Source organism: Aythya marila (genome assembly GCF_965140915.1).
Source record: "Aythya marila genome assembly, chromosome: 2".
NCBI lineage: Eukaryota > Metazoa > Chordata > Aves > Anseriformes > Anatidae > Aythya > Aythya marila.
This window is the reverse complement of record NC_139043.1, coordinates 83,523,800-83,595,888: the sequence shown is the minus strand read 5'-3', so window position 1 is coordinate 83,595,888 and position 72,089 is coordinate 83,523,800.

Sequence of the window (72,089 nt, the reverse complement as noted above, 5' to 3'; positions counted from 1 at the left end):
TTTTGAATGCAGCAATAATTCAGAATGACCAAACATCAAGAATGTTCCCTTGACTAACATGACAGCAAATCACAAGGCGGCAAAGGAAGAGGTATTTAAATATAGATGTGACTTTAGGAGACTGAAACCATTGGATTAATTTAAGACCTGCAGTTTTCAGAATGGTCTAACCAGTGACCACAGACACAAATTGCTATATCATACACTCCCACCTTTTCCTGAAGAATGTGCATGCTTGCATAAGTTAGCCTGGTTAGCAAGGACAAGAAGAAAAGCATTTGAATCAAATAGGTGCACAAATGGTTCCCAGGAACAAAGTCTTGCTGCAAATACTGCTAAGATATGACTTTTCAGAACAAAATAATAGTAACTTTAAGAGCAATCTTGAGCCAGGTACTAGAGAAAATAAAATAGTGTATTAAGGAAAATCACAGAATCACAGTAAAAAAAAAAAAAAAGTGCAGATTATATATGTATACATTCTACATGTATACTTATGCTTTTTATATAAATTTAGAACCAGTAATACTAGGAGTTTCTGAAAAGGCTGATGGAACTGTTGTTGACCACTGTTCTCCAATAACATCCATACAACTACAACTCGCTGTATTGAGAGTTTCATGTGTGTAGCTTAAACATCAGCAGCATAACAAAAAGAATGAGATGCACAATTGAAGCATCTGGAAAATCAAATGACATTTGGCAGCTAAGCCTGAAACACACTGTGAGAAGTCCAGCCAGGGAACTCCTGTAATACTTAACCAATATATTCAGCCTTAAAGAATGCTTTAAGTACCTGGTCATATGTCCAATGGAAGAACAACTTTTATTTTTTATATAATAAAAGAAAAGAATAATGATTTTATTTTTCATCTGAGGTAACCCCAAAACGTAAACACAAACAATTTTGTAGATTCAACATCTTCAAGCCTTTCAAATTCCTAATGCTTCCTCACAAGAGCAAGACCCCACATCTGTTTTTCTGTTTTTCATTGAATCTTAAAATCCAAGGAAATCTCTGGTTTGAACGCCCTCACAACACAAAGGCAAAGTCCTCCCTGCAAAATAATAGCATTAGATAAAAATTACGTATTTACATTCAAGGAACAATTTTGAAAAATTCTGATAGGAGAAATGATCAGGAAATACTCCTGCTTATTCATAGTAGTAGATACTAAAACTACGGTTAACAGAATGCTATTTTAAAGGAGAATTTTCCAGAAAGAAAAATAATCTGTCCTTTTAATCTATTTTTTTTTTTTTCGTCCACTCTCTACGAGATACCTGAATGAATAAAACAAGATTTTAGAGACTTTTGAGAAATTTTTTACAAATCTCTTTATGGGCTTCATTTGAGTATGAACTGAAATCTCACAGAAAACTCCGACGTGATCAAAGCTGAGTGGTGTATCTCTGTCCTCCTCAAGTAAAAACCTTTCTTACTCAAGTGGACTACACTGATACCAAGAGCAATTAGCATGAATAATACTAGTTATTCACCCTTCTGGCAGAGAAACCAGAAAAGTACTCACTGCCTTTCCTAATTCTACTTTCCTGCCTTGTGTAGTTTTCTCTTAGGCCATTCCTACCAAGAAAACCTCTTATCCTTCCTCATATATAATGTACGTGTGTCTATCAAGATGAAGGAAAAGAAAACTAAAGCCCAGCTACACCCCACTCCCCATACCACACAACTGGATGGCTTAATGAAAAACTAACTTCAGTTAAGTCCTGTCAGGTAAAGACATCACACATTAAAAAAAAAAAAAACTCTCTGAAAGAAACAAAAAGGTTCCTTTTAAGCCTGTGAGATCAAAGTATGATACACCCTCCCTCTGAACAATTTGAAGATTTTTTTTCTTCAAACTTCAATTTGAGAAAACCAGCTCAAAAAATGGTTTAAAGGGAACACTACTACATAAATTATGTTAGTCACAATGTCTTTAATGGAATTTTTCTTCTGCATGCTTCAACTGGCAATTCAAATAAGCTCTAATATTTAGAATTTCTAATGACCAAAGATGGTGACTGGCAATACGAAGGAGAAATACATTAGTAGGAGACATCAGCAAAGACATAATATATATACCATCTATGTACTCTGTCTTGTATAGGCTCTGCTACGAGTAGAAAAACTTTTTTTTTTTTTTAAAACATATTTTAAGGAGAAGTAGTGGAGTGATGACAGCAAGCCATAAGGCTGTGCAAAGATGAAAGTCGTGCTGCATCTCACTTAGCAGCTCCCAGAATCTGCATGAGACATCTTATCCATCTTATGAACTGTGTCTGCCTCATACCAGAAGACAATAGTCCTCCAGCAAAGCAAGGCACTGTCTTCACATTCTAGGGGGAGCAATCAAAAATGACATAAATCCTAACAACTTTTCTGTGTGCAATGGAAAAATAATTTGTAAGCATGGTTAAGTATGGCATCTTAAATTCTTTACATTCTCTAAACACTAGAAAACAATCTAATTTAGTAGGAGATGATGAATTTCAAAAGCATATGTCATGTATTTCCAAAAACAAACAAACGACAACAAAAAATGAAACACAATATAGATTATGAAATAAACTGATCTTCCCTATCTTTAAATGAATAAATAAAATCTTTGTGATACTAATGGTTATTTTGTTGTTCTTCACTCTTTCACTTTCCTCAGAAAAATAACTGTAAAAATTACACAGTGAGATGTGTGGAGTCTGATTAATGTGAACAAAACATAATAGTACGAAGTTACCAAAAATATGTGCTTGTGTCTAGAACGTTTATGGTAAATTTAATAAGACTGTATTGTTTATTCTCAGCACAAAAATGCTTTCACTGCTTATGGGATGTATAATGACTATAAGAAAAAGGAGCAAAAAAGAGGATTCTCAAAGAATGACTTAAACAGGAGAATGCGATGAACCAAAACAATATCAATGACTTTAATGGATCTACTTGAGAGTTATTTGTTTGCTTCCACATTTTTTTTCCTTCAAATGTGCAAAACTTAAGTTCATAAAAGAACTACTTGTAATAAAATGTATTTATCATGGCTCATTTTGTCAGCCTGCTGCAACTGTAACCCTTCAAGGAGAGGGATCTATGTCTAACAAGTCTCAGGAGTTTCAGTCATAGTATTTAGCAAATAACTCTAAATGCTAAGTCTACAACTGCAATTTCTTGGGTTTTACAATGCTAACATAAGGAAAAACCCAAGTCATTTAATTTCATTACCTCATTTAATTATATTCATAACTGTAAATCATTCCTGATACTTTAGGTGGACTGCAGAATTGCAGCTGGACAGATAAAATGAAACAGACCTAGAATTGAACTCAACAGGAAATAGAAGTAGGGGAAATAAGCTATATACCTGTCAAATGTTAGTCCAAACAAACTGGCTGAGGAATAGTTATGCGTATCTGACATCCATTGGCTAGAAAACTCAGCTAGGAGCAGCTTTTGAGAAAAAATGGTACTGCGATAAGGGAAAAATAAAGTCTCTGGGGAACGTAGCACAACAAACGTGCACACTAAGCACATAATGCCTTCTAGATCCTGAAAACTTGATACATTCCTGAATAACAGGATAAAATGGTATTTTATCCATCTGTCAGGAAACACCTAAGAAATAACTATGTTCTTAGTGTTGATCTATGCATAAAATTACAATTACTATCAGTTGTCTCCTCAGCTTCACTGACAGAAGCCCATGCAACAGATGTGATAGTTCAAGCTCTGTGGTTTTCAGCATGTTGCCCCATGTTAAAAAGTGCTTTTTCATTTACCTTTGGAAAATTTTCCTATCTATAAATAGAGGAAAGCTACATAACATGGTATTATCAAGATTACAAAGCAACTCATTCAAAGCTAGGACATATATCCCCCGCTCAAAAAAAAAAAAAAAGAAAAAAAAAAGAAAAAAAAAAGAAAAAAAAGTTCAAGAAAAATCTGCCTATTTCAAGGCATGTGTTGGGCATATCCTGGAAACATTCTGTAATCACTAAGACCATTTTCTTCACAATTTGTTAAGAAAGCTGCAATTTACATTCCTTAGCTTTAGACTTAATGCATGAATAGACAGGATAGCTAGATAGTTCAGGCACTACAGTGCTCTACTATACAAATTAACTTGAATTTAAATAAGTGTAAGGCTTTTCAGAGTGAGTCATCACAGGTTGTGAGTTCCTCACATTTCTTTATCTTAAGAAAATGGGAGCTGTGCTTTGAATATATAAAACATTGTATAAATGGAGTACAACAAAAGGTCATGTTCTAGGCATCTCAGACGGGTAATGCAAAATAAATACACACCTTTGACAGCAATTTTTCTGTGCTCCAGTTTCCCACCACTGAAAAACTAAACATGTATTTTTGCATTGTCGTACAATGCATGCTATTGAAAAGCGTCCTGGAAAAGCCAATGAGGAAATTGAAAAATCTATTTCAACACAGAAGTCAAGTGGTTTTAATTAATAAGACCTGAGGCTGAATGAAGGTAAAGCAAATTACTGAATAGACAAGTGAATACTAAACACTTAACATTAAATAAAGCAAATGCTCTGGAAAACTCTGGTGTGATCACATAACAAGAGATTATCTGAATGTGAACACAAATAGGTTCCTTACACATCTTAATCCTAATGACTCAAGCTTTGAGCAACTGATTTAATAATCCTGAGTTTTATTCTCTTTCTTCAACCATTTCAAAAGTAATAACAACATGGTTCTATTGTACAAATTTCATTTAAAAAAAAAAAAAAAATCAGGGGAATGTCATTCATCTTCTCTGAAAATCACAAATTCCCATTTCCTTGCTTTAAAATGGTTTTCTACCGGCATCTTCATTTACCTCCTACTTCAGAGTTCTTTCCGTAGGCATTTATCTCTGGAGTGAAAGCCTGTCAAATTCTTTTGAAATGTAAGGATGCTACATCCTCTAAATTCTCCTTATCTTTCTTACCACTAATATCTTCAAAGAACTCAAACAGATTAGTTCAGCATGACCTCTTCTGCCTGAATTCAAGCTGGATATCCTTTATCAAAATGTTTTACTAGGTGTTATTCTACTTCATTTTTAAAATAGATTTCCAAAGTTTTTCTCAAAATAGGGGCCTTAGGATACTGTTTTGTTTTTTTTTCCTCTCCATTTAAATAATTTTGTAAGAAATCTTAAGCATGATATCAAGTATCTTTATAATATCAAGTGAGAGTTGAGCAGAATTTTATTTGCAAATCTTTGTAGATTATGTATATATTTTGTTAAGGCTGTATCTGTTCTCATTGTACTGCCTCTCAGGTCCCTGCACAGAGTTTCTGTACTTGTTACTTACATGCTACCTGAAACTATACAGTGCTATCAAAATATGCAAGTTTGCACGTGTTCTCCATAGATGCTCAAATCCTCAGACACATTTTCGCTATATGCACTTTTTAAGCACTCATAACTATCTGGGTTAATGTCAAAGTGGAAGAGAAAATAAGAGGAACCCATACTCAGACCACCTCTCAGTGCCTGAGATTTTTACATTTCTCCTGAGCTGCATTTCACTAAAACTATACAGGACTGCTAACAACTTTTAACTGTCTATTGCTATGTCAAGAAATCTACCTTGATATACATGTGGAGGATCACACTATCATTAAACCGAAGGAAGGTAGAGTAAGTGGGAGCTGGCAGAAGCCAGACTGCCAGCTTTACGGTTAGAAGAGAGAGCCCACACGGAAAGTCAAACCACAGCAACGGATTTGGTCACTATGATGAACTACTACAATTTTACCTTTTCTCCTCAACTGTGTGACTCTTTCTTGTGTGATTTTATCCCTTCACCAAAACCAATATTCTGTCAAAACACTTGCAATAAAACCATACTTATCCTATATAAATAGCAAACCACCTCATATCCTCAGCCTTAATAATATGCATTTAGGCCTCTGTATGTGGTGACTAAATTTTCTTTTTCTCAGCCTCCACTTCCAATTAGAAAAATCTATCTTTCATGGTTGCTATGTCAGTTTATTCATTGTCCATTTCATTCTTTATACTTATTTCTATAATATTAATACTAAATAATAGTGGTCAGCCACTTCCCTTATTTCTCTGCATTTTAATGTTTACGTTGTGTACTTATTTCTACTAAGCCCCAATGATTTCTGTTCCTTTTTCAGATATTTTAGGTTTCCAGTACGGATTATTCAGCTCTTTTAAATATCCCTTTTCAAATGTCCATTTCTCAGATGCTTCTGAGTTTTCCTCCACTCTTTCCATTTTCTTTCAGAACTAGTACAGAGCCAGGAAGGGTAATGCATTGGCATCACTGGAGCTGAGTCCTAGGCCAAACACCAAAGCTTGCTTATTCTCCCCTCACATATTATTCCCCCACATCTCTCTGTACCACCCTCACATGGCTTTTGTTGCACTGTTCTCTGTGAGCACTCCTGCCTCGAAATGTTCTATTTCCTTTTATTTAAAACAACAACAACAAAAGCACTCTTTCTGTCTGTGCCATTCTGCTCCAGAGGATAGAGGATGCTCTCCCACATCGCGTCCGGCACTGCAGCATGCTGTAACTCAGTGTTCTGCCTCGAGGTTCACTCAGGACATCCTACAGAGAAACTCAAGAGGCTGGCAGTGCCCTTGCATGGCTCCTGGGGCAGCATATTCTTGGCACTAGCTAGACCCTGCTGCGTGTACTGAGAGGCTCCTGCTAAGCTGTTATGCTTAGGAGACCATTCGTGTGAACAGGGTGAACAGAAGCTGCTTGTCTTTGTCCTTAATCTGTGTCTTACTGCCACATTATTTTTTTTTTTTGTGCCAAGTGTTCAGTGTTGGAAACCACTGCTCTTTTTTCTGCTTTTGCTTCCTGCCAGATTTTTCTGATTATTCTTATAATTATCTTCTTGAATGATTTTTTTTTTTTTTTTTACTACACAGGTATAATGGACTAGTTTAAATGTGTATGTCATCATACAGTGCAAATACAAAATGGGTTAAAGCCTTATTTTATAACACCTACAGTTACATTTGTTGATGATTATACTCATATTTTATAATGAAAAATGAACAAGAACCTCATAATAGTATCTAATCCTTAAGAATAGAAGTATTATTTATTTTTTTTTTCCAGCCAAATTTAAATACCTAAATCAAATAAATCTGTCTTGGGCAACTAGCCTGAATATAATGAAGTGGTATGCTTACAGCAAGAAGGCTCTTTGGTATGATTCTTTATCTTCCTTTTTAGAAAGCAATTATTACAGCAATGCATTCCTTGCATTGTCTTTTTCCAGAAGCAAACTCCAAAATACTAGATACACCTTCTTTACCAACATTTTATGATGAAGCGGGCTTACTATCATCAGTATAGTGTTTGCTTGAAATATTTTTTCCTGGCTGATTTGTTGGAACTAAACACCTGTTTTCACTGAGTTCATGATCTAGGGAAAAAAAACAAAATCAGATATCCATCAGGGAGAACCTGATAAAAGGAACAACCTGCAATCAAATTTCAGTGAAAAACATCAGTCTTAAGCTCAGCGGAAGTGTTAAAAGTGTTAAACAAACAAACAAAGAACTCCCTATCTGAAATGCAGGTTATATCCCCTTCCTTGTTATATTTCATCTATTACTAATTGAAAGTACCTGAATTCATAAAGAAAAAATAAACAAAAACCAATAAAACATATTAATAAATATGAAAAAAATTGTCCAGATTCTGTCAAATTTCATTTTTTTGGGGATCATATAAGGGGTAAGATTGCAAATAGACAGCAAATCTTTTCAAAAAGGGAAAAAATACATCTTTGATATGTCTTATTTTTAAAACTTCACTTTTTTTTTTTTTTTTTTTTTTTTTTTTTTTTTTAATGGGCAAAACCACTCTGGTAGTCAGACAATTTTATGTAAAAATCAGAGTTAAAATGTCATTCCTGAGAAGATTTATTGGTCCTATTACAATTTATCACATTTGAAATGTAAACTTCTTAATGTACTCACTGGCTCAAAACCAAAAAGTGTTTGTTTATTTATTTGTCTTGTTTTACAGGCATGCTTGGATTTGGTGGAATCCCTGCAGCGGTTTGTGAATTATGCATGCAAAAAACAAAAATATCCCTGTAGTGGATATCTACACACCCACAAAACAAAACAAAAACCTTTCACATCAGTCTTATCACTTCTCTGCCATTTGCTGTGGAATAAAAAGATAAAATTTTCACTTCTCTTAGCCAAGATTGTCAATTCAGCTTATAAAATCTAAAACCAAACTCATGTTTATTTGAAGTTCTGAAGAATTATTTAAATTGCCCTTTTTTATGTACCCTCTTAGGCATTCTACATCTTTCAAACACCTTTATGTATAAATATCGATTGTGGTATACAAAGAATGCTTTTTCTTCTTGTTCACAGCTCTTTGATTTGAATCAAAATAAAATTAAGTCACTAGCTTTAAAACTCATTTTCTGTGTTTATTTTATATCCTTCAAGAGTTGGCTTCCTTTAGTGGGCAACCACAAAGACATTTAATTTTCACTTAAAAATGACTAAATACAGAAATGAACAAAGAAGGTTTTGTATAGTAAGGTTGCAGACTAAATTAAAGGCAATCAAGATACGGCCTAAAAAAAAAAAAAAAACAAAAAAAAACAAACCAAAAAAAAACAGATTAGTAGTGCACTTAATTTTTAGGAAGAACAGCTTTTTAGGAAAGATGAAGAATGTCGGATGAAATAAGGATATTGAAACAGAAATGACTGCATCCAAATTGAAAAGAAAAAAGAAAAAAAGTCATAGAGTTTATCAAACTCAAGTCAAGAGCTGGCATAATGTCCACGACTAACGCAGCTAACATAAACAACGCTACTCAATGAGAAGTATCAACAAATGCATCAAGTGACTGTAAAATGTGAAACACAAACTAGAGGTTTGGAGGTACTGCAGATACTATGAACTCATCTGTTCTTGACAAACAGCAAGGGACATTTTTGCACAGTCCTTTTGGTGGCTTCCCTTTTGTCTTCTATCTACAGCTCTGTACCTTTTCACCCCCAGGCCAGGGGAGTATATCCCAAAGTCTCCGTGGATGTATTTTGCCCTGTTGTTCCCCTGTAATTGCTCTCATGCTATTATCCCTATGATCTTGCACCTGCAAACTGCACCAGCGTTGTTACAGCAGTTCTCAGAGGAAACCACCACCACCAGTCACTCTTCCTTTCTCCTCTTTTCCTAGCCCTTCACTGTAGCTCTTTGTTTACATATGGTGAGGCAAGAAAAGCAAGCAGCGAGGTTAACAGCAAAGCAGTGTGCTGAAGAATTGTGTGCGCTGCTGCCCTCGATCTAAGCGTGCTATGAGAGGCAGGCAGCTGGGAGTTGGAGTCGGCCCTGAGTAAAACTGGAGGGAAAATGCTATAAGGGGAGTTGCCTGCTGCCCTAGAGAGGACACACAGGGAAGGACGCCTGCCTGGGTTCCCATGAATGCTTCTCTTCCCAGCTGATCAATGGGAGAGTTTGCCCTTTCTCTCTCTTTGCCTCTCTTCTCTTCTTTTTCTCATTTTTCCCCAGAAGTAGCTTTCACTGTTAAGAGTCAGGATATGTCATCAGATGCAGATACCTGCTAATAAATCTTCAAGCTTGTGAACTTGTCTCAACATCTTTTGTGTAACAGCATGGTCATCTACCCTAGCAGAAGACTGGCACTTTGAACTCAGGGAGACTGTCACTCTTATGTCCTTGTTAATAAAACTTAAAGATGACCAAAACCCTTCCTTGCTTGTGTTCTTCACTTCTAATTATCTTAACCACGCACAGAAATAATACTGTCAGGTAGACAAGCAGACTCAAACATGACTGCTGGAATATACATGAGACTTTCAACACGCTTTTCAATGCACACATTGTATTTTGTATTTATCATGGAATTTCAACACATTCCTTTATTTTTTTCCATCTAAACTTCTCACGACAACTTAGAAGCCTCATTTGAATCATTACAAAATCATTGTGGTAAGTGCTTTTTTCCTTTCTACTCTGACCATATTGCCACAGTGAGAAACCTTACAAGTTGTCCCAATCAGGAAAAAATGAGTAATAGAGTGCTTCTCTTATAATACAGCCATGTACACTGACAACAATGATAAATGACAGAGAACAGGATCCACACTTTAAAAACACAACTTTTTTTTTTTTTCTGCTAGCATCCAAATAAAAAAATATTTCGCTTATATTGGTTTTAGTAACATTCCTTTTGTCATCCAGTGTCACAGTGCTTTCAATAATGTCATTGTACTGGGTAAGAATTTAGTCAAGATCTAAATATATATTGAAAATGAAATTATATGAAATCTTCCTTATCAGAATTACCTGATGTCAGAGAAGAATGCATCAAAACTTGTTTTCTGAGGTTCTGAGCTTTCAGTTGCTGTGATAAATTACTATGGCTGCAGGAATCCCTTTCTACACAAGAGAAAGGTTCTCACACTGTAAGACAACTCCATAGGTCATGTCACAAGTTTTAGCCTCATTAGAGCTTTTCAGAAAATAATTTTAAGAGGATGACCAAGTTTTTTCTCACTGACAACCAGTCAGAAAACTCACCTGGTTACCATGATTACTATTCAGATCTGGTCCCCTCATCTTACCAAAAATGAGGGACTATAACATCAGATGAGTAAGAGGATGCTCAAAAATGTAAGCAACTATTTGAAAAACAAGTAAGTAGAATAGAAGTAGATATCTAAAAAGAAAATATGACTAACAAGGAGTAAATAAGGAATTTCTCTGCTAGTACAAGACCAAGCAATCACCAAAGGAAGAGAAGTCACTATTTCCACATAAGATAGTGGTTCTTACAAGACACAGTGAAGCTGTGTAGGCTGATGAAAATGTACATGGGTTTTCGGTAAAAATCCAGAAGCACCATTTCTGGTCCAGGAAGTAAAGGGCATCCTGAAAAGGCATCCTGAGGAAGTGGTGGTACATGTTTACCTTCTTATATTTTTTTTTTAGACACTTGCCTATGACTCTTTTTGAAGATTGGATACTAAGCAAGTTGGATCTTTGCCCCAGCTTGGTATAATAGTTCTTATATAAAGTACAAACTGCACACTGCTGTACACCATTCAACATAATTCTTTTGTATTATGAAGGATTACTATGTACTCAAAATCATTTTGAGTAGTGACATTTCAGTTTTGATTAGTATTATTTCTCATGTTTGTTGAATTGGAAAATGTATTCCGTAACAAGTAACTATATCTAGTTTGGTTTCCAATATAAAAGAAGCTGTAAGGTTTCTTTGAACTAAGTAACTTCATTTTAAAATACAGTACACATAGTAGTATAATCTTAATGGTATATGCATGATAACTCTTACAATAGCTTACCAAAGCTTATTTAATTTATTACTACCTACTTAACTCTTTAACTTAAATTTATTAATTTATTCAACTATGAACTTTTCCATTAATGATTCATGACTCATTACTTGAGTATGAACTTTCACAGACTCCATTTGTAGAGTTTGGATGATTTACCTCTAACTCTCTTATCACATATGTTTCTCCTGGGTAGATATATCTCTATTTGCTCATCTCCTTGATAAGCTAATCAAATCAAGTTTTCTGAATTTCTCACCACAGGAAAAGTTTTCTATACCTTTGGCCATTCTCATTCTCCAAATAATCCTAGATTTATCAGCATCTTTCTTGAGCTACTGACAAACGAAAATGAGGATATTTCAGTAAAAGTTGTATTAAAAACAAAGACTGCTAAAATGACTACTGGTCTCCAACCGAATATTCTCAGTTGGTTTCCAAGTGACTTGGAAAGGAACTCTTAGCAAGGAACTCTTGCATCATGACTCTCTGCCATTTCCACATAAGAATTGATGATTTTTAAATGTGGTCTGAAATCTTTGTATATGCAATATACAAATATATACATAAATATATGTATACGTATAAATATGACATTTGAGTTTTTCTTTGTCTCTCCTGAGATAACACTGATTAACCTGTCTGTAAATTTACCATTTATGACTGCTCCTTTACCAACACTTGTCCTTTTCAGTTGTAGTAATCGTTGTGCAAATATCTAAAGCAGTAAATTTATGTTGCCATCTGGGACACTACCAAAAAAAAAAAAAAAAAAACTTACAAAAAGAAGAGTCGAAGTTTTTTTGATGTTCAGTAGACACCAATAAATTTGGCAGTTTTTTTTTTTTTTTTCCCCTAATGGAGTTTTGAAATTAATCAAATACCCGATTATTTATTTATGTAATTCGCGCCATTTTGAATTCTTAATACAGAGGTAACACCAAATTAAGTATTTTAAGAAAGTCTGTCCTATCATTGCTGTCCCTTTTGTCAATGCATTTTGAATTTAACTAAAACAAGAAAAAGTATAATCATCTAAAAATCCTGACTAAATAGTGATTCTATTTCCTCTTTTAATATTTTAATAGCAGTAACACTAGTAAGAGTCCTCCTAATGGGAATAATTTTTTGACTACAAATGTTGCAGAATATGAACTATTATTCTTCAAAAAACAATTTTTTGTCATCTTAACTTTGCTAATTACAGACTTACTTCCTAAATTCTCTAAATCTCTCTGATTGGTTCTGATTATATTTACACTTAATAACTTGACATTTTTATCTATATTATGAAAGCATAAATACACACATATATGTTATTAAACAGCCTTCATACTGTATTTTGCTGCCTGATATTTTCTATCCATTAACTGCCTTATTTCCCAGTGATCATGAAAATTAATTGCTTACTAATTATTTCCTTTTTTATTGTTTAAATACTTTCTTCCAGATAATGTGCCTTATAATTGTTTTCTCTGCTGTGAAATCAGCTATTTAGAAGCAGCACCAGTCATTCCTACTGACTTGCATTTTATTCCATTTCAAACCAATAATTAATAATCCAATAATTTATACAGATCACTTTATTAGCCAGATCAGATGCAGAAAGCATCTCTGAATCATGAATTAGAGCCCAAAAACTAACCTCTCCACACCTACAATCCAAGGGCTCTGAACAGACTTGCTTCCATTTTTTACCTGTCAATAATTAATGTTATGGTTTTGGTTTTTTTCTTTTTTGTTTTGTTTGTTTGTTTTTTATAGTGGTTTTCTGACCTATTTGTAACTCTGGAAGATGACTGCAGAGAAAAGAAACCTTTACACCTAACTTGCTCACTTTTTATTCAAGTTTTTGCATTTCTTTTTTGTTTCTCACTCATCTTGATAGGTCTCCCATTTTTGCTCTTAGTCACCTGCATAAAATGCTATTCTTTTTGTGCAATTTCATAAGGAATGTACCCCACCATATAGGTAACATGTTTTTACTGTTATGAATTATTTACAATACTAAGTACTGGATATCACAGCATAATTGAGACTCTCTGTTTTAATAAACATAGCTGATAGAAAACACATCCCCGTTCCAAATGGCATCTACCATTAAAAGTCAAACCAATTCAGCTGCAAGTTAATTATCCTGAAGAGTAATATGCAGAGTCACAAATACCAAATGCAGAACACATTTTAGAAAATGAGAAGTTGTCTGAAACACCAATATGAAAGATGAATCAGAGGAAGGAGTTGTAAAATATTATGGCAAACCACCTGTACAACTCTATGAAATGAACGCCATGATATTGTGTTAAAATTAAACAAAAACAATCCTATTAAACTACATTACAGTCTTGCTGAGGACATCATGATAGATATTATAAAGCTGAAATTTTAAGGATAGATATTATAAAACTGAAATTTTAAGGAGTGCTGCAGTAAAAGCAAATAAATTAAGATGGAAGAGCTGAAAATATTCCTTAGAAATTATTTTCTGATATAGGTTATGTACCATTTATTCCCTGTCTGATGAACAAAAATCATTAGGACTATTTCACTTGCAACACTTGAGAGCAAACCAGCTGAGATGTTTTTTGTGTTCTTCTCAAATATCGTGATGAAATATTGCAATTCGTGTTTATTTCACTGCAACTGATTAGGGTCATTATTCTTTAAGCTGTACAGCCCTGGAATAAATGTACTTATTTTTAACTTTTGTAGTTGAAGCTATGTAAAATTTTCCAATTTTGTGCCTAGTTTCAGAAAAGGAAGGGGAAGCCATAATATATTTGAGCAACTTAATTTTATTCATATCTTCTAAAGGGATTTGAGGTGAAAATATAGTTAGAAAACACAAGGTATGGGACAAAAGAAAATAAATAAAGGCTGAAAAAGGATTTAATTGATTGTCAATGCAGTAAATTACAGGTTAATTAAATGAGTAAATTACAAATATATGTATATGCTTATAATATTAAGTATTTATTTAGTACTTATCTGAAAACACTTTGCAAAGAAGGAATTAATCTGTATAAAGAAAAAATAACAAATTACATTGACTGTGAAAAGTTATGAAAGCTAGAATGTTGATTTAATTCAATTTTTTCTTCAATCTTTATTTTAGAGCAAAATTAGTTACCTGATTCTAATGAAAGTCAAGATTACAAGGAGTGAGAACAAGCCATGGTTCAACAAGTTTGAACTATCTCATTTAAAACGCTGTTTTTCTTTCTTGATGACTCGCTTATACACAACTGACACTTTGTTTTATTAAACAAGTGGAGAAATTCAAATGTCAGAACAAAGATGTCAGATGTAAATGAAGTAACCTTTTAAGCCTGAAAAGAAATATTTCATGTTTGTACAGCAAACTGTAAAGAAAAAAAATAATGACAAATTTATGTAAATGTAGATTTTTAGTCATGCATATTGTGATCTGAGCCTGTGATTCAAATGTAATTTAAAGCTGTGTAAACCCATTAAACAGCTTAGTTCACTTGCAACAATACAGCCAATGCAAGAGTAAAGGAAATAAGGCAATGCAAGGGCACTGGAATCAAACAATTGAATATACATTCAACAAAAATAGTATCTACAAAACTTAATTAAACAGAGAGGGTTATGAGTCTGGTTTGTTGTTGTTTTCTTAGTTTACAAGAGGTAATTTCCCCATTCTGCTGGTGGAATACAAGCAAAATATTCTGCCTTTTTTTTTAAAAAAAAACAAAACAAAAAAAAAAAAAAAAAAAACAGGCTGTGAATGTGTTAGCAATTCCATTTGGACCAAGAGTGCATTTCCCAGGCCAAATACTCTGATTCACTTCACTGAATTTCCGATGTAATTGCTCAGCTCTCAGAGCAGTTTTGTGAACAAATCAGACTTAGGAAAACTAAACTAGAAGTATTGCACCAGAGCACTGTACAACTGTTATGGGTACCAATGGGTCTAAACTCAGGTGGTGCTGACACCACCACATACATGTACAACACTATCACCACTAAAAGGTTCTTAAACCATCACAAAAAATCAGGAGGTTCCTTCCACCACATGAAGTGACAAATTCCGTGTGTCTTCCTATCTGCCAATGACAGCAAGTCCTCAAAGCTTTACAGAATCACAGAATTTCTAGGTTGGAAGAGACCTCAAGATCATCGAGTCCAACCTCTGACCTAACGCTAGCAGTCCCCACTAAACCATATCCCTAAGCTCTACATCTAAACCTCTTTTGAAGACTTCCAGGGATGGTGACTCCACCACTTCCCTGGGCAGCCTGTTCCAATGCCTAACAACCCTTTCAGTAAAGAAGTTCTTCCTAACATCTAACCTAAAACTCCCCTGACGCAACTTAAGCCCATTCCCCCTCGTCCTGTCACCAGGCACGTGGGAGAACAGACCAACCCCCACCTCGCTACAGTCTCCCTTGAGGTACCTATAGAGAGCGATAAGGTCGCCCCTGAGCCTCCTCTTCTCCAGGCTGAACAAGCCCAGCTCCCTCAGCTGCTCCTCGTAGGACTTGTTCTCCAGACCCCTCACCAGCTTTGTCGCCCTTCTCTGCACCCACTCAAGCACCTCGATGTCCTTCTTGTAGCGAGGGGCCCAAAACTGAACACAGTACTCGAGGTGCGGCCTCACCAGAGCTGAGTACAGGGGGACGATCACCTCCCTAGCCCTGCTGGCCACACTGTTTCTGATACAAGCCAGGATGCCATTGGCCTTTTTGGCCACCTGAGCACACTTTCTTCAACTCTGCTGCTCCTTCTTCACTCATACACATCCCTGGTCTGAAATCCTTTCTCTTCTTTACCTATCTTTCCTTCTACTTCAATCTCCTTCTGCTAAACTTTATTTTTCCTACTGCAATTTATTTCTTTTTACTTTTAACTCTCTTCTGTCACATTAATAAATGGCTCTCTCTTCCCACTGGTGGAAAATCAGAAGTGTGACTTGATGGCACAACAATATGATAATACTTATGACTCACCCTCTCCAAGAGGGCTGCAAGTTTCTTGGGCAGCAGCTTATCTTGGTGATAACACCGCCCAGTTGACAAATTATGACTGCAGACTAACATGAGAGGAAGATAGAAAATAGTACCATGGCTGAGCAGGGTGGGTAATGAAATGCCAGTGGATACGGTGGAAGCTCCCGGGCCTCCTCCATACTTAAAGGCAGGGCTCAAGGAGGAGAGGAATTAGCAGCAGTGAACGATGACCAGGTATGAGATTACTTGTGAGAACTCTATTTTTGCAAGTCTGTCAGACTTGTTGAACTGCATTCAAGGTTTCTGAAAGAAATGTCATAAGCAAAGCCAATCAGCCTTCCTTCAGCCCATGGGAAAATTGTGGGCAAATACCTGTTCATGTAGGAGATTGTAGTAAACTCCTTATGAAGTACCATCCAACCTTAATATCATCTGGACAATTTACAGAGACTTATGCCACTTATGTGTTTTCTGTATAAGAAAGCAAAAAAGGCACTGAAGTAAATGTGCAGGTAATGGAAGCATGACACAGACTAACCTAACATTACAGAAAAGTGTAAATATAGAAGACAACATGCAGAGTGCATCAATGACAACAATTTATAAAATGTCAAGTACAACCTCATGTGCAAACTGATTTGGTTTATGCAAACTGGACAAACCAAAACACAGCTAGAAAAAACTGTGTCTGAAGGGATACTGCACAGTTATATGTATAGTCTGGCAAGTGATATGAATGTATTATGAAAAAATGTAGATTTTAGGATGGAAAAAAAAAATAGTTGTTTTTATTCTTGTATTACAAATATCAAATATTGTTCCTCACAAAGAAAACTTTTCAAGTTGAAATTTTCTTCATTATTACATATGATAAACACCAAGAATTCAGCACAGAAGAGAACAGATGACCATACCATAGAAACACTGAGCACTTGCATGAAGATGATATAAAGAAACTTTAAGACTTCTGGTGTCTGTGATATGACAGTATGCCACTACTAATGTGCATACAGACAGCTGAAATATAGTAACAACAGCCTCTAGGATGGGACTTTGCACCACTGACTCTAAATGTCTGAAACAAAATGTGATTAACAAAAGAAGGAAAAACTAGAGGGAAAAATCCAGTTAGCCTCAAACCCCTTCCCTGAATTATGATATCCAAGGTATACTATCCTAATTGTTTGTAGGGTTCCTGTGAACACTTATACACAACATTTGAAGAGTGGCTGCATAAAAATACAAACAAAAAGATTATTTGAGCAGCTCGTTCCTCATCCTTCTGCTAACAATGCTACTTGTTCTTCCTTCACCTTTTTGGGTTTTCTCTGATACTACCACCTCAGACAAGGCAAAAAAACATTCCACTCTTCAGGAAGATTCCTTCCTCAATCAACACATAAACCCAAACCCTTCAAGCAGCACATATCCATTGTTCAGCTAGCATTTAAGGCAGGGTAAGTTTGAGTTCAAAAGCAATGTTTTACTTAATGGCAATAATAATTTAGTTGTAGAGTTAATACTGCCTTTGGAGTCAAAAGCTAGATGACCTCATAGGTCTCTTCTAGCTCAGTTTTTAATGATGCTATGAAACAAACCAAACTAACAATGTGAAATGACAGATTATATTAATCTTTAAAGGAACAATGAAAAACAGTATGTAAAACTGTATGGCATTACGTTAATACAGAAAAAGACATACTAACTAAATAAACCGTGAAAGCTTATAATATTAATCCTTTGCTAACAGTAGCCTTTCCCCTATTATAACGAGGTACTGGCTTTATTGATAATAGGTCTAACTATCAAACTCCTACATGAAGAGTTAAAGAAAAAATAATGACCTTCTTTTGATAACAAGCTATCATACTGCATCATCTTACTTGGAAACTGCAAATGAATGTTGATGTCAGGTTCCCTAAAGCAATTCAACAGAAATAACCAAGCCTAATGCTGTGGAAATGCAAGACAAAAAAAAAAAAAAAGTTTGAAAAAAGACTGTAACCATCTGCAGTAGCTTGGGGGGAGCATTTCAACTACAAGGAAAAAAAAGTGAGAAAAATATATTTTTTTTTACATCATTCATTTCCCACTGTTTAAAATTAGCTTCTTCCATTTAAAGTCATTAGCTACAGCTAACATGCCATCCAATTGATCATCCTCTCCAAGTTTTCATGCCTTAAATTGTGATTTTTGAGACAATAAATGAAAACAAAACACTTTAATCCAGGGTAAAATATTAGTTACTGTGGTTCCAATGAAATAAAATACATAAGCACATACTATATACATCTGCTTGGCTAAACACATTATGCACAAGGCTGAATTTGGGGCATGTGCTTAATATGAAATTCATGCTTAAACTATGAAGTCAAATGTGTGACTGAGTGACATTTCTAACCAAAAAACCAGAAAGGATACTGTACCGTCAGATGTTGTTTACAGACAGAGTTTCAATACACAATGAATTATTTAAAAAGAGAAAATTTGGGTACACCTGTTAACACTGAATGAGACTGCATAATTTTGTCACTTAAGCAAACTTGAGGGAATTTGAGGCAGAATCCCATCCACCAAGACAGACAGAACCGCAAAAGCAGTAAATAAGAACTAGAGAGTGATCAGGCTTTCTACTGTTTTCTAACATAGATCATCATCCTGAAAAGCACCTTGGGGAGTTTGTTCTCCCACAGACATTTTTCAAAGAGATAGACTGCTAAGAAGAGAGTTTGTATAATTCATTTCCACCTAACTTTAAGATAAAAAGGATTAAAATTATAAGAAAAAGTCATCAAAATGCTTTTAAAATTATATGATAGACTATCTTCTCAGCTAATTGCTTTGATGTTATCTTTTGTCAAAAATATTTCTTTTCCTACTTAATTGTAAATTGGGTACAAATAATTATACCTTCTGTTGTAATATCTGTACATTTCTACATCCTCATTTCATTTTTCTAAAAAGGGAAAAAATGTATTTGGTCTGTTAGATACTGAACTAAATTGTAGCAAAGCACATTTTTTTTCCCTGTATAAAGCTGCTAACATCTTAGGCTGAGATGTTGTATACATGGCTATGATTTTTTTGTGTATGATGCTCATTTTGACTGCACTATTTATATACCATCTTGCACTGTAATCCTAGGTATAGAAGTAGGAATTATGCCAGTTTACTGGACTCTTAGTCCATGCTAACCCATCCTGAAAAGGGTTTATTTTTCTTAGTTGCCTCTGGATTACCAGTAAGTGAACAAAAAATGAATCTTTAGTTTGCAAAACAGTCAAGCTGCCCTCACACACAACTAGCTTTGAAGAACAGCTTGCTAGCCCCTGTGCAGGTAAATACCGCAATTATTGTCCTTGTCTTCACACTGTTATTTTGTAATTCAGTAATACACCATCTGCAGCTCACTGCTGGCATCCTAACGCTTGAACTATCTACATGCTATGTAGTGGACATGACGTAAATGCTATAACCAAAGCATTTAAGAAAGCTTGCTGGGTGTCTGTCTGAGTAGCTGCTCCTTAGGCTACTACAGGAAGGTTTATAAAATAATCTAACCCAATCTTATTTAGACAAAGTACATCTTACCACAGAAAGCATCTGCATAACCCTACTACTACTTACTATTAACAGACAGATGGCAGTAAGATGATATTGAACTTTTTCCTATACCACCCAGAATTTCAGAGATGTCCTTGCAAGAGATATTTAAATGGACATCTGCTTAAGTTCTTAAAGAAGCCCCCCGCCCTGATATTTGTAACAGATGCCAGATTTAAACCACCAAATTAAAAGTACCGGAAAATCTTATTTCTATAGATACCAATCTTGGGAAAATAAAATAAAATAAATGGAAGAGTTCTGGCTCCTCCTCCCATAATAACAGTACAGGAGAAGTAATATCTGTGGAATATAACCTGTTAAGAGAACAAGATACTAATGGCTTCTACTTTGCTATAGGCTCAAAATATTCTAAAGGCATCTTACTCCACTTTGCCAAACTCAGAGAATAGCTTTTTCTTCATATGATTCACCAGACTTCTCTCTCCCATAACTTCTGCTTTATCATTTTGGCCCTTCCTGAGCTCACAACTCCTGTATGATCCTGTCAATCCCCCCGCAAATGTCCAGATGCTGTGAATTTCCCAGAACACTCAGTCATATTTTGTGCATCCAGTGTACTCCACCTTCTGTCCCATGCACTTTAGAGATCAGTAAAAGACAACAGCACTTCTACCTGCCTCAGTTGCTTGAGCTTCAACCACTGGAACAGAAAACATGCATTTATTGGCAATGCCACAGAAATAACCTAAAGATTTCCAGGATCATCTAGCCAGGAGAACAAATCCAAGTGTAAAACCCCAGGGAACATACGGGGAGCAGGCAACAGAGAGCCAGCACCTCCTTCTCCTCATGCATCTGCTTACACGCATCAACATTTTGCACCCACACAGGTGATAACAGGTTGCTCCATCTCTTCTTTAGAAAGGGGCAAAAACTGGGGAGGAGAAAGAGACATAATGGTAATGATGCCGCACAGCAGTTCTTTAAATAGAAGCAGTAAGCAAAAGGATGCCAAGCTCTGGAGTACATGCATTATTAGGAATTAAAGTGACTTCAAACTTTCTTGTAGAGGCCACAGAAAGCACCAGGACTCTGAAGCTTCCTAGAAGGGAAGCTGTGCTCCCCAGCGATTCAATTTCAGAGCAGCCCTTGCCTGGTGGAAGTCAGTGGTACAAAAAAGCTCTGACACTCACCTCCAGCTCAAGCAGATTTCCAACCCAAGCAGTCTATATTGTATGCTTCTGCAGAGAAGCTCAGCAGAAGGAAGAGGGTGGCAGTAACTCCTGGGGGGCCTGGCTCAGGACTGGCAGAAGGACTAAAAACCCTATTTGGCTCTGAAGTAGTCGTCACTGCTTACACCTCTGTGGAGGCGTGATGAAGCTCTGTTACACGCAGCAACAGGACAGAGCCCACCTGCCTCTGTTAGAAACTGTTGCAGAATTAGGTGAGGAACCAATCCCTTTCCTACCCTGAGATTTTGTAGCACAGTTTCCCCAAAATGATACTTAGAAGTAGTCCAGATCGGACACCTGGGGTCATAGAACAGCAAACTGGAAGCTAGGGATGCTGTGGACATGCATGAGCTGGTTGAGCTAATGCCCCTAATCTTAATTTACTATATAAACAATTTGAACTTGGTACTGAACACATTTCTGAGACTTCAAATCAGGTTTGTACTTCACCAGAGTGAAAGGAATTGCATCATAAGTAAAGCAATTTTCTCTTGTGATTTGGACACGTAATAAAGATGGAGGCTCTTGGATTTATTGTTTATTCTCCACATGCAATTTAAATAACCCCTATTGATTTATTACCACATTGACTCATGGAAAGGGAAAAAAAAATAAAATAAAAAACCTTCCCAGCAATTCTGCAGAATGCTAAGAAGTGACAAGACCCTGAAGCAGGAATGTAAGATATAACCAGACATTTTTCCCTTTTAATCTGGCATAATGAATATACAATCCAGTTACTCTTGACTTGTGCCTTTCTCCCCCCCCCCTTTTTTTTTTTTTTTTTTTTTTTGACTATAGGACTCAATTGGCAGCAGTTTATAGAAGCCTTGCTAAGATGACATCAAGAATTGACACTCATTTTCATGCAGAATTTCTGCATGAAATTCTGGATTTCATATACTGGATCCAAGGCACTTTATGATTATCCATATGGGACTTGGAATTAGGTTTTCTATTTTTGAATCATTTTAACAAGCCCTTCTCTCCTACAGCTGAAATTTAAGTCAGCTAGAAAGTTAACCACCAAATCTTTTTTTTTTTTTTTTTTTTGTATAGAGAATTAAAATTTTCAAAATTACATAATTTAAGTAGAATTTAATGAATCTGTGAACTTGAGATATTTTGCCTCCCACTTTGATTTGACATCTTGCTTAGCACTGATCTGAAAAGCTATGATTTTCTCTTTTGAAGCATTTTTGTTACCTTGTTCTATCATTCTACTTAATCATTTGCAATTGTATTCATCTCTTTCCTGAATGTGTTAACATTCTTAGATGCCACACGTTCCTTGTATCTTTATTAAAATTAACACACCCCATTTCTCACCCTGCTTCTGTGTCAGTTTTTGCAATTATCTTTGCACATAAAAGGCTTTGGTAACTTCTCACAATGTCCCTATTTATGACTCCCATTGTAGTTTATAGGCTAACAGTGACAGGTTGATTTCAATGTGCATAATCTGCATTTGATTTGAAGAACTTATACTTGCAAGGGGTATATATTAAATGCTATCTAAGTGTTTAGGAAGATAATTAGTACCTAAGACAATTAGTTGAGGCAAATGATGCAAGCCTAACACAGGAACAGAAATCACAACACCTTGAACAAATGTGTCAACCGATGTTCAGAAAAGTTCAGGATAACACTTAACAATGAATTTTAATGAAGTGAGATTCAGAAACATATATGCTGAGTTTGAGGTACTCAGAACACATGAGAGAAGTGTAAAATAGGAGGCACAGATGCCAAAGTTCAGAGTATTAATTCACCCAATCAGAAGTAATACTGATGAAGAATGGAGGAATTCAATGAGTAGCAGGCCTGGATTCTATCATTCTATCTACCATTCTATCAAACACCTTCAAGAACTAAACTGGCTGATGCTTATAAAAGACCGGAAGAAAGCCAAAGACTATGAGAAACAGAACTAAAATTCAAGAATGTAACAAGTTACCTAATGAAGAGCAAGATAGGAAATAGCCAAGAGAATATAAGAGATGCCTTATTCTCAAGAAATCTGAGCAAATTCTAGCCACATGGAGCTTGAAAAAAATCTCATACTGCCTTAAAAACTGTAATTCTTCACATTTCTATGAGAAAAATGTGATCTTTCTGAAAAGAAAATTTCATAGGATAAAATCATATCACTGGATTGTTAGAATTACAACATACCTTTCAAAAGAAAAGAAGCTAAAAAACAATGCCTCCTGAGAAGTTCACTCACTTTTTCCTCACACTAAGTGCTTTAATTTAAATGGAACAGATTAAGCAGACTTCTTAAGGTTGTTTTTTTCCACAGTTTTGCAGGCTCCATCCAGTTGTAAAATTATATATATTAAAAAAAAATGTATCCATTATTGAACAAATAAAGCTTAAGGCAGACAAATGTTACATTTCTCAATATCAATATTTGTTGATTTATTAACTCCAAATTCTATGGATAATGGTTGGCACTTTGTTTCCATTTTCCTTTACCTGCCTATTATAAACAAAACCAGTCTATTCCATAGCACCTCAGTACAACACCATTAATATTGGATGCAAAACAGGAAGACTACAGCAGGCTACTCTATTGGAAGACTTCAGATATGTTCAGACTTTTTTTTTTTTTTAATATTAAAAGTTACTACATAACTTTTACATTCACAAAGTGTTTCATTGGACTGCTCCTGGGGAGTAACAGAAAATACAGAGCCCTACACAGCCAGCAGTTGCATCCAGCCAAAAAAAAATTTAAAAATTGCCAAGGTTACACTGAATATGGGTAATATTATTACCCATACCTATATCCCACTCAGGTGTCCTGCCCTCAAGAAGCTTCCTCTATACTTCAGTTTGAAGCTTGTCATCTTCCATCCAGCATGGGAATATAAAAGAGAAATTTATTTGCATGAAGAAGCCATCCATTGAAAATAAGGCATTCTTTTTAAGTACATGTAGTTCTGGAACTACTTAAAAAGATGTAAAAAAGTCCCCCAAAACCAGATACAAGTTCCACAGGTTTTTGTTTTTTTTTTTTTACTTTTTTTTTTTTTTTTTTTTTTTGAGTATCATTAGGTGAGAATAAATATATATGCTTAATTATACATTCACAATGCTTTGATACTGAGGATTAACTTGTAGCTTAGTTTGGTTTATTATTTTACAAGGTACAAAACGCACAGAGATATGCATCACGTTAGTTATTCAAATATGCAAAAAGTAGTATTTCTTTCCTCAAACAGGTTTCTAAGGCTATTTTATTTATCATGCTGTGCCTTAGGATACTGGCCTTTTCAATTCACACCTGATTTGACAAGGACAGAGTTCGAGTGATAATTAGATTTTCTTTTATTGATTTTGGCTGGTAAGTAACCAAGCTAATCTTGTTACATTCTGCATTCTGTCCTCACTTTGAGCCCTTTCATGATTAACTGCTCTGGACATATGAATTGTGTCGTGGCATAAGTAAATGCAGCTCATATTCTGACAGGTAAATTCATATTACAATTCAGCCAGCCCAATATATACGCAACTGTTGCTTTTATGTACGTATACTTTTCGCTGATACACAATGAAGGTGAAACCTAAGGAAGATTTCAGGAAGCTTTGGGGACAAAAACATTCTTTTTCACTGCCTTTTAGTATGTTATAACTGAAGAGAACAGAAGATTACAAAAAAAACCTCTTGGGATACACAGATAATCCAAAAGCGGAAAGAAAAACTGTTATCAGGATTAATTGTTGAAATAATTGGTAATATAGGGAGTTTGCACAGTAGAGATTGCCTCTTCCTACTTCAGACATGCAATTATACTCTGCAAACTTTGGGTATCAAGAGAGGAGAGAGAAGCCACTGACAGCTACTAAGCTCCATTGCATGGGATTTAAACTGAGAGAAAACAGGAACAAAAAAGCATATCAGTTTTCTGTACCAGCATCCCACATGGGAGGTTGCAGCCTCAGTTTATAGGAGGGGATGGCTGAATGGATGTGTCACTGCCATGTGATGTGAGAGCATCAGCTGTACCAACCAGTGCAATAAAAGGCAAAGTCACCTTAGCTCATGTGGTAAATCTATATCCATCTCTCACTTGTCATACCACTCTCTTGGGCCTGCAACTGCCAGTCATTATTTACAGAAGGTTTACTATTTCTTTCTGTGGCTGATACTGCAATTTAAGTTGAGCAAATTATGTTACTTTATCTTGAAGTATGACTCCATCATAATCTTAATCATCAAAAATTATCAAAATAAAGGAAGAGAACACAATTTTCTGAAATCATTGAGATATTTTCTGAATCTGCTTAGGAAGCCAAAAAGCTGAAGTCTTTGGCATGCTTCCTTAAATTAAAGAGCCTCTCAGGAAGATAATATTCATAATAATTACATTATCACAGGGAAAAAAGAAAGAAAAGAAAACTGCCAGGAAGACAGTGAGAAAAAAAAAAAAAAATGAGGTTCCAATTTAACTAGTTAAAATGTGGAGAATTAAGAAAGGCACTACTCTTCAAATTCCCAAAGTTAAAAGTATCAAGTGTTTTCAAAACTAGGGCACTGAGAAAACATTTCTAATGTATGTGAACTAAGCAATGGAAATTAATTTTTCAGTCCAGCTTCAAAACTATTCATATATAAGCTTGCTGTTAGAAATTCTGAATCTTTAGAGAAGTAATAAGGATATGAATTTAATCGTTACTTTGAAATCTGAGGTGCAGACCCACAAAGCAGTTCAAAAGCTTCTTTCACATCTCTTGTTCAGGAGACTGTAGACAACACTACATATTCTCAATTTATTCAACAGAAAGCAGCTAGAACCTTGGAAGGACAGAAAATAGTTTCTACAACCTCTTTACTGTAAACTGGTCAGAAGTCATGCGAGAAAACGAACAGCTTTCAAAGATATAATAATCATAATCTGTTGCTCATTGGCTTCATGTTGTCTTTTTAATTAGTTTGAATTTATATCAATAGAAAACTAACATACCTCACAGAAAGTTTAAATGAGTACTTTTTAACATAAGATTAATGTTTCATAACTAAATTTACTTTTAACCCCATTCTTTCAAGAGCAGTTATTTATAACATAAATAATAAAGCAAGTAACTGTATCTTTAAAACCCATGTATTTTCTTCTCTGAAAATCAGGTTTAATTTTGATTCTGCCACCTTTGTTCAATCCTTGTCACTAACAGTCATGTCCTAAAAGACATACCTTTACTGGCAAATGAATTAAAGCATTTCAATTGTTGCTTATTCTAAGCTTAAAACTCAGTAAGATCCAAGGCATGATAGTTTTAATTAATACCCTCACAAGTTTACAAATTGAATCAAAATAATTTACCCATTTACCCATTTCCTTTACACTCACCCCATAGACCAGCTACTTTATTTATCTAGTTTTCAGTTAATTAACTTAAGAACATTTTTTCTGAATGACAAAACAGATCAAAGTATTTTTTTTAAATCAGACATCTACAAATAATTTTAAAATAATAATTTTCCTAGATGGCAAAGTAAAATGCAAATATACAGCAGTAATAAAAATTATGTAGTTTACATTGCACTTTGAGGTCAAAACACAAAATAATATCAACTATAGTGTGGTCTTAAGTATAGCATTACAAGTTCATAAAATGAAATATAAAGAATACTCAGTGGGTATTGAGTATGGCTTCCAAGCAAATTCATTAATAAAGCAATTGGATTACAAGACTAACGAAAATGAAAACAAGACAATATAGATACATTATTTCTGGAGTAATTCATGCCCTTTCTAAAAACAAATAAAGAAAAAAACAACCAACTAAACAAACAAAAAGCTAAATAACCCTGGAGTTTTACTTGCAACTAAGATGTGTACATAGACTTCTGAAAAACAGATTGTGCGAAACGATTTTAGATCTTTAACACAAAGAAGGGCAAAGCAGCTCTCTTGAAAAAAATCCCCTATAAAAATATCTAATATTATCACCATTGGACATATTATATCTACACACATATTATATCCACTGTTTACATCACAGAACTTCCAGTTTGAAGCTCTTTATCTGGAGGATTTTTTTCATGTGAAATGAACAAAGGGAATTAGCATTCTGTCTCTCAGCATCCTAAAGTCTCAGCCCTTAAACACAGTATGTTTTAGAAGTAACACTTCTAAAAGTGTCATTTAAAGGGTCATTTAAACATTCCAGCCGAGAACACAGGTCTTCCTTTCTGTCCACAAAACTATATAATCTCTGGTGAAAGGAGTGATGTAATGAGTTACATTAATCCATATAAAACAAACAAACAAAAAAGACTTGTCCATTGAGGAAAAGCAATATAGAACAACACTTTCCCTTCCTTAGCCCTTATCTTGCTTCGCCACACTAGGAAGTCCGTCAATCAGTGCTATAGAGGTAGGATTTACTCTTTAATCCGATTTTACTCCGAACAATTACTCAGTACTACTCCATGGCATATTTTAATATTCTTTCTTCCCACAGAGGGTCAAAACATAGTTGCTAAGATCCCAGATCAAGCTATCATCCAGAATGAGACAGCAGAAACATTTAGCATACTCCATGAATTGGAGTATATTACATTTCTTAGATAGGAAATTTCTTTGTGTTCCCCCCCCCCCGATTTAAATGAATGGATTAAGACATGAAATGTAACAACTTCTACAGAAAATTTTGCTATATTTTTTCTAATGAGATACTTAGCTCATCTATGAATACCTTCAAAGATGTCTCCTGGTTTTATGTAGTTTATTCCCCATCTGATTTGCACAATACTGCTATGGAGATTCTCTGATAAGAGAAAGTGGAATCTGTATGTAATTACTGTACAAAAAAACTTTTTTTTTTTTCATAAATCATGTTTTTTGTAAGTTCTTTACAACTTTTCAATACATAAACTAGAAAATTCAACACATCAAGGATAGTCATAACCCCTTTCAGTATTTTCAATATTAGCTGATAACCTTTATAAGAAGACTCTGCTACAAGGCAGGGAGCCAGAAACTGTAAGAGGAGCTAGGAAATAAATATCCTACAAGAGGTATTCATACAGCTAATGAACCTGAGAAGACCAGAGGTAAGTGAGGGATTTGAAGAGTAGGTTTTATCCAAACATGCCTGTAGCTACAGAACAAGCACAACAAATGAAAAGAATCAATATTATCATCTTCCAGAATTTTTAAAGCTTGATGCCTTAATTTAGACTTGTAGATCCTGACTCATTCACCAAGTGCATAGCTTGATTTCAAAATACAGAGCACTTGCAGTTCCCACTATCACAGAATTCAATAATCCAAACTAACTTCATCTTCGTGATGCAAATATGCCAGTGCATAGAGACACAGACCTTTAGAAATCAAGTTTGAAAATTCCATGTTTTCTTCAGTTTATGAAAAACAATGTTCTTCATTACATGAATGTTTCATTTTGCTTTTATTCATGTAGTTATATTATCCTTAAATATCCAGGATATTTCTGACTATTATGGATAACAGTTGTTTCCTCATTGCCAAATCACATAAAGAAAACTTACAAAATAAAAGCAAATAACTTCTCGTCCAAGTCTCACTTACATGTAGACCAAACAAGTCTTAGCAGAAACATGTAAAAATGAATCTAAAATATGAATGTGGGTGTCTTAAGACAGAGGTGCCAAACTTACAAGCCAACATTTTACTTCATATATTCAGATAACCTGTCATACAAACATGTTTTTCAATATTTTCAAAAGTAGTCTTGTACTTCAATCAGCAATATAGCTGATTGTATATCACATGCTGAAACAATCATGCTGCTATAGAATAGGCTTTCCTGTATCAAAAATGATTATACACTTTAGGCAGGACAGAACAGAACTTTTTATGGATAATCCCAGCGCATGTGCGTGGGATATAATTCTGTTCTCATGTACCTCTAGCAATTTAACAAGGAATGATGTCAAACCAGACCTGCACTCGGCATTCTCACAATGTAAGGATTATCAATCAACATGAATAAACTTTAAAATCCACCAGGAAAATAAAGCTGGCATTATTTTTGGCTTCATAAATAGGAAGAGTTTCTTCAGCCTTTTTAACAGCACAGAGCTTGACAGCACAGAATGAACAGGTCTAGTTTCTCCACAGTATGACAGAGTTTGGATGAATCAATTATCAACTGATTTTAAGGTATTCTATGTCTGACATATAACTGATTTGTGCACTTCAAAAATATTGGCATGCACACTGCAGCTCTAAGATATGCAAATCCTTAGTGAATATTTATGTCAAGGTCATACCTACAAAATACCTTACTTTTGAGCCCACTTTCCCAAGTCATCTCCACACAAAACACTCATCTTCTGCTAATCTCTGCTTATCTGTAGTGGTTTATGGGTTAGGTTACCTGTCTTTATTTATAAAGACCGATCGTGACACATCCACTTGGCTGCTCAGGAGAGTCAAAAGTGACATTTGGGATTTTGGAACTTTTCAGGACCATACTGCTGCACTTTAGGCCTTCCTTTTACTTGGATTAACACCTCTATGACATTTGATAGGCACATCTGGACAAATTCTTTGCTCTTTATTTTACAACATCTATCCTATTTAAACGTCTGTCTTATTTCTGCAGTACTCCTGTCATCTGTCCCAGACAGTGCTGGAAGCCATCACCCCATGATGCTGCTGCCTGGTCAGAAAGTAGCATCAGAGCTTTCAGGCAGCATTCAGGGTGATTTCTGTATAACATGCATTTAACATTTTAAGCTAAGTTTTTAACTATCATTCTGTGAACTGAGTTTGACTGAGCATTGGTGCTTTGACACCCAATCACCACTAACTGCATTCTCAGATACCTACCCTTGCAATCTGTAGATTAAGAACAACATTCAGGTTTAAAAATCTGTCTTTAAAAGCATAAAGCAGAATACCTTTCTATGATCTATAGATGACAGAGACTTGCTGAAATGTTTCCAGTTATGTAACATCCAATGTCTAAGTCTGACATAAGCTTTGCTATACTAAAATAGAATTATTCCTGTGTTCAAATACATTCTGCCTCGAAGACTTCAGTGAAACAGAGCTGTGAGTTTGAAAAGCAGCTGCAATAAAGTAGTTAAGGTTGTGTGGGTGTTGTGAGAGGGCTGTTAAGGTTATATGGGTGCCCTAACTGTGCATTTTCACATCACAATATGGCTGACTTAATTTTAGAAAAGACGGAAATAGCTGAAACTTCATGTATCTAAATAAGGCACAATCTTACCATATGTAATGGTCTTGGTTTGATTCACTGAATAACTCTTCTAAATTACTACATTACTACAGAATTCCCCTAAAACTAGGGCTTCTGGAATATTCGGTATTACTTATTGTCATCTGTATTTCATAACAAATAAACAACATATTGCCTCTGTTGTCAGACTATTAACAGAAAACATTTGATCATCATATGGATTATAATTATACTGAATATCACAAGATATTAATTGAGCATCACTAAGATTCTAACTATAAATATTTAGAATAGAAACAAGTTGTTTATTTAAGAAAAATGAGTTACTGCAACAGTAGTTGAAGACACTGGATATAAGAAGTTACTACATAAAACAACTATAAATTAAAACTGATATTTTCAGTGTTTTTCCTAATTAATATAGTTAGTATATTTAAGATGTAATGATCATAGAGTGTATACAACTCTTGTAAGATAGTTGCAAAAAGTAAAACATGCCTCCAACATTTTGTACATAGGTTTGCTAATGTAGCTATCCTTCTGAAATAGTTTTTGTTAAATTTTCAAATCTATGTCACACCTGAAGCATTTTGAGCATCTATAATCTTTTTAGCTGACAAAATATTAAAAAAATTCCTTTTACCCTGAAGACATAAAGTTCCCTGTGCATCCATACAACCCATATGTACAGAACTTCTTATCAGCAGTTCTGAAAGCAGAATAATATATATATATATATATATATATATGTATTTTTCTCCAAGACAGTTATCATCAGTAAGTTCCAAAAGACACTATGATTCTGAATAATTTTATTATCAGCTGGAGTGCTAAAAGCACTCTTCAAACACAACTTTGTAATGCATCTATAAATAAATTTGGCCAAATCCCAGTCAATCTAGTGATGCTAAGGGTAAATGATGACAGAGACTGTTTCACATGATGCATATCTTATCTTCTGTACATGAGCATTTAATACTGTTTTTTCTTTTTACATCATACCTATTATGTAGAAGCTGTTGAAAGAAACCCCATACAAATGTCTACTTTGTACATGCAAAACCAAAGGCTGCATCTGCTACTAGTTTATATCCAGTTTGCCAGCTTTCACACACATGCAGTAAGCATTCACATAACTGAGGCTAAATATTAGTGGAATAAAATTCTCTCCACTGTCAGGAGATGGAAGCAGAAACAAGCTACTAAAAGAGGGAGTTAGAAAACATTGCCTAGGCATGTAGGGATTGTCTTGGGAAAAGCCAAAACTCAACTAGAGATAAGACTTCAAACAGACACTGAGCACTACAAAAAGACTTTCTACAACTACATTACTAGTAAAAAAAAAAAAAGAAAAAAGAACAAGTGAAAAGTGGGAACATGGGTGACTGGGGCAGGTGATTCAATTACAGCAAATACAGGCACATGTTGAGGTACCTGGTGCCTCCTCTGCTTGTCCTCACCAACAAGGTCTCCCGAGGCTCTGTACTCAGAGGAAGAATTTGGAAAGGAGAAGAAATACAAGGAGTGAATGAGGATCAAGTCAACAATTACCCAAGATTTCAGCTCACATATGAGACCTGATGGGCTTCATCCAAGCATGCTGAGAGCTGCCTGATGTCCAGATACAGAAAAATGATAGCTGGACAGTGGACTACAAGTTAATGATAAAGAAAAAGGATGCATACAGTTCTTATTTGTGTTCATGAGAGGGTGGGGGAAAAGAGAGTCTCAGACATACTAATGTAGAACCCTTTTCATTTCTTTTTTAAGGGACCTGGATCTGCCAGCTGTTTCCTTCTCAGGCACACATTCCTTGTCAGTGTACTGGAAAGGTGAAGTCTCCCCCTTGTTCTTCCACATTTGAGGAAAAACAGCCCTGTGTGGACATGAGTGGCCCTGGGACTCATCCATGCTCTTCTGTGAGCGGAGCATGGAAGGTCTCCCCTAAGATGCACTCTGAGTGTGGACCAGGACGAAGAGCTAAAAACAGTCATGACAGTTACCTGGGAAAGGAGGAGTGAGATCACTAAGATGAATAAGCTCTTGAACCTTCTGGACCTCTTGTATTCATCATTCAATTAAAAAATAATAAAAATCCAACATCAGGTGAAAACACTTTCTGCCTCTCAATATCTTTAGAAGAATCAAGATTAAATTTAAAGAGAATTTAGAAGTGTTATTAAATTTGCATATTTACTAATATCTAAAACATTTGGGTCAAATTTGAGTTCGATACTGGAGAAGGAGAGAAAATGGTTAACAGATTGTTTTTTTTTGTTGTTTTGTTTTCCCTTTATTGTTTTATTTACTGGGTTTTGAGGTTTGTTTTGTTTTGCTTGAAGACTTAAGTAAAAGCTCTTATGTTATAATAACTAAACACCTATTCTAGACCTTTCTATTTTTTATTTTTTTTTTCATATTACAATCACAATCCTCTGTGAAAGAAATGGTCAGAGGAATACACGAACCCTAAGTTTTTACTATGGATAAATAGCTTAAGACATGATAAATAGAAAAGCATTATTTAGCATATAACCTGAGCTAAATGGTATTGACATACTATATGCTGTCCACATAATATACTGTTTTGCAATATACTCATCAAGAAGAGGAATAAAAGAAAAAAGGTCAATGTTTTAAGTGTTATTAGCTTCTAAAATGACTTTAGAAGGTGGGGAGTGGTTGAAAAGTTAAAAGTAATAACCCATATGTTGAAAGGGATGCTAGAGTAGGGTGTAGAGTAGGGTAGTTAATCACCTTAAATTTAGGAGTTATATGCTTATAAGTACTTTTCCCTACTGCACCCAAAGCTGTTAAGGCTGAAATCAGAACTGTGATTCCATTCACCCATCCCATTAAGCAGTTAGGCTTGCAAAATTCCAGCTTCGGCCATTCCCACAGCAGTGCAGTGAATGGGGAGAAGCCCTCAGTGATCATGTACTATCACTAACTAAGTCAACAACCCCAGGCTGAAAGTCTCATATGTGTGCTGTATGACCATGGCTACTAAAAAGAAATACTTCCATTACATCTTACATTAATGACAAGCTATGAGGATAATGTATACATAAATTTGGCCAATGCTATCAATGGTCTTTGCAAACCAAGTTCAATGAAACTCAAATATTTAGAAACCTGACATTCAAGTTACTTGTCAAGCTGAACCACTCCCCTTCTCAAAGGACTGCTTCTAACCCTACATGTTTTCATTACAAAACCATTACATTGAGTTAACAACTTGCTGTAGACAAAGAAAATAATCTGTTTGCACTGAACACTGTTTTCAGCCTACACAAAGCCTCCCATTGTTTACCTGATGCTATCTAACACAGTACTTGCACTTACCCAGCATTAAACTTATGGCCCCACCTTGCTGCTAATGATCCCTAAGGAAAAGACTGCCTGTTATCTGAACTGTAAAATATGACCTGGGACAAAACTTCTGGCAATTTATTTATTTTTTTTAAATTTTATTTTATTTTAAGATACCAGAAAGTTTAAATCCATATAGCATTCTCCTAGCAAGAAACCTTCATGAAATACTGTTAAAATGAAGTAAAACCAAGCAAAGGAAAGATTTCAATTCTTCTAGATTTAATCCAAAATTTGAGTGTCTGTAGATTGTTCTTTTAAATTCTTGAAAGAGGTAAGCGCTGAGATGACTTCAATTCATTCAGAAAGCCTTCTGGTATGTCAGACATATCATAGAATTATGATAAGGCAATCATACATAGCAAACTTTCAATAGTTTAGAGAAGCAACTGTAAATATTCAATATTGCTTTATTCATAAATACAACTTTTGCTTTTATACCACACATTTCTGGAAGACTAAAATAGCACACTATTTATGAGTAAATTTATTTTGTATCCATTGCAAGTCTAACTGCTTGAGTGTAAATTCTTTACAACAAAGTACTTCTGAATGAAATGGGTGAAACTTAATGGAACCACAACTCTTCAGCTTTGTACTGGTATTTTAGGTTTGCCTGCTTTCACAAAAGCTATTCCAGCAATCTTTCCTTTATATACAAATCAATGTAATGGTTACAGAACTAATATCTCATAAAATAGTGTTTTACAAGGAAAAGCCCAGAGTTATTGCATCAGTTTTCTTTATGTGATAATTACTGTTCAGAGGTCTAAACAGTCTATGAAACAAGGGAAGTTTAAACAAATGCTTTATATTTTTAGTGCTGCGGTTAAAACCGTGCATCTCTCCTGTAATTTCAAATAAAGAGCTTTTTTTTTTAAAAAAAAAAAAAAAAAAAAAACTAAAAAATTGATGACCTCAAGTTGAAACTGAGCCTGGAATAATTTCAGCCCCCCTAAAAAGGACATGAGGAAGTTACGAGCATTTAAAAATCTATGAGCTATATAATGAAAACTGCATTTCAACGTGACATTTCCTTATTAGCACTGCCTTCCACAATCCTTCAAAAACTGTTTAAGCACTGTCTGAGCTTTGTGTCTATACATTACAGCTACGCAAATCTTCCTCTGCTTCACAACGGTATATCACGAACAACCAGACACACGGGTGAGATTCCCAGCTGTATTCTTTCTGCAGGTATGAACAGGCTTTACAGTTAGAACCAGAATGAGAGTAAGCAGCTCAGTTTCCTGTAGGCAAGTTTGACTGAATCCATCCATGCACGCAGCATGGAGGTAATCATTTTTAAACAGAAAGCTGGCAGCCAGGAGCAAGACATCAACTTTCTTGAGAGTCCCTCCACAAAGCCAAGCTCTGCTCAGGTAAGGTCAACAGAGAAACCAAGTCAACAAGGTGCCTTATACCAAAGCACTAATTAGCAGACTAGGTGTCTGAACCAGGAACCCAAGAAGTTCATGGAGATTAATAAGAACAGTCTTGCTGAACATGCAGAGGACCAGTTCGGGTCAAATGCTACATCTGAGCCAAAAGCTCTTCTGTCTCTCAGGGCACTGCAGCACTTAGCACAGATGCCAGGAAGGAGCCACCTCTGAGCCAGTCAAACCACTTATGCTGCACAGACCACACCACACTTGGGCTGCCCTAGGCAGCGTGGGCACAAACCATTGCTACCAGAGGTGTCTGGGGCAGCTACACTGACACCAGTTCCCCTCACGGGATGGTCCCATGAGGTACCAGAAGCTCACTGGTAACCAGAAGCTCACTGTTTTACAGGAAACCCCATGCTCCAAAATATCCTTACTAAAGATGGGGTATCAAAGCATTAAATGTGTATGTCTTTATTGCCAGAGGGAAAAAATATATATATTAATCTCTCCATGAGCTGTGTTAATAAAGAACAACTACAGGTGTTGGAAAACATTGCTTTTTTTTTTTTTTTTTTCCAAATGTCTATTTCATTCAGTTAGTACGGCCATTTGAAAAAGACTTTCCATAACAAGAATGGCAGCCTCTGAAAAATATGAGGATTTTCCAGAGATTTGGTGGACTACAGAGTGAAGATCCAGACTAAATAAATTACATTTGATTTTAAATTTACTATAACATGAATTTTCAGGCGGGAATCAATTAAGTGGAAAACTGCATTAAACATCTGTTGTGAACTTTTAGTGTTTATTCAACAGGGGTTAGTACACACTGGATTGAAGTATTAATTATGAATGAGGTGCTGGTGAGCATTCTCTGAGCTCCAGTTACCTGCAGTTGACTGTGACTGGAGAATCCAAAATTGCAAATTGAATCATCAAATCAAAATATCAACGTGCATATATAATGCAAGTAGCTTTCTTGTAATACAACTCACATTAAATATGCAAGTTGAGTTGCAAGTAAACTGCTCTCTACAATCAGTTCTAACTATGGCATGACTATAGATATTAGCTGGAAAGAGTTTTCACTATTGTTATGCTGTCATCAGAAATGCTATATGTCAAAAACAACATTCAATTACTCATTCTTACACACCTGGTGCTTTTGCCAGACAGCTTTTTTATTTGGTGCTTAAGTAACTTAAGACAGAGTCCTATGCAACTGGATGCACTTAGCCCTCAGAATTTCAGACAATTTCAGACTTTTTGAGTGATGGGAGGCTCAAAAATAATACCTCTTTTTTTTTTCTTTTTTCTTTTTATTAAGAAAAGTTACATTTTCTGTCTGTTTTCATGAGTCTGTTTCCTGCCTCTCATAAATTTTATATTCAGTTATTTCTGTAACAATTTGTTTCTGCAAAGGAAGTCTTTATGTCTCAATGCAAATTTCACTCTTGTTGACTGTGATGTTGTGGTGAATCAAACTCCAAAATATTCTACTGCTTCATGGACTACTGCAAAATCAAGGCTCCTTAATGCTTTCACATGTTTTACTAAGCAGGAGTTCAAATACAAAGCTCAGCTTTCCTCGCAACATAGTGATACGTTAGGGTCATTCAATGTTATTACATATGCCCCTTCAGAGGACTATGCTAGTAGCAAGGGAGGACTGTACTGCAGGACATTTCTGGTGACAGCTTTTATTCATTTACTCGAGCTGAGCTGGAGTATGCTTAAACACAAGTGTAGTTAGTATTCAAGACTGTTCAAGCACACCCTTACCTCAGGAAGAATCCCATACCACCTGCTACTACCAAGCACCCTCCAGGTGCCTAGGTCACTGGCATGAAACATCTAACACAGCACAAATCACTTTTGAGATGACTTTCATTTAAAAAGAATTCAAGCCCTTTCATTTTAGTGACACTCTAAAAGCCTCCTACTCTTTATTGTGCTTCTCAAACTTGGACAGGTTCACATCTATCATTTCCCCATAAAACAAAACTGAAGCAAACTGGTAGTCTTGGCTACACTATTGGTACCCACTTTCAGCTTTTAAATTCTTTTCTACCCTTAACTTAACAGTTGTGCTATTTTTATTTTCTGCCCAAGTAAAATTCTGCCATTCGTGACACTGTATTCAACGTTTGAGATTTCCACACAAGCTCAGCAGCATCCAGAAAAGTAGATTAAAAACTGTACCTGTGCCAACCTGTCAGCATTTCTAATAAGACTGTTATTTAAATTTAGCTTTGACAGCAAGTTAAATATTAGTTTAATTGTAAATTACATTCTAAACCAAATTTTCTAGTAGGAGCAATGAATGTTTGCTATTGAGTGATGGTTTAATTTATTTCTAAAAGGGTCTTAAAAGACTTCTCTTGCAATTGTACTCAAAGTGGAAAGGATGGAATGAAATAAGAACTCATTTGTAGATAAGTTTAAAGGAAATTTTGCACATTATAAAAATACCAATTTAAAATCTTATGAAAACTGGATTGGGAAATGCAGAGATGAGAAATAACTTTTTAAAACTCTAAAAGAAACAAAGGGATTGAGTGGGAACAACATTTGAGAGATGGGTGGAGACTGCCTTTGTATTTTAAGTAACCCCCTAAGTATTTTAAAGAATTTTTGAGAGTTCGTTTTTGAGTTTGATCCAGTTCTCCCAGCTGCCACACACTGCTACTATTACTACTAAAAAAGACTGGATTACCTAAAACATTCAAGTATGAATTACTGATTTTCAGTGATTGCTAGATGATTAATATAGCTAGTTTCATATGACCCACCACACTTGGATATTAGACTTAATTTACACATCCAAATATTAATTTATTAGGCCAATATTAAGCTTGAGGAAAAAATACACACATATAACTTTCCGTAAAACAAGGAATATTTCCAAAATTAATAGATTCTATAGTAACAGAAGAGGAAGCAATAATGCCTCATTTATGCCCCCCAAAAGCCAAAGCCATCTATCACATATGCACCGTTGCTTGCTGCTTCTGGGTGCAACACTCCGCATCGAACTTCCTGCACTGCAAGAATTTACAAGCCTGAGTTATCAGTTTTATTGGAAGTATAATGGATGGTGTTATGATCTTTTTTAAGCACTGGTGCCACTTCCAATGTTCTGGTGATATGATTAGATCAATGATAAAAATGAAATAAAAGTTTTATTTTGCTCACTATCCTGAAGATCATGTTTATTAAAAATAATAGGAAGCAGGATTGAAGCCAACTTAAACACTTTTTAAAAATTAGCACCAAAAATGCTTAATTCTTTAACTGAGATAAAGTTTTTTTTAGATTTATTTGAAATTAGACTAGGAAATATTTCTTATACAGAGCTTAGTTATTTGAATTTGTAATTATTTTACAAAGATGAAAAACAAGTGTTATTTCTGACAGATTTAATAATGCTTCCTCATTCATTACTCATAGTGTTAACTGAAATAAGGGGTAATTTTACCCTTTGGGCTTAATCTAGAGAAGTCATACTTTTAACTATATTTACATCTGTACAACCTATCTGTATTGTGGCTCTTAAATGAACCTCCAAGTGGTTTATTTATACCTCGACAAAATTCAACTGAACTTCAAAGAGATAATTTTAATGCAGTTACACACCATTAATGAACTGAATAAACAATACCTGCTCATTTAGTATACAAATAATCATAAATACAGACAGTTAATCTAGAATTTTTAATATTGAGAAGAATGAGCTAAACTTAGACTATTTCCTAGTTTAAGATTCTGTAATTAACCCTGAATAATGATTTCCTCTGTAAATCAGAATACTTTCTGAAGAACTCACGAGAATATCAAGAGATCCTAATGTTAAAATTTGTACAGGGACACAACAGATTTCCCACGTTCTTTATCCTTGCCTACTGCAAAAGGTAGGTCAAAGTGGCAGCCTTTGGGTCATTTGGTGTCACATTTCCTGAAAGCTTTACCTTTTTTCTCTCTGGTAGTTCCAAGAAAATCTCATTATATTTATTTATTTATTTTTCTTTCAAAAAAGACATATCCATGCCATGTGCTTATGAAGAAGCATGAAAATGTTAATGACTCAGTTCAAAATCTGAAATATTAAATAAATGTGATCCAAAATAAAATACCAAGATTTTTGTTGGCCTATGCAAGAATATTTACATTTTTAATAAAAATCCTTTTGGGGGGAAGATGACTCTCTTCAGTCTTGTTTCTTGACTCTCTTCAGTCTTGTTTCTACTACCACTGTGACATAAGGCAGGAGGCCTTCTTGCCTTTTTTTTTTCCTTCACTGAACACTGAGTCCAAAGTAAAAGCTCTTCTCTCTATAAAGCACTATATAGCTTATCACTGTCTGTGAAAACACTGCCAGTCTTCCAATTAACATTTGATGCAGTATAACAGTGACATAGAATTATTTCTTGCAATAAAAGATGAAATCAGCTTTTTTTCACGTATAAATCATGGCAGAAAATGTTCAGCTAGTTAGTTAGTTAGTGTGAACTTTGAAACACACTATGCAAACGCCTGAGAGACCCAGTGGCATATAACAGCTATTACGTCATCTCAAAACATTTCAGTGCTCCTTATCCTCCAGAGACCTAGCTGCATATTGACATACTGATCTCAGCAGGCAGACAGGTCAGCTAAAGAGGAGACAGCACTCTGCACTGTGTTGCAGAAAGGGGGAAGGAAATGCTGTGTCTAACACCAAGTCAGCAGCACCTGCCTACTGTCTTGCTCCCTTCTCCCAGGTAGCACATACAAAGCAGTGAAGCATGTGCTGTTCTCAGGTTTAAGTAAACTTCTATTTTTTATTTATATACCCATACAGGCAGAAAGTGAACAACAAAGCAACCTTTTCTCCTACGGTGGAGAAATTTCTTCATCTAACAAAAACAAAGATTGATTCTAGCAACTGAAAGCTTTCACTGCATTAAAATGTGACTGGTGGGAAAGAATTTTTAAAGGTGTTGACAGGTTTAGTTGGAGGGTATGCAGGCACATCAGGCAAGAACAGAAAAAATAACCAAATCAGGAAAATATAATTTGAATTTTCATGTTTTACTAAGAACAAAGATAAAATATTTAGATGTTATTTGGAAGTGCCTCTTTTGTTATTGCTATATTTGCTTGTTTCACTGAAGCTGGTATTAGGCAGATAAGGTATAAATATGTACAAAGCCAAAATAATTTATAACAAATTACTGAAAAGATTTGGATGACAGATATAGTTTTTTTCAGTCCTCTCCTCTAGTTTCAAAGACTGTCAGAAAACATTAAGGGGAAGGATAAACAACAACCAGCAGCTCAAGTTTTAAAAAAGTACTACAGAAACAAACATCAATGTAATTACCTTGTCCATTAAAGACCAAAGAGCAAATAATAAATTGTTACCAATTCCTTTCTTTACAAGGAGGTTTATAACCGATCATATTGGATTCGATCTTTTGTAGCCTTCCAGGGACTTAAATACAAATATTTGAAAGGTATGCTCAAAAAGTATATTTAATTCTACTTTGTCCAAAATCTGCAGAAATGGTGTTGAAACAAGTATGCCACAGAAACTCACTCATTTCAATTATTTTGCTTGCTAATGCTTGTTACTGTGCATACCTGTGTATGCCTATAAAACTGTTTTCCTGTTTTTACATGGTATCAGATTAAAATAAGCACTTTTTTTTTTTTTTTTTTTTTAATGAAAGTAAAACTGGAAAAGAGTCCTGCTGGTAGAATTATAACCAGTGCATATTAACATATATATTTTTAATGTACATTACACTGTCATACCCCAACAAGCAGTTTTTTAAATAGTTACATTTTTGCAGCACAGGGAAATATATAGCTAAGGAAGAAAATTATTAAATTTATAACTGAAATTAGCATATATTAAAAAAAAAAAAGTATTGCTTAATAGCATAGAGACACAACACCCCAGGAAATATTAAAATAATGAATTTTAAGTTTTTAAGTCTTCATAATGTCCTTCTGACAAAGTCTACATTTGAAAACTTTTTTAGAATGGAGGCAAAATACGACTTATTGAACAGTGCAGTGCATCCCTTTCAACTGTTCTGCTCCTAGACAGTCTTTTATTACCTTCAACCTCTGGTGGCTCTGCAATAAAAGTACCTGATGTCTTTTTGTGTCTATACAGACTATTCAGCCATTCCTGCCTCATAACGGAAGGCACCTACTGTCAAGTACCCAGTTCCATGACCTTCTTTAATATATTTGCCTTTTCCTGCCTCCTTTAGGTATTTGCCAAGCCTAGCCTACACTCCGCTTATGTGATTCCACTAGTGTAACAAGACTGGGATGCAACTCGGAACAGACATGCTGCACATGCGTAAGGTGCAATGTCTTTTGAGCTCTCAGAAGTAATTCCTTTCTCCAAAGACTGCCAACTGCCACCTGTTTACAGCACTACTTGATCAGTGCCACTTGTTAAATTAGTCTGCATCACTGCTAAAAAGCTCAAAGCAATCCAGCCAGAAATTTTCAGGCATCACTTTTGTAAACGTATGAACAGGAAATGGAAAAAACAAAACAAAACAAAACAAAAAAACAACTACAAACACATCCCAAACAATTTCAGATGAACAGGATTTCTTTTTTTCCTCCAGGCAAATGTAAACATAATTTTCAGTAGTTTCAAACACTAAATATGAACTGCAAGCTGCGGTTCAACAGGTATAACCCTGATGGGCAGATGATGTCCCTTCACCCCACCCATCACGCCTGCTGCCATACCCTGGAATTAATTAGCCATACAGTAGAAAAAGATTCATTCTGGAGCTGAAGTTATATGCCGCTATGTACACAAACCCAAATGGTGTTATTCTGATATCCATTATCAGTTTTCAGCCACAACTATTTCTGTCACAATTACACAAGCCCATCTTAAACACACTATGAAAACGACTTTCTGCTCAGTAAGATAACTGAAATATCAGTGAAGCTTTCCGTATGCTGGTCCAATTGTCAAAAGATGGTGGGAGCCTACACTTATTGACCTTAGAGGAAAAGGAATGTTCAGCATCTGTTTAGAACAAAAAATATTCTTTGCTTTTTTCTTTAATTATTATTATTTTATTTCTTTCCGTTTTTAAGACCTTGAACACATTTCAGTTTTGAAAAAAATCACTTGTTTATTAGTTCTGGCAAAGCTCCTGAGATCTATAATCAAGCCACTTTTTTCCTCTTTGCATATCAGTGCAAGGATGATGAGGCAGTACACAGACTCATACCCCTGCAGCTGTGAATCTCCTTTTATTTTGTTTATCTTGCAGTGATAACCAATAAAATTCAATGAGCTTGTAAAGGAGGTAGTGAAGACAGAATACAAACATTCAGAACACAGAGAAAGATCAGACAGCAGATGCATGAGAACAAAAGGCATTTTGCTCCCTCTTCGGCAACATTATTGTGCTACCATGGCTAAAATAACTTTGCAGTTTTCACTAAGTGCATCTAATGATCCTTAAAAATAATTTAATCTTTATGCAAAATAAACAACCTAAAGTTCTTCTCTATCAGTAGGTTGGTAATATTTACAATCCTCATTATAAATATATTACACTTTCTGATCATATCAGAATTGTCTGGTTAAGTGGTCTAGAATTCCTTCTTCAAAGTGACTAGATAGCAATAAAATTATAGCATTCATCTAAATGAATGACCTGCTTTCGAACATCCCATCAAAGTATTTTCTTGTGGGGAAATTAGTCAAGGAGCAAGATGGTACCATGAAAGACAATTTTAGTTGTAAGGTTGGAGTACAGCAGGGAACAGAGAAGCATTTCATTAAGGCCAAGGTGTTTCTTGAACATCTTGGGGGGTGGGGGGGGGGGGTGGGGGAAGGTATTTTGTTTGAAAACAAAATAAACAAACAAACAAAAACAGAAACAAAAACAACCTCACATTCTTTCTTGCACAGTTCTTTTAGGAACCTCACAACACTGAGCCTAAAATTGAAGATTTTAATCCTATTTTTATTTTATCTTAAGGGAGGAGAACTAACCCTGCTACAAGTAATTCTCAAAACATTAGCTTGTCCTACATGTTACACCCCTTTTTCTGTCATCAAGCACATGCAATCTAACTTTCTATTGATACACAAGTATTTTACTAATAACACTCTAAAGTAGAATTTATAGTGCTAACGTTTTAAATTATTAATCTGGATGCTTAACTGATCATTTTCTTCCAGATAATTCTTCGTAGTATTTATGAAGACAGAAGAACAAAAGTGCTTCTTTAGCAAAAGACAGGTAAAAAATGCTCATTCTCAAAACATTGCCATTGATAGAATTTCTCATTTTAGATTTTCTCAACTGCAGACCAGCCTTTTCACATTCTACAGAATTTCAACAGTATTAAAACAAAAAACAAAAAACAAAAACAACAACAACAAAAAAAGTAATTTCAAATTCCCAGCAAGTCTAACAGAGATACAGGTATCTTAATCTTGAAACCCATCTTAAGTATAAAATGTGGAAAAATTAGACAAAACCCCTCTGTAAACCAAACACACTATGCTACATAATGTATAACATGAATTATGAATAAAAATGTTTACAAGTATGTTATTTGTAAAATTATGTAAATTCAATGGCCTACTTCCTTTTCATGCAGGAAATAAGTTTCCAGATGTAGGAAAAAGAAAAACGGAAAAATGTAAAAAGTCATAGGATTTTGATACCATATAATTTACATTTGGAAATTTATGTTAAATTTGCTTTTATACTTTTATATATGGTTTCACTATTATAATTATCTTCATCTAGTTCCAAGTCTTCAAAGGTGAATCTTCAGAATTAAAACCAGGACTCAAATCTCTAAGCCATCTGACTTGCAAATAACTCATACAAATAACTTTATTAGTTGTAATATGATAGTCACATGAGTGTAGTTAGTTATGCTCAAGAACTAGACCTTTTTCCCAATTATATTTACACAGAAACAGGTTGAAAATTGAACTTTGGGCTATTGAAATTAATACAGCTGCTTGTTCAACAGCCACAGGAGTCTGTCTGCTCTCCACATGCTCTGTGGCAAGACAGTGCATATGAAAGGGGTTCTCAGATACAGCAGTATCTGTAATGGTATGGTGGGGAGCTCCAACTAACTTTCCTACCCAAAGAAAGATAAGATTATTTCCCATTTTCCATAACTGGACAACTAACATGCTTTATGATTCCTTTTATAGTATTGCTTTTTGTCCCATTTCCTCTTCACACATTTATGTAGCTGGAAGATGTTTAGTACCTTTCATAGCTCAGAAAGCTGAATACAGCTTGGTTGAAAAAATGCTCAGTAGCAACTTCAGAGCATGGAAAAAAGGTAGGTTTTGGAGAAAACAATCCCAGAAGGTAGCAAGACACACTCTTGGAGCTATAGAACTTCAAAAAAATGAGAGGTCAAGAAGAGTCTTTGAATTTTATTAATTCAGGTACAGTGCCAATCTTTGTAAGCCATTACACACCTACTGGGCTCTAGAAGCAACAAATTTCTTTTGTTTCTTTGGTTTTGAAACTAAGTGCTGGAAAACATGGTGAATTCCTCTGATCTCATAAAGCCAGCTCGGGTCTCCCTAAGCACACTGGTGCAAGAAGAGCATTAGCCTTCCCAGGCACTGCCTGCCTGCTAAACCAGTGAGGAATCTACACCTCTAAAATCCAGTCGATCCATTACCCAGCACACACAAGTAACAAAGTCTTGTTTAGAACAACTTCAAGAGATTGTGATAAATGTCTATTAAAGCTTATTCTGAAAATCAAATTATTCTAATTCAAAAATTGCATGACAACATCCAGAGGTCCCAGCAATAGATACGGATGCTGCTGTGCTGGGGAAAAAAAAAAAAACAAAAACAAACAAACAGAAAAAGCTAATAAAGAAAAGTGATCTCTACACAACACACATGTTCTTTCCACAAAATTCAATAAAGCAGACCTCATTTAAGAAACAAAATTAAGACACGGACATGGTAAATGGATGACAATTCTTGCTCTGCTACATTATGACTAAAATTAAAAAGTGCATAAGTGACCAATACACAGTAACCAACAAGCTTTAAAAATCTCATCCTGATTTGAAATCTTTGCTTTCATAAACTCCAAGTCTTTATTCAACTATTTTAGAATGTATTCAGTACTGCATAATCCACTGAGAAAAACAAAACAAAAAACCCCACTGCCAGATGATATCTTTAATCCAAATCTAGACAGTTTCTAAGAAGGAAACATATTCATTGATGTAACCAGTAAAACTACTGGAAAAATATTTTAAGTTGTTTTTTTAAAAAAAAAAAAAATCTCTGAAGACAGTACAGCTTGACCAGCATAAGAAAATGTAAAACACACTTTAATTTTATTGGCAATGATGCAACAGAAGGAAATTAGGCAAGTAAACTTTAACGGTAAACAGAGACTGTTAAGAAAACACTGACATCTATTACATTAGACAATGTAAGCTGCAGCAGGTTTTGCAGAAAACTTATTATTACATCCCCTTTTTGGGCACTGTTTTAATACACAGGAGCCAATAAGGTACAGAACAGAACTGAAAAAAAAAATCCATTAAAATAGCACAAAAACTAAAAGAGTATGGGTGAGTAACATCTCAGTAAACTACACAATGCCAACCAAAGGCAGTTAAGTATGGATTTTCTTTAAAGGACCACGCATTTCTCAGGATTTGACCTGGTAGGATGGAGGGGGGAGGGAACGAGTATTGGTTTACAGCTACTTTACCAATAGTCAAATAAGGTAGACAGAAACAGGTCACAATCCTGTTCGTGTTGCATGAAATCCTAACCTGGCATTAAAAATTCCTCTAAATAAGCCCTAAATGAACAAGAACCATCTCCAACATGAACAATCTTTATTTTCATAGCAACCACTTAAGCATGATGGAGATAACAATCAATGTACTATATCCTAAAGTACATTACTGCAAATATTACATTGTATTTCTCCCACAGCTTTAGAAAGAGCTGAACAAACACCAGGAAATACCTCGCTAAAGCCAAGGATTAACGCAAAGAATTGTCTCCTGCAGATCTGGTCACGCATTCAGGGAGTGTCTGGCCTTTCTCTGTGCCGCTGAGACCAAGCAGCTCAGGCAGCCAGCTTAAGCAGCGGCCCGAACAGTCATTCAGCTTCATTTATTAGGAATATCTTGCCCCAATTTCTAGTCCATTCACCCATATGCTACACACAGACTAATTTTCTTACTGAAGGCATAACTGATTTGCCTGCCTTCATTTTTTGTGTCACCTGAGGTTCAAGTCACACAGGAAGATACAGAGCATCTACAAATGAGTTCTGAATCCTCGTGATGGGAGTGTTCAGCTGACATGGTATAGTAACCTTCACCGCATTAAAGTGTACAACATAGTTTTTGTATCTATTTCACTCTTTGTCAACTATTCATCTGATACAGTCAACTGACAGAAACCGAACTGCCTACCCTAAGGGATCTATACTGTTCTCTTCATGTACTTATACAAACAACCTGTCTGAAATTTAGGAAGAAGTTAATATTACCAGCGCAAAGGGAAAAAAAAAAAAAAAAAGAACTAAGAGATTGTGAAGAAAATGGATCTGTTACATAAAGTTTGATAAAGGATATCAAATTTAAATGTGAGGCTACATTTTAATTGTATTATTAACTTTAGGATATTTTTTTTCCATGTTGTTGTCCTTTAACTATTTAGGTCAAGTTTGAGAAGTAATAGCTTTGCCTTTAAAACCTGCTTAGAAAGTGAAACCTTCATAGAACAACAAAGATGGGAGAACAGGAAACAGAAAAAAAAAAGATCTTACCAAAATCTTCCAGTAACCCATTCTGCATTCAATAGCTTTCTCCTTCACCAATCCTGTTGGCTGATTTATTATTTAAGTCCTTATCCCTTAACACAAACATTACAAATTAATGAGATTATTCTTCAATAATCAGCTTTCCTCTGTCTCTAATCTTATTTTTAAAAGTGTTAAAAACTAAAGTAATCAAATGGGTGTAATTATTAAGCCACACTATCCTTCTTCAAAGTTTATTTTCCACACTCTAGGTACAAAGGCGTACCTTTTGAATTTGAAGGAAAAAAGTGCATTATGGTTGAATTAATAATCTTAAAACTACAGAAACTTTGGATGTAAGTTACTTAGTCTCACCTTCCACTAAAAATACAATCATTTCCAACACCATATTGTGACTGATTCATGAAAGCTCAGGCTCAGAGCCTCTCTGGGTCACCTGTTTGAATACTATGGTAGCCTCTACAGTAAAGTTTTACTGTGTGCAGTCTGACCTGCCCAAGCTGCCATTTATAGCTATCACTACTGGCTGAACTGCACGTCACCACTGAGAGAAGTTTGGTGACATTATCTTTGTCATTCCACTTGAAGTTATTGTGGGCTAACATAAAGATCATCACTCAGCCTCATCTTCACCAGACAGCCAAGCTCTCTAAAATCCCAGCTCCCTATCATCTGCTCTTACATCATGTGGTCCAGGCCTCTCACCATTTTGGTATCCTCTGACTGAACTATTTCCAGATTCTCACCATCTCCTTTGTATTGCAGATTACCAGAACAACACACAGCTCTCCCAAATCAGCTTTATCAGCTCCAAGCAAAAGGGGTAACAGCTTCCTTCAGTCCAGGAGTCATGTTCCTCCTTCCTTCTAATGTAGCCCAGTATGCAGTTAATCCTGTCTGCACTAAAAAAACACCATTGCATATCATCTCATATTCAGATTGACATTCATAATGATCCAAGGTATTTTTCAGCAGGACTGTTACTCAGCCAGATGCTTCCCATCCCGGGCTGATGCATGGGGTTATTCCACCTCAGATGCAGAATTTTAATCTGTTTATTTTAAAATCCACAAGCTTCCTGTTGTCTCAGTCCTCAGGTTTCTTAGGGTCTCAAGATGCTTTAAGATTGAAGCTGTACTTCAACTTTCCAAGCATCACCCTAATTTAGCATCACTCACAAATTTGCTGAGGGCATGGTCTGTTCAGTTCTGTCATCCAAGTCACTAATGAATCAAATAGCACAAGAATCAAGCCTTTAAGAGTCCCACTTATTACTGTCTGCTAAGTAGACAAGCTATTGATTACTACACCCTTTCAGTCCAGTAGTCCAGCCAATTTTCAGCCCACTTAATACCCAGCCCATGCTTCCTCAGCTTACTGTTGACAAAAATGTGGGAAAAGATATCATAAGCCTTAATAAAGTCCTAGTTACAGCATATCACCTATTCCCCCCTCATTCAAATTGCCCTAGAAAGCAAGATAATGCCTAGGTTAGCCAGATATTGATTGCACTTAAGAAATCCGTGTTGACTCTTTCCATTTACCCTCTTGCTCTTCACATGTCCAGAAACAGGTGCCAAGCAGAAGCATGCTATAATCTTTCTGGGGACTGACACTGACCTGACACAGCCTATAGATCCCTCCATCCTTCTCTTTATCATTGGTAAACACTGGTATAGCGTTAGCCTCCTCCTAATTCTCAGGACTTTCCTCAATTGTCATGTTCTTTTTTTCTCAGATGACAGCTGCCTTGCAATCATATCACCTGAAAGAGCTCTTGTTAATCTTGGCATAGAGTCCTAAGAAGCCGAATACACCCACTTTCTCTAAATAGTCCTCCGAAGTGTGGCTTTTCCATGTTGTATTCTCTTGTCTGTAAACAGTTAAAAACGTGAGAAATTTCTGTCTTTTTTATGTTGTCCATCATTAAATTGCTCCCAGTGATCATCTCTGGACATATATTTCCTTGGGTTTCCTTTCACTACTCACCTAGTTGCAGAATTCTTTCCTTTACAGAACTTTTACTTTATGCCCCAAAATTCAGCTCCAAATAGCCATTGGTCTTCTTGATTTTATCAGTCTTCCTTCCTCAGAAACAACTTAGAAATTAAAGTTAGCATATGAAGCACACTACAGCACAATTGCACTCAACCTCTAGATCAGCATGTGTGTAAGGTTAGATATCATAATCTATATTCTCTGAAAGAGAACAGGCAAGGTGAATAGGTGTAGGCTTGTTAATCACTGTCACAAAGCACTGCACATTGAAACTTTCATCCCATAGGGAATGTGTATGCCAAAGTTCTGAAAAGTATCTGGAAGCTTTGTAGAAAAAAAACGGAACAAAAGCTGATGAGTTTTTCCTTACTATAAAATAATTGATACACCACTAAAAAAGAGAATACAGCTGGTGTTGATCTTATTAATTCACTTATTAAAATGAATGGGACTGAATTAATTTGTTTCATACTATGCTCTTCAGTAATGAGCAGAAGTATTTTGAAAATAGCGTAGTATTTATATATATCTAAACCAAATATTGAACTTACAGAAAAAAGAAAAACAATGCTAGAGCACAACTTCAAGGATACATTGTCTCCATAATTTAATGACTCTTTCAAGCACATACTGAGAAAAGAGAGGCTAAGAATAAACATACCCAACTAAGAAGGAATATATCAACAATATTCAAATTAAAAAGAATTATTTTTATTTCAGTAACTGCTGCTTCTTTGTCAACATCAATTCAATCCTTTCAAATGTTAACTTGAAGCTTCACAGTTTTCTTAAGTCAGCCCATTCATCCCTAGCTTACTGATGAGGTAAAACCTCTATCCACAGTTCTCTCTTTTGAGGTAAAGCAGCTTAGTGATCATAAAAAAAAAAAAAAAAAAAAAAAAAAAAAAAAGGCAGCAACAGACACACATTGAAACCTTAGTCTGACAAAATAGGAAGTTTAAGAAAGTATCTAAAATACCGAACAGAGAAGATGCAAATTAATGTGCTTTTAAGATACTTTCCTTCTCTGCATGCAGATGCACTGACATACCGAACGAGCCATTGGCCGTCATCATACACTGCAAACAGTACAGTTATTGCAATATTATTTAAGTATATTACCAATGCAGTATCCAATAAACTTTTTTTTTTTCTAAAATATATATATATTTTAAATACTGAGCCAGAAAAATACTAACACCATTTATTATATGATGTCTTCGTATCAGGGAAGGCTTGTATTAAGAAATACATGCTGTTAGAACAACCTAATGGTGAAAAAAATACAAAAATAAAAAAAAAATACAAGGTCAAGCATCCAGGTGTACAAGTCAGACCAGCAGAAAAGCTTGCATGTCTTTTTCCTTTAATAGTTGGTCTCAAAAGCTATATTACCTATGCCTATAAATCTTGCATTATAACTACATGCTAACAGCCTATCTTGTCAAAGAAAAGGCAACCAAAAATTCTCAAGGGACATTAATTATGTATCATTCAAATTTACAGAAAGAAATCATAAAATAATTCCTTGCAAGACCACAGATGAGCTGAGAGGGAGCAGATACAGTTGTCAATGCAAGAAAATAAGGAGCTAAATTTTAGTGAGAAAAAAAAAAAAACAAAAAACAAAAAACAGAAGGGTAAGCTCCACTTGAATCTTATTATGGTTGAAAAGGGGAAGGGAACACATCGGTTTCTGTTCAGATGAAACTGAAGAAAACCAGACAGATTCCTCTTAATCCATTTGTTCCCAGTGCATTCGGGAAAACATGACTAGATATGGTCTTCAGAAACCAGCAAAACGTATCAAAAAAAAGTGATAGTAATAATTCTCTTTCTCTCGTATTCTCTCTCAAACATTCTAGCAAAACATTAAGTATTGGATAATTTCTCATGCCATGTAAGGGAATACAGCTGCACATTACCTATGTCGCACTCTGCCAAAAAGTATTTTTCATTTGTATGTATACTTACAGACTCACAGAATAAACTGTAGTTCATTTTCTGAAGGTGAATGACAAGTTCCTAATGGACTTACCAGCCTCCAAATACTCACATGCTACTAAAGAAATAAATGTACTAATTTGAGTCATTAGCTTAGCTCTTCTGCATGTACACTGGCATTGCTGTGGCATATGCTATCAGTGAATTTATATTTCTGTGTGTGAGAGTGAATCTGCCGGGTTAAAGTACAGCACAAGTAGCAGTGCCAATTCAGTATCAGCAAACAGGCACCATGTCAAACCTCACTCTGTGGCTATCAAATTTATTACGGACAACTGTCCTTTTCCTACAGTCCATCATTCAGCCTCAGCATGAAAAACCTCCAAAGAGGATGTTGGTGCTGAAAATAAACTGTGGGATGCTTACAAATCTTTACAGACTGCAGTGGGAAAAAATCACAGTTATGTACACCTTTTATGATGTTTTTCAAACCCAATATGCATCACTGCGGTACATCCAGTCCCTCTTCCAGAAACAGAATTACTTACTAGTGTTATACCTGGTTTTGCAATGCATTCATGAACATAAAAAGAGCATGATGAACCTACATTATTAATTTAATCTTAAGAATTCAGACATGATTTAAATAAGGTTTCAGAACCAGCAGGAGTTCCTGAAAGCAGGAATCAGAAGTTGGTTATTTTATATGTGTAGAAGCATACGTAGCAGTCAAAGGCTTCAGAGAGAAAGGTGCTTGTTCACCAGAGCTACACCTAAATCCCTTCATGAAGTTGTAGCCATACAGAAAGTACAAACTATCACATTATTTTTTCTTCACGACTGACAACCTTCAGCCAGTAGAACAGTATGCTAGAGCTGTATTGGAAGGTTGCCTTAAACTGCAGCAGGAATGCGGGGTGTTTGGTTGGTCCTTGCCACAATTTGTCAGAAACAAACAAAAAACCTTATCGAAAGAAACGTGTATTTTCACAGCACACACTACTGAGAACTTGTAGAAAGAGGAACACCATCCTTTTATTTTCTGTGACCTGAAGCAAAGAGAACAACATAAACTGTGCTGGAGCAGGTTCTTGTACAGAAGCATTGCTTTGTGAAATAAAAACAGAAGTTTAAAAAAAAATAGTTTGAAGGGTCCATTTTTTCCCTTGCAAACAAAATGATAATTCAGACTGATTCAATTCTAGAATATCAAAGTTTCGAATATTCCAATACATTAGAAACTGTAATGCTACTGGTTGACAAAAGAAAGAGGTAAACCTTCCATTTTATCAAATTTTACGAACCTGAGACTTTTCAAGTGAATCTGCTGAGTTGCTATGAAGAACCAGGCCCATTTATAGCATCAGATGCAGTTACCCTCAAGTGCTCTGTCAACAAAAGCTTCAAATAATGACCTACAGTGACAATGAAGTGAACAAAGATGGGTATAACTACATACAAGAGAGATAGTATTTAACAAAAACAACAAAAAAAACCAACAAACTACTTTGAAAAAGGAAAACGCTACTTTCCATGGGAACCAGTTGTAACATCTGAAGCACAAATATACTTCAGTAAATATACATTAAAAACATAAATAGGATTTTACCAAGATATATTGCTGTGCTGGAATCAGATGAATGGTGAAAGCAGGATATTTACCAGTTTCAAGACAGCATTCTTAAGTATGCCTATAAACAGCAGAACTATGAAGACTATGGAATATATAGAAGTGAATGGATAAAGGCAGGAATTTTTTCCATTCTTTTTTTTTTTTTTTTTTAACCCCTGAAAAAATGTGTTGAAAAATGCTTATGAATGTGAACCAAAACTAAGAGACTTTCTAGATGAAGAGGCTCGTGAAAAAAGCCTGCACAAAAGTCCTGATTTAAATCTTAATTACACAGCCAGACATGTAATTGCAGTGTTGTCGTCTGTTGGGGTGGATGGATACTTGTGACGGAGGGATAACACTGCAACATGAATCGCAGTTTTATTGTGACAGAATACCACATTAACCAGCACAATGTCATTCCTGGCAATTATTTTGGAGGGTACTGGACAGCTGAGGAAGAGAGGCTCAACGCAGACAGGTACCAGTTATACATACGTGGAACTGTGAAAAATGCATTAAAAAAAAAAAAAAGTCTTATGAGGACTCTAGGAGAGCTAGTTATGGAAACTGAACGAACACAGATGAAACCTGAGAAGAACAGCTCACATTTTGAAACAGCCAAGCAGCTACGCACTGCGTGACAATCCAGACTAAAGAAATTGAGAGAATACTAATGGAAATAGAAATACTACTTTGTATGCTGTCAAGTAGATAACCAGTAGCAGTTTTTCACTGACAGAAGTTGCTGTCACAGGATATTATTACCCACAAAGGTAAATTCCTGCATATAAGAAAGAAAGATTTTGTACCACTATAGGTAAGATAAGGGGACAAAGGGCTGGGACTGATCAGAGAATTCCCCCCACACATACCCCCACAAATCCACATCCACAGCAAAGAAGTGCTCTGAAGCGATAAGTAGAGGCTACATGGTCTTAAGCCCCTGGGGAGAATAATGAAGTGATCGACCACAACCATTGAAGAGGAAGTTAAACTCAGCTCAAAGCTGAAGGAAATGTAGGGTGCCTTTGTTTTAGACAAATCTGCTACACCAGCAAAGTATTGCAACTGTTTGCACAACTCCTTGTCCCTGACATACAGAAACACATACCAATGCAAAAACACGGCAATGCAGAACTGGGTGTTTAGCACAGTTAGGTGCTTTGCTGTAGAGCCCAGCCAACCCCTCAGCAAGTGACTTTGCCTGCTGTGATTCCACCTACAGTTAGTCGCTGACAAAGCAGCAACAGAAGAGCAAAACGAGAGGCAGGCCAGCAGAGCTGAGCCCACCCCACCTGCCCCAAGAGCCTCACTGCCCAGTGGCTGCTGGCCTCACACAGCAGCTCTCCCTGGAGCTCAGAGAGAGGGATGTGTGCCCCACTGCTGAGCTTGCTGGGCAGCTTCATATGAGCCACGTTAACAAAATGGCTCGGTGCGGCACCAAGCTCACAAGAGCTCAGGACTGATCCTTGTCAGGCTTTCTCTGTCTGAACTTTGCTTGGCCTGCCTGCTGCTTTGTTTTACTTGGTTTAGCTGTAGCTGTAATTTTTGTAATTGAGCAAGTGCCAATGGCTAATTTGTTACGATCGTAGTATATATAGATCGCAGTATTAAGCAGTTCTTCTGTGTACAGCAAGGTATTTAATGCCACTGCAATGACAAGAGACAGGCCTGATGTGATAGCAGTGGCCTCAGAAGTGGAAAAAAAAAAAAAAAAAAAAAAAGTAGTGTAATGCAGGCAGAAAGTGATAAGAGGTGGGCCACTGGTTTGGCACTGGAGACCTTACAGCTGTAACAATGTGAACGGACCAGTACTGGGAGCATTTATCTAAGCTCTGCGCAAGGTACCAAAATCAAACAATGACAAGCAAAGCGCTCTGAGAAGAGCTATGAGCTTCAGCTGCTTCAAACCCACATACTCCTTCCTGATGTCTGTGGGTGCTCAGCATCATGGTGGTGAGCATATTCTAGATAACAAGATTCATATTTATATTGTTATCTGTACTGTAATTGCTATACTCCGATAAGTGCAACTTCTAATTAAATTGTAATTGCAGTGCACTGCTGTGTCACTGTGCTAAATCAAAATCCTCTGCAACTGCAAGTAACTTCAAATTAATTAAGATTGATATTATATGTTAAACCCTCTGCATGTGGAATATCCAAACGAATGTGGTCAGAGAGTATTACTTGTGACAGGTCTCAACACCAACAAAAAAGATATCCCAGAAGACAGGTTTCCCCATTTAAGTACGCATAATCTCATCTCATCTGTCCCCTAAATAAAAAATAAATAAAACTTCCAGCAAAGTCTTTAAAAATAAAAACAGCTGAAAAAACTCTGCCCTGGGCCTTAGAATTTGGATTTGCTGTTTGCACAAAAGAGGAAAATATATGTACAAAGAATAGCAGGAAACCCATGCAAAACCAGTGTGGCTCCACTGTTACACACTATAGGCTGTACAAGTAAAACCTCCCTCTGAAAGAAAGCGAGTGACCTTCCACCAAAACTGCAATTTAAACTTGAGGGAGAGAACTTAAGAATTAAGAACTTTTAAAAGCTGTGAAGATTCTTAGCAAAGGTTAAAGTCTTTTGCTGGCCTCTTATCCCTTCAAAAGGAAATGTTCTGATCAGAGGCAACTGTAGAATAAGTTTCTGTCACCAGAAATTTCAGAGATACACTTCATCTTCACTACAAAGGAAGGAAAAAAAGATAAGTGCATACTACACATTGTTAAAAATAGTTTATCATGTGATTCTAAACTGTTTTATTATCTTAACTACATAAGTAAAAGACAAGGTTAAAACATATTTGGGTAGTAATGCACCTTAACTCTCAAGTGTAGATTTATTTTACATTTAAACTTAGCGTAGCATTTGCTGGGTTCTAGTTTTTATCATTTGGGGATAAACAGAATTGTAACATATTTTCTCGAAGTGTAATATGCGTAGTGTTCAGCTACCAGTTAAAGTTGATTTTTCTTAGAATAAAAAAGATTTAAAATACCCACAGAAAGATAGAGTTCCATTTAGCAGTAAATGCATCAAGGAGTAAAAAAAAATGCCATCATGTGACAGAACACACAGAAACAGATGGGAAAGCACAATGGAAGTATTCAAGTTTTCAAAATGACATAAAAGGAACAAAAAAATAAAAAATAAAACAATGATGAAAATTCAATCCCCTTCAAAAAATCTTTTCAAAGCTGAAGTTGTAAAAGTAAGCAGCCTGAAAAGTACTAGCAAAGGTAAGTTAAAGGAGAAGGGTTACCAGGGGACCCAGAGAGTGCTTTTACTCTTTTTCCTTCATTTCCAGAGAAGACACAAGAAATTAAAACAATCACTAACTGAAGTGTTCCCAGTTTAGTCTTTTAACAGCACTTTCTTTTCTCTGTAGAAGAGGTATGCTTTGAAAGCCAGGAGCCTTACAAACCCTTATTTTTCATGCAAATAAAAATTGATGTAGATTGATTTTGCTTGATAAGTACAGAAGGAGAAAAATACCAAAAATAGATAAATCAGAGGAACATCAAAGATACAGAACAATGACTTTGACAACTTTCAGACAAGGAAGTGGGGCAGAGGTGGGGAATACCCAAATCTCCTGCTACCCTGCACATTTTGCACATTTAAACAGAGATGTTACTTTAGACTTTCTGAAGCATTCTAAACACTGCAAAAAGAAGTTAACTCACAGTTTCAAGTATATTTTTACAGCAGCCTTGCTAAAAAGCTGAGCTCTTGAAAAAGAGGTAAACTGATCCAATCACCATTCCCCCTTCCAAAAAAAAAAAAAAATAAATAAATAAAAAGGAGGCGAAACAACTCAACCTTCCTTATCACAAAGCTGCCTTCTAATCTTTCTGAAGAGTTGTTTTCAAGTCATTTAGCTCCCCAACAGCATTCCCCTCATGGCTGCATAAATCCACATGCTTCATTCAGCACAAGTTCAGTAGCCACTCCTGAACATTTCAAGTTCAGTTGGGTCTTCACAATGACTTCAAGGTAAGATTGAGAATCTGTGCCACTAGCATGGTTAAAATACTTGAGCTTAGATGTGAAAATATTTTAGATTAAAAAAAAACAATGAATGATATCAGAGAGAAGATCAGGAGTGTTAAACTGTTACAAATGTAATATATTAAAATTCCAATTCAGAGCTCATTATTATATTGCTTTCTTAGGGTATCTTTATTCTAAGTTTGAAATCCTTCTACTAATGACAAAAAATGAGTTGAGGCAGAAGTGCTTGGGGATCAGAAAAAGTGTGTTCAAATCCTGGCTGCATGATAACAAAGAATATTTTGCCTTTACAATGCCCTTTAATATTGCTTTAAATTAGCATTAGACTGAGCTGTCACTAAGTGGTATTTTACCCAGCTTCTCTGAAATTCTTGGCTTTGAATTACTAATTTTTCAGCACTACTTTGAGTTAAAATAGCATAATATTTAACTAATTTTATTCTCCTAATTGGCGTTTTCTTCCTTCTCCTCAAAGATGGTCTTGCTGGGAGGTTGTATTATCTCAATATCCTTCATTACACTAAATCTTCACAGAAGCCTTTCCACTCCTAGCTCATCTCCAACAATCTGCAAAATATGTATTTTGGATTATCACCCCATCCTTTTTTCCAGTAAAGTAATTTTTAGTTTCTTTATACTCCATTGTGTACAGCTTCTGTGTCTTTGGGATGCCTTACAGAATACAGGCTTCTGAAAAGGAAGCAGGCGATCAGGCCCAGTCAGCATGGGTTTATGAAAGGCAGATCCTGCTTGACAAACCTGATCTCCTTCTATGACAAAGTGACGCGCTGGGTGGATGAGGGAAAGGCTGTGGATGTGGTCTACCTTGACTTCAGCAAGGCTTTTGACACCGTCTCCCACAGCATTCTCCTCAAGAAACTGGCTGCTCTTGGCGTGGACTGGCGCACGCTTCGTTGGGTTAGAAACTGGCTGGATAGCCGGGCCCAAAGAGTCGTGGTGAATGGAGCCAAGTCCAGTTGGAGGCCAGTCACTAGTGGTGTTCCCCAGGGCTCAGTGCTGGGGCCGGTCCTCTTTAATATCTTCATCGATGATCTGGACGAGGGCATTGAGTGCACCCTCAGTAAGTTTGCAGATGACACCAAGCTATGCACGTGTGTCGATCTGCTCGAGGGTAGGAAGGCTCTGCAGGAGGATCTGGATAGGCTGCACTGATGGGCTGAGGTCAACTGCATGAAGTTCAACAAGGCCAAGTGCCGGGTCCTGCACCTGGGGTGCAATAACCCCAAGCAGAGCTAGAGGCTGGGAGATGAGCGGTTGGAGAGCTGCCAGGCAGAGAAGGACCTGGGAGTATTGGTGGATAGTCGGCTGAATATAAGCCAGCAGTGTGCTCAGGTGGCCAAGAAGGCCAATGGCATCCTGGCTTGTATCAGAAACAGTGTGGCCAGCAGGGCTAGGGAGGTGATCGTCCCCCTGTAGTCAGCTCTGGTGAGGCCGCACCTCGAGTACTGTGTTCAGTTTTGGGCCCCTCACTACAAGAAGGACATCGAGATGCTTGAGCGGGTCCAGAGAAGGCCGACGAAGCTGGTGAGGGGCCTGGAGAACAAGTCCTACGAGGAGCGGCTGAGGGAGCTGGGCTTGTTCAGCCTGGAGAAAAGGAGGCTCAGGGGTGACCTTATCGCTCTTTACAGATACCTTAAAGGAGGCTGTAGCGAGGTGGAGGTTGGTCTATTCTCCCACGTGCCTGGTGACAGGATGAGGGGGAATGGGCTTAAGTTGCGCCAGGGGAGTTTTAGGTTGGATGTTAGGAAGAACTTCCTTACCGAAAGGGTTGTTAGGCATTGGAACAGGCTGCCCAGGGAAGTGGTGGAGTCACCATCCCTGGAAGTCTTTAAAAGATGTTTAGATGTAGAGCTTAAGGATATGGTTTAGTGGGGACTGTTAGCGTTAGGTCAGAGGTTGGACTCGATCTTGAGGTCTCTTCCAACCTAGAAATTCTGTGATTCTGTGAATTACTTGTTTAGGTCTTTACTTTTGTAACACTGCCATTTTCTAAGAAGCACAACATGAATACACATCTGGCTGATCCACAGAGCTCTATGAAAACAGAACTAAATTAAATCAAGAACTCAAGAATCCTACAGAGCAGAGCATAAAGTATATTAAATGATTTTCTTCTTCACTAGCCACTGTGATGCCTCTCTTCAAAACTTCTGCACTCAACTCCAGTAGTGGGAACTGCACATCTCAAAAGCCATGCTGTCAATTTGAGGAGGTATCTAGGAAGCAGTAGCTGTACTCGCACAGCTTCAAATTTCAATAGGAAGTTGGTCATCCAGCACCTTAGAAAGATGGTGTCCACTGTATATATACTTGTGATATTCAAAACGTATCATACAGTTAAGTTCCTTTTATACTGTATTAACATCTAAAGTCAATATATTAATGAAAAGTAAAAGTTAGCAAAAAGGAAGAGGAATCTCTGAAATATTTTAAAACTCCATTGGAAACAAGTGAGTTCTATAGCTAAGGATGTGAATACATTGACGTGCTACTGGGAGAGATAGTGAAAGAAATATATAAATTGAATATAATTAGTCTGGGTCTGAAACAGAGATGTCAAAACTTGTACAGACAAAGATGGAGTCTGATGTTTGAGGGCAAGAAAGACATGAATATATCATAACTGAAGCTATTTAGAAAAGCTACAGAATACTTCAGGTTATTACACTAATTATTGGTTCCTATAATGAGATTTTATTTTGGGGAATATTATGCATTACAATATGGCATTCAGTATAATAGGATAAACAGCTGCAAAAGTCATTCTGTGATCAGATTTGCAGCTCAGTACTTGGATGACTGTATGAAATGAAGTGACCTGCTGGTCAGACTAAACGATTTCCTAACACTCTTTTGTGCTTAAAACCTTAGAAAAAAATAGTCTGAATTCAACCACTCTCTTAAATTTATGATTTCTGTTCTGAAACTTCTTGTATGATATAAAGACGTGGCATAAATAATCTGGCAGAACCAAGAAAAAAAAGGAAATCTTTCAACTTTTAGAGCCATTTTCTATCTGTAGTTTTACTTACATACGTAAAATGTACATAACATATATAACCATTTCCAAAAAGTATTAATACCAAATAAACAAGTTCACATAAGTCATACATATCTTCATTTAATACTGACATGCATTACAAGGCTAAGTTACTATTACCTTTTGTTTGGTTTTAGGTCAGTTTCAGTCAGAATTTCTTGACAAACAGGTAGTTTACTAACGATAATATTGGTAAATATTTAAAAGTATCAGAAGTTACTTTAGAAAAAAATATCTAAATCTTGCAAAGCTTGGAGATCTGTATAGACCTCTTTCATCCTTGTTTTCATCAAAAAAGCCATCAGTAACCATCACAAAGCCAGAGACACCTGTTTTCTCTGAAATAAGCATATTTGATTTAAAGAACATATTAATCAATCATTTATTTTAATGGCCTGAGAAACATTCCAACAGTGTAAGAGCTTAAGCTTTTTTTGGAAGGGGAAAGGAAGACAAACATCTGAAAAAAAATATTGATTTGAAAGCAATTCAAAAGAAAGATGAAATGTTACACGAGTTGCTCTTCACACAAGTTTTCTGAAAGGTAAAGGAGCTGTTCTCTGGAACAGGCTACTACTAAGATGGTGAAAGAAACTAAATATAAGTCACAAAAAAAAAAAAAAAAAAAAAAACAAACAATGAAAATATATGATACTATTTCTGCACTGGGTCAGTTCTTGTCAGTTCTTCAAGAGTTCTCTTGCTCTTAGGAAATTATTTTATCTCATGTTCTTCAAGCATGTTCACACACACACAAAAAAATCTGCCATAACAAGCCTCTACTAGGTCATTGTCACTACACTCTTCCTCAGCTTCCATGAGAACTGTTTCTGTACACCAGGAAGTGAAGTACTGTCAACCACAGCCTTTGACGAAAAGCATTAGCCTTACTACATATTTACTCAAAAGGTTCTCCAGCAGCTATTTCTACATTCAAAACAGCATTAGGGGCAGCTTTCTTCCCACAAGCTTTTATCACCAAGTGGGGTCAAAAGTCTCTTGCACAGATGAAAATTTCCAGCCAGAAACATACCATGCTTTTTGCAGAAGAAAAATTCTTCTAGTTGTACCTATCATTTATATTATCAGAAATTATAAAATCACATCTCATTCTGTTGAAAAATTGTTCTCATATTTACAGATATAAAAGCAGATGGCAATGCAGAAAAAGAAATGGCCTAATAATGTTTTCTATAGCCTGTGAAACATTTTGCCAAATGTGTTTGCCACTATATCATAATAAAGAATAAGTCTTTCTTCATACAGATATTTGACCACAATTTATCCAGCATGGAAAACTGAAATTGTCTAGTGATTTTAAGAGTGCTGGATGCTTTCTCCTTAAAAGACAGTATTCTGACAGAAAAAAAAAATATCCACAAACAAACAAAAAGCTTTCATAGATGTTCTTAACCCACAAAAGTTCTTATTTATGGGGACAGCTTGAAAACACCTAAGCTGAAGTTCACTGCCTAGCATCTTGTGATTTCTTAAAAATATGGGGTATTATTCTGACCTCACCTTCAGCAGTGCCTGTTGACTTTTTAAAAGTTAGAAACATGGGACAAAACCTGGGTTCATACTGTTTATCCATCACTTCTTTTCAATTGTTTCTTAAAAGTCTGAAACTTGAATGTCATTCAGTGTGCTAGTTCAGGGTTAAAACACTAAAAAGATGTCTTATACAACAAAGTAAGGAGCACAGCAAAACTTCCGATTTTCCAAATAAAGTATTTGTTTCACATAGGAAATTTCAGTAAAGCAAATATAGCACCTATGACATCTTCTCTGCGCCTTCTTTTACATATTCTGCCTTCTTCAAAGTAACTGAAGTAACTTCAAAGTGCTGAAGTAACCCATTACAGTCATCAATATCAAAAATTCCACAGCTTACTCCATTGCAGTCACTCAAAAACACAGATATATCATGAGAAATAACATATGAAGTTGCCCACAAGTGTTTCAAGATAATTTTAAGAAGTAATGTAACTTTTTAAAGTTAAGAATCAGCAAAGAAGAAAATATTCTGTATTTGATTCATACAACCATAAAAATTATGAACTCAATACTGTTTTTCTTCACTAGCAACAATTTTGAAAAATTGCCTGTGTTTGTATTTCTAAAACTTAAGGTCTATTTTTGGCTACAGTCAAAACCAAAGCAAAATCATATACCAGGCAGTCAAGTCATTCATTCATTCTTCTAAAAAGCAAGGGATAGACATCTGAGCAGAGAGTTAGAGACTTCATAAACTCTCCTAATGTTGAATTAACATGATGCATTTCATCTGCCTGCAGCATGGGAACAGTGGCCTAGGATTCCTCCAATGAAATACTAACTAATGGAAGCCTATCAAAACATAAACTATTATGGAAAACAAACAGTTAGCTCTTTCCAAACCTTTACTACAACATGGAAAGATAGTATTGGAGTAATATGGCTTCCCAGTAATGTGGCTGAACATAGAATCATGTCAAACTGCTGAAGTAACGATATACTCTGAGGAATGAATTAACATCCCTGAAAAAATAAGGCTCATTTTTTAGCTTAGTATATAAAATCTTCCAGCTTCAAGATGGATCTGACTACATATCACCTATCAAGAAGGAAGTTCACTTCAAAGAACACCTGTCAAACTGGTATACCCTGTACCACAACGTTTCACTAGATTATCTTGTTAGTCAGTAGTACCTAAGGTTAGCTGTCCAGGCTGTTTTAAATGAGGGAGTGCAGAATTCCTTTCCTGCAGGCTCCTTTTTGCTGTGGTTCACAGGAATCAGAAATAACTTAGATAATTTTTTTCCAATTAAAACCCTTTTTGGACAGTAGATTCGGTGACAATTCTCTCTAGCACCCACTGATTGTTTTGTTTATTTGTTGGTTGTTCAGTAGCAAAATACATGACTAGGCATAATCTAGCAGCATCATCACCAGAAAAATACTTCTCACTGTTCCATTCCGCGTTTCACATTCCAACAGACAGGCACAGTCTATCTTCTACCCATGTAACTTCCATGTACATTCTTTCAGCATCAGAAAATCAATACCCAAGGCAGATACTTTTCTTGGTAATAACATAGTACCATAGGCTGAAACACTGGCCTTACATGGTTTTAAAACACAATCACATGCACAGGTAACACTACTGCCCTGGAAGAAAACATGCATTAAAACATTTAAACCATAGTAAACCCAATACAACAGCATGCCAGAAATCCTAAGACAAAACTCCACTTTGCAACCATTCTTCCTTGCACTTGCCTTTAAAACAAAAACCGGAAAATATAAATAACCTCTAACACCTGAAAGAGATACTTGATATATATCAAAAAGAAAAAAATAAGAGCAAGATCACTTTTTTTTTTTTTTTTTTTTTTTTTTAAAAAAAAAAAGGTCAATGACTGGAATGGTGCTAGATATCATAAACTGAATTCACGTATTAATTTCATGCAAGTAACAGTGTATGTCTTAGCCAGGTAAGTTCATTACTTCAGAACGCGAGGAACAACTTAGACACTTATAGAAAGATAAAATTGACTAAAAGCAACCATCATGTGTCTCTTGAGGCTATCTGCTTCTGATGAGGCAAACGAGGCAGTAGTCATGATCAGGTGTTTTCATGAACTAGAATACCAACCATCTCCTCATATACAGAGACATTAAGCAAAATCTGAGGCAATCAGCCCACTAAAATTGACATAATGCCCAAATTCATCTTTCTAGAATCATGCAGAGCATCACACAAGAAGTCTTTCCTTCAAAGATTTCTACTAGTTTTGGTTTTAACTTTCCAAGGCCAAAAGTCTGTCTATACCCAATTTTGCCCTACAATAATGACATGTCGAGTTTTGCATACAATAAAAATATTAACAAGCATATGTTAAATTTAATAATCTTCATATTCTGTAAGTTTTTACCTAAAAAGTCTATAATACCAACAAACAAGTAGCTTTAAATAAGTGTTAGTTCTTGTATGCCATGCCTACACACTGGAACTCTACATGCAGACTGCCAACAAGAAAAGCAGACATTTTTCAAAAGCACCATTCACAAAGAGTCAATGTGCAGAATAAAATAAACAGTTCAACTATATTGCATCTATCATAGGACAGTACATGGAAGCATACTGACATGAAGAAATATTTCAAATTCTTTGCAATTTGCATTTGCTAATGAAATTATTCATATACCACCTATGGAACCTTGGTAAAACCATTAAATCATATTATTCTCTTACAGTATGCAGATGCAGCAATTACATACCTGTTCTTTAACTGAAGCTAGAATGGCAGAGGTCGTCTCAGTTTCCGAGCCATCGCCGTTGGATGTGTTCAACACAGGACTAAGAGAACTTGTCTTATCAGAAGACGAGGGCTGGTCTGGCACAGGCATAGTTTCTGCAATTTATGGAAAAACAAAACAATGACTTTGTTATAAGAAAGCCAATATATATACATAGCAGAAATCACATGCACCTAAGAATAATAATACTAATTTAAAGAAAAATGTAGAACATATATCCATCTGTTGTATAATACAGGCATAATTAATTTATAACTTATTCTAAACTATAAATGCACTTAATTTTTTTTTCTCTTGAGCAAATCTCAGGCTAGATTATAGTTTACATATTGAAGCATGAGATTATATATCAGAAGACTCAGAAGACATTATTTTTAATTAAAACAGCTACATGTTTCTGTATTACTCTCTTTTTGTAAGCAAATCAACTAAAGTGGTAAACACTGATTTTTAGCTTTGGTAACATCATTGCTCCAGATACATAAGTAGGGTTTTTGGGGAGGGAGAGGGTGAATGAGCCCTGTAGGAGGAGCTCACCCATCACCTCACCTAAGAGACCAAGTTTAACAGGTAGTACTGGGACGGGACACCAGGGTGGGGGTAAGAGAGGTGTCTTCTCCATATTTTCCTTTAACCTTCTTTGTCTTCTCTGCTTGTCAATACCAGAATCAATACTTTGAAGCTTATGTTAATTGTCAATATACCTAATTAAGAAAAATTCCTGGACTCAGGACTGGTTTTGGCCTGTGACGCTCTCCAAGAGCAATGTCAAATGAGGCTGACCAAGGACTGGTGGTTTTCTACTGCTGTTAGCTTTTCAGGAAGGTGAGGGAAAATGAGCCTGCATGACTTGCTGGAAGACCTTTACCTGCAACACAAAATACTTGCCTAGCACAAGCACTCCAAAATATTTAAAGTTATATGTGAGAGACAGCAAAGATCAATGGGGAAGCTTCTCTGTGACCTTAAAAGACACTACTGAGAAGACAACAGCCTTTTCTCTGTGCTCAGAATGATTACATCAGTGTGATACACTGTGTGTTTCTATCCTGAACTTTTTTTTTTTTTAAACCATATGCCACCTTTTTATTATTATTTTAATTTTCAGGCAGATTTTTTTTTTTTGTAAATACTTTGTTTCCACCAAAGAACACTGTAGGTTGCTAAAGCAGTTTTTGAAATTTTGCAAAAATCAATTTAAGTGGGAAAAAATCTGGTAACACAACCAACTGTTACAATAAACTGTAAGTACAGCTTATTGCAATGATCAAATAGGCTCAACATCTGGACTGAACAGTAGCTAATATACAGCCACTCCATGTTTCCAGGATTTCTGTTTTTGTTTAATTTTGTTTGTTTTTATTTGTTTTTATTTGGAGTTTGAAAAATGATTTTAAAAAAGTCACATCCTGTTTAGCTAGAAACAGAGAAATCACAAGCAATGTGCCTGATGTTAAAAGTAATGTGTTGTTTTAATGGGTGCACACTTCTTTTGGACAAAAAATAATTTTTAATTTCTATGTCATTAGTTCAGTTTATTGCTACAGGTATTTGAGATGGAAAGATTGCAACAAATTGCATTTAATTAGATAATGACATTGAATCTTCAGCATGACTTTATCCAGCTGAGGTTTTAAATATTATGTGCTTCGGCATTTTTGTATTACACAAATTTATATGAGAAACACCGTGTAGAAAGAAAACAGAGAATGTGTTTTCAAAAATAACTGAGAAGCTACTTACTAAAGGTAGTTATGTTCAAAAAAATCATATATGAATCAGCAGCAATAGCATTGCTCAACACTTAATGGATCAAAGGCATGCATTTGCACTAGTCCACCTGATCTGTTTAGGTACACATTTTAATTCAGCTTGGTCTTCAGTATAAGAAATTGGATATTCTTGGGTCTCAATGGGACTTAAAATTGATAGTACTGAAGAATTACAGCAGACACAGCTGAAAAGGACCTCCAAGTTCCCTAGCCAAACCTCCTCAACGCTGTAGATTTTTTTTTTTCTGCCCAAATAATCTGGAATATTTAAAACAGCCCTTCACAACATCCCTTGCTGAAATCTGCCATGGCCTCCTCAGCCTGTCTCAGGTTTCCACCCACCTTTCAGACAGAAAGCTTGCTTTACTGTTTACTATGAGCTTTTTCTAGTACAACTTACGTTCTATATTTCCTGTCATATGTATAATGGACACAAATTGAATTGTTTCATCAGTCCTCTTCAAAAATCACTAGCATATAGGATGACTACCATACCTTTCCTTCTGCTCTGGGCTCTTTTCTTAGAAAACCCACCCCAATTTTCATCTTTCCTCATAAATTAAGTTTCATGATAAGCCTTTAACCAACATACAAGGGCACTTAGCATTAAAAACAAATGGAAAAATAGAGCAAGTAGAAGAAAAATAAAAATTAAGAAGCCTAACAGAATACACCATAGCTGAATAACCGCAATGTAAAATAAATCTGTTGTATTTAATTTCCACAACAGCAGCACTATTTCATACCAGTGTCACAGAAAAACAAATGAGATTCTGTAAGTCAGAGCATATACATGCTCCTGAGAGAATCAAATTTAAATCTTGGATGATCATAGATAGATGAACAGGAAAAATACTACTAGCCTGTTGGGAACATACTGGAAGTCAGACATAAATAATTCATGTATTCCTGTACCTAATATCACTGCTGAAATTCTACTTGGAGTTTGAACACACACACACACACACATAAACACACAGAGAACTGTCTTTCTAAGATTATCTGAAAACTTCACCTCTGTTTTTATGGAGGAAAAGAAAAAAAAAAAAAAAGCTATGCATCCAAACAAAAACATCTTATCCCCACTATTGGGCTTCAGGTACCCAGGCAGCAGCAGGGGGCTACAGGGCCGCTGCATGAGGGGAGGCCGGGGCTGCCCCATGCTGGACCCAGCCTGTTCTGGCTAGCTCCAATGGCCCCACCTGATCAAGGCCAGGGGAAGCATATTCTGATTTTTGTCTCTCACCATCCTACTCTTATTTGACAATACATTAAATTCATTTTCCCCAAGCCAAATCTGTTTTGCTTATGACAGTAATTGGTAAGATCTCTCCACCATGGAGGTTGACATCACTGGCTTTTCCATCTAATTTCCTGTTGAGGAAGGGGATTGAGACAGTGACTGGGTGGTGGCCTAGCTGCCACCCAAAATCAACCTACCACACCCCACATACTCTTTTTGACTTGAGCAAGAAAATTAGACAGTAAAATTGATTAAATTCCACAAGAAACACTAAGTCCCGCACCAAGGGAGGAACAACGCCAGGTACTTGGTGAGGGCCACCTAGCTAGAAAGAAGTTGTGCAGAAGAAGACCTAGGAGTCCTGGTGGACACCAAGTTGAACATGAGACTGCAATGTGTCCTTGCTGCTACACTAGCTAACAGTATTCCAGTCAAAGTATCCCCAGCAGGTCAAGAGGCATGATCCTTCCTCTCAGCAATGGTGAGGCTGCACCTAGAGTGTCCAGTTCTGGGCTTCCAGTACGAGACCTAGACATACTGGAAAGAGTCCAATGAATGCTACCAAGATAGTCAAGAGACTGGAGCACCTCTTCTTTGAGGAGAGGCTAGGAGAGTTGGGACTATTTAGCCTGGAGAAGAGGAGAGCTTAACATAAGCACCTGAAGGGAGGGTGCAGAAAAGGATGGGGCCAGACACTTCAGTGGTGCCCAGTAATAGGACAAGAGGCCATGGGCACAAACTGGAACACAAGAGGTGCCATCTGAACACCAAGAAGCACATCATTACTTTGTGGGTGATGGAGCACTGGAAAAGGTTGTCCAGAGAGTCTTCGGAGTCTCAGAGATCTTTAAAAGCCAGATGGACATGGTGTTGGGCAACCTGCTCTGGGTGTCCCTGTCTGAGCAGTGGGGTTGGACCAGATGACCCTCAGAGGTCTCTTCCAGACTTAAACATCCTGAGATTCTGTGATTATTTATTATTTATTGATCTTGTGACAGCATGGTTTCCTGGACTCATGGAAACAATCTACAAGAATATAACCTGCAATCAACAGCTACAATTGTGACCATCTCATGACCTAACGACAGCTGTATAAAATGTCAGCAGGTTAATATCCCCGTTAAATCACTATTAAGTACAGTGATGGAGAGCATAAAAAATTAAAAACGGACTGAGCAAAATAAGAAGTAGAAGTAAACAACAACTATGGTAAAACAGACAATCATCAAAAAATAGCACCAAGGTATGTCATTGAATTCCACTATATTGTCTGGAATACAGATAGAAAAATACTGCTCATTGTGTAACTGAATCAGACAAACTACCCATCTTACATAGATATATTGGTTGCTTTAACTCCCCCATCACAGTAACTTCAGCAACACTTCACTCTGCAGTATCTACCCACTACATTTCCATAACCTGTAACTAAATGCCAAGGAATCCATCTCCTTTAGGATAGCAACTGATTTCAACTTTTTTTTTTTCTAAATTACTTTTTCAAAATTGAATAAATTCAGCCAGCAGAGTTAAAAATCTTTCTAAAATCTACCTTCTACATACACATGAAAAGAGAGGTTTCAGTAACTTTTAAATACTTACTCAAACTAAGCACTGAATATAAATTTCAAAATTATTTTTTAATTATTTCTCTTGTATTTCTTTTAAACATCTGTAACAGCTTTTTCCAGTGAGTTTTTAAGATTCTTCTGGGACACAGTTCTTGGGCTGGTAGTAGCCCTTTCTCAGTCATATGAAATTCTATTAAAAAATAAATGAGGAGATGGTTTGTGCATCTAAGTCCTTTCTTATGTTTGCGTCATGGAAATTTTAGCAATGTGGAAAAAAATTGAAACAACTTTTTTTTTTTTTTTTTTTTTTTTTTTTTTATGACTGGGCTCCACAAATGCCCAGTAGCAATAGTAACATAACGTTTTGAACTGGAAGATGAAAGATCGCAAGACCAGATTCCTTCTGTGACCCTTGGGATGACAATGGATGGTAGATGGTGGACACCATTCCTCATAGAAGGGTTTCACACCTCAGAGGTTATACACCCAACTTTGCACGCTCCAAGGTCAAATTGCAAAAGCCTGTTCAGGCTGAACTCAGGCACAGAGTACACACAGGTACGTAGACATATTTGTATAGGTATAAATAGGTACATAGGTATATTTGATAGTATAAATAAAATCTTAGGTAAAACAAAAAAATATTTATTCTATTTATTAATGCTCATGGAAATGTCACTGTCAGATCTATGGTTTCATTTGAAAGCTTAATCTTGTACATGTACTTATATGCAATTTTTAATCATACCGGGCATGGATTTGCTAAATAGGGAACTCATTGGGAGCAACCATGAAGACATTGCTCGTAAAAGCACTTAGGTGACATAGTTCACTGCTGACATGCTGTCACTCTGTCAGGTGGTGTAGCTACATCTACCTTTCAGTGATCTTATTCTCCTCCTTCACAACAGAAATACTATGCTGCAATCAGCACATCCATGTAGAATACTGAAAGAAACACCCTAGAACTGAAAAGGCAGTATAATAATTTGTGAACTGATCTCTTAATTCCTTTTCCAACTTAAACTGAATTGTTTTAATAGGTTCATGTTGTTTTGTGAACTATGTTTAAAGAAGCGATTCTTGTTTAAAGAAGATATATTTTAAAATATTAGACTGACATTCCTTTAAAAGCCACTTTCTTAATCTTGTTTCCATAATCTACTGTTACATCACCCTTCTGCGGGTAGAAAGTACAGATACATTTAAAAAAAAGCTCCAGTGTTGGGAAATCCATGGTAAAAGCCAAATTACCCACTACACTGGCAACTGCATCAAATCAGTGGAATAAGAAAATCTAAAATATGTTTCCTTAATTAAAAGGTATTGCAGTAAGGAATACGTACTCCCCAGTGAGTTTTCCCTGTATGGTGAATCATTAATCAGTATGAGTATTCATTATAAAAGTGTAAGTCATGCTGTCTTACTGCACAGCAATCAAATTTGGCTCAAAGAAGTGATCTGGAGAACCATAAATGACACTGAAGTAGCCTTGGATAAGAACCAATCACTTACAAGAATCCAATATCTAGTTATGCATCTAGAAATAATTTTTGCTTCCTTTCCTCTACCAGGAATATACTGTATACAGAGATTACAGTGTGACTACCATTTAATAATATGCATTTATATTACTCCTATAAAAGTTTGCCTTTTTTTCCTATTGTTTCAAAATTATGGGGATTTACCATAAAATGAAAACATTTGAATACTTTTATTTTACCTAAAAAGTGTATGTTTATGGCTATACTTCAATTTAGTGTTTATAATTTCAGTGACTCACATCAAGATTTCAGAAGCAAAGACTAATGCCGATCCTGTTGCTAGCTGATTTTAATTAAAAACAAATATATTAAATACTTCAACGTTCTTCAACACAATAATTGCATGATTGCAATAGGAAACCTCTATTTCTCTCTGCGTGAATGAACAACATATGTTGTGTGTAAACTTACCATTGTGAAAAGCTCTGACACACTAGGTTTCAACAACTATAGTAAACAAAAGAAGCAACAAGTTTGGAACTGTATCAATGAACATGAAAACAACCCACTTTCATGGCATTCACTGAAGCATCCTGACAAGGAAAGAATTCAATGGATATAAATTAGGAGCCAGAACAACACAATAAAATAGCCCTGACAGTTCTTGCAGATTATTACCTATATATAATTAATCAAAATTCATACACCAAAAGTCTTGTTTGGTGCAGATATAGAAAAAAAATACACAAAATAATCATTTCCAATATTATAACTTGTTAAGCCAATTCAAACATTTGAGACTTAGTTTAGTCTAGTTATTACATACACACGACTATTAGACTAACCAGGATGTTTTCAGTAAGTTTTCAGAATAAAATCCCAACTGGAGGAGATAGAAAGTGGCACTGCTTGAGAATTTAGACATGCAAGGAATCAACATCATCAGAGAGATCACCCTCTTGCACTCCTTTGGTAATGTCAAACTACAGAGGTGATGGAAGACTGAGACAGCACTGGCTCTAGGCAGCAGAATATGTTATCTACTAACACTGCAACAAACTTTTCAGTATTGTGGTTCAAATACTTATTGTCACATAATACGTGTAATGAAACTGAATCCTTTATCTGTGTGGTAGGGAAACAGGAAGCACGTAAAGACACGCCTTTCCTTCTTCTGCACACAGAGTCAGTGAAACTGTAGATTTCTTTTACCGAGGGCTCATTTTGTCCTATCTTTGCTGACAGTTTGATACAATTTGTGCCTGGGTAAGTGTTCTTAAAAATAGGTTGATAATCTCTTGAGTCCATGAATCAAGGGGAAGATAAGAAAATCTTCCAGACCCTGTCAAATACCTCAAAGAAGAAAATTTCTTCTGATTGCTTAAGTAGTTATCACAACATCCTAAAGCATGTATCTGCTGTGTTGAAATTACTAGATAGGAAAACAGATTAGTTAAAGGAAACATAATATCTTAAAGACCTTTGTAAAGGCTTAAGCTCAACGAGGGGCCAGGGATATGAGGGATCAAGTCAGCACTCTTCCTATTCTAGCTAGCCCATCACAGGGGCTTTCCAAAAAGCAGAGACTCCATTCTCTAAGATTTTTTGCTTACAACAATTTGAATTTCAAGTACTCTGAATTACTATTCAGCCTTCCTCCTTAAAATCAAACAAAAATTCCTAAAACAAACATGCCCAGTGATTATAGCAGAATAACTTGAAAGAATTGAAAGAAGTGCATGAGAGAAAAGTCTTAGCATTTAGCCCAGAGCACTTTGGAAAAAAAAAAAAAAAAAAAAAAAAAAAAAAAAAAAAAAGAGAGAAAGATGTCCAATTGTACATCACTTTTTTTTTTTTTTTTTTTTTTTTTTTTTTTAAACGTGAGTAAGCACCAGTGCTGGTTATGTGAAGATTTAAAGACCAGACTCAACCCATGAAGACAAAGTACTCTGTCAGTTAACTGTTCCCAACCCCCGTCTCTACCAATATATCATTGCAACTAAGTGATTAATTAGGACAGATAAAACACAAGCTGGCTTGAAGTATGTTCCCACATCACTGGTATTGAAACCACCTACTTAATCTGTAAGAATTTTCCCTTTCCAGTTAGCATACACCATTTGAGACCTGAAAGACCTCCTAAAATTCTTACGAA